Below are 70,262 nucleotides of genomic sequence, written 5' to 3'. Positions count from 1 at the left end.
TTGTAGGATATCTCACACTAAATGTGCCCACTAATTAAACCTTATATGAATCTTGATATATGTACATTGCACCACCACTTGAAACTGAAACTGGAAATTAAAAATTTAAACTTCAAATAATCTCATTATCTAAGTTGCCTAATGTATACAGGTCTTCTCAATCATCCTCAAGCAGCACTTTAGAACGCGTATCACATTACCCTCTACTTGCAAGTGTCTAGTGTAGGGTGCAAAATGTCTATCAAACAGCCCACAATAATAACAACATTTGTATACACATTGCAAATCATATACTAAAACAACCAACAATCGCGGCAATAGCGGCAAGCGAGTAGACAACATTGAACTTCAATTCTAAAAGAGTACCAACAACGATTTTAAACCACTACCTTTTACCTTAAGAAAGCAGTGTGACCAATGCACACCCAAACACATTCGGCGACACGCAGTTAATGCAATTGACTTGCAGCTGAGTAGTAAAAATTGAAAGTGCACACACCGATTCGATATTCAAATAAGATTGTGAATACAAAGATTTTGTATATAAACTCGAGCAATCGTTGGAAAAATTGTCAGTCTTTAACGCAACAAACTCAAACGCAAAAATGTTCAACCTTCACAAAGTGGTAAGGATGCGGGTGTTGAAGCAGCCTTCAGTCACTTAAAGGCTATCTACTAATTATATTTTTGTCTAGCTCATCGTGTTCGCCGCCTTGGTGTGCATCGCTGCTGCCTACCCAAGCATCATAGGTCCCGGCATCGTTGGACCAGGCATCGTCCCTGGTCTTGGCGCAGGTCTTGTAGTGGGAGCAGTCGGGCCAGTCGGCCCAATTGTAGGTGTAGGTCATGGTGGCGTTCATGGTCATTTACTTGGTTAATTAACTACTTGTAAACTATACTAATTGGACTGCCAACATTCCCCATTGGACAACTGCCTTTGCAAACTTACTACTCATCGTTATTTTTTCACACTCCACATCACTTATGGAACCACGAATGTTTGGAATTTCGCAACTTTAGTATAACTTAGTGTTTCGTTCGTTGCATTGTTGTGTACTCCTTTATTAACTATCTATGATTTTTTTGTAAATATATATTTTTTGTATCTTAATTTGATTTGAATAAATATACGAGAAACCGATAAGAAATGTTAAATGTTTTATGCGAAACCAACCAATAAGTCCGAAATGAGTCCGACATTGCCGTTTTACTAATGTCTATTTTACTGTTGGTATTTGGTAGAAGCCGTTTTTAAATCTACATATTTCTGAAAACACGTTGTTCCACCAAAAATGTTACAGCAAAAATCATTATTGTTATTGGTCTGGTAGAGACGTTCGCCCAGGTATCAATAAAAGAAATTGGTGTATCCTCTATGCGTAAGCGATAATTCGAAAAGCTGGGGACCGAGCGGGCCAATAGAGCTTTCTTCGATGATTCAAAATTACAGGACATTAAATTGCGTGCGCGCAGAATTGATTAGAATACCCTCAAAACTCTTGTCCTCGGCCATTTGTTATAGATTAATGTTCTTAATTAACCTGACGAGTCAGCAGTGTGTACTGCATAATGCGTTCTCTTTGCCATCTAATAACAGAAAAGATTTATTTATAAATAAAGTGCATGCTTTAAAAAAAGAACGCTCAATTTTTGAAGAAAACAATTTTTTGTTCGAGCTACACACGATCTCCGAGGGCGTTAGAAAATAAGATCTTTTTGTCTTAAAATCTGAAGGCTCGAGATAGATATAGGATTATATATATAAATGAACAGGATAAAGAGCCGAGATGAAATCCAAGTGACCGTCTGTTTGTCCGTCCATTCGTCCGTGGCAGCTGTAACTTGTGCAAAAATTTAAATATCTTGATGAAACTCGGTATACATGTTTCTTGGCAAACAATTAAAGCGGAGTTTGTAGATGGGCGTAATCGGACCACTGCGACGCCCACAAAACGCTATTGATCTAAGCACTAAATGTTGAAATAGATTGCAGTAGCAATGATCACCTGTGGGCTACAAATTGCGAAAAAGTGGGAAAGTGGGCTTGGCCCCGTCCGCTATTTGGTTTAAAGGGTTAGGAGTAGTCAGAGGCATTAAAAAATTAGAATTTTCAGTATTTTTTTTGCTCTTAAATCGTGTTATTTTACAAAAGTAGTAATATGGCATTATTATAGAATGTGTTGACTTGAAGAGACGAAAATTTCAAAAAAAAAATTTAATTTCCAAAAATATAGTTGTTTGTGTTGGTCCTTGGAGATTCATCTAAAATCAATCGGACAAAAAAATTAGTATTATAAATAGATAAACTCAGGCCTGATCGATTTTTTTATAAACAAAAAGGCGGCCTCAGGAAATTTTTGTCTAAATTTTTTGGAAAAAATCTACAGTTAATTGGTATTAAAAAATCGAAATTTTTGAAAAAAAAAGTTCTTCGATCAGGCCCGAGTTTATTATGTATTCTTAAAGCTGTATAAATTTCATTAAAATCTACTGAGCGGTTTTCAAGTTACAGTTGTCACCAGTTCAAAAAACATAGTTTTGAGAAAAACGCGTTTAAAGTTTAGCACGAGCGCTTGTGTTTGTGTTTTAAGTGTTTGTTATTTGTCGAATAACTCAGAAACTAATTATCGGACACTGGAAAATGGTTGAAAATGGAAACCAACTCCGTGCACTCTCCATATAACGGTACTGTTAAACTAAACACGCCAGAGATTTAAAATTTTACGCCCAAGATTTTATGAGATGGCTTTATGGCAGCAAGTGTGAAAATTGGACGTTGGGCCTGGCACTGCCCACTTTGTGAAGCCACATATCTCGGGGCCAGACCGACCGATTTCGACTAAATTTAGTGCCTGATATTCCGCTCATATTCCTATAACACAGTATAAAAAATAACGAAATCAGTCTGCAACCACGCCTACTTCCCGTATAACACAATTTTAAATTCCATTTCATTATTTCACTTTCCAGTACACAAACCAGGAAGTAATTAATATAACGGAATAAAATCAATCACCAATAATTCTTTAAAAGTATGCCACCTTGACCAAAAATTGTCCAAATTAAAAAAAAATCCTCCGAAAATGTGGACCCAGATTCTATAGCTGATATTGGACTGAAAATATCAGTCAATTTATGGGATATATAATTGAAATTCAGAGAGAATCGATTTGGTTATCCACCTGCTTATTTAAAAGGCTCTCTTGCTTTCGCAGAGGGACTCTTATGTGGTCATTCTGTTCGATTTCATCTGTTTTGATGTCTGACACACTTCATTGTGTGGGTTGTGCTGCAAGAATTCTAAGGTGCCACTAATTCCACTTACGCGCACCTCCATTGCCAGTAGTTAACAAACCTGTTCCTTAAAAAGTGATAAAGTACAATGACCGGAAGGAATTTTAAATAATTAACAAACAAGTGATTGAACTATAATTTTAAAATGTATCCACAAATTAAATGCAGAAGTTTTCGGGTTAAAAGTTTTCATTTTCACGATAACGAAAATTTTCATTTGCGCCACAACATACAAAGTAACCCTGCAGGTCGTTTCAATTATCCCCCACCAGCACTCCAAAATGGGTATCACATTACCCCCGCTCCGCTCTACTTGAAAGTGTCTACTACCCTGTGCAAAATATTGCTGAAACAGCCAACAACAAAAACAACATTTGTAGACCCATGCCAATGTTTGCAAATAATATACCAACAACAGGCGGCAACCGCGACAGGCGAGTTGAAACATTGAACTTGAATTGTAAAAGAATACGAACAACAACTTTAGACTACTACCTTTTACCTTAAGAAAGCGGTGTGGCCAATACACATTCACACACACATAAGTTGCATAATGCAGTTGACTTGCAGCTGAGAGGTAAAAATTGAAAGTGGACACACCGATTCAATATTCAAATAAGATTGTGGCTTTGCATTTAGGTGAAACAGATTTTGTATAAAAGCTCGAGCGCACTTTGGAAAAAGCATCAAACAGTTTTTACTTTTGTGCAACAAACTCAACCGCAAAAATGTTCAACCTTTTCAAAGTGGTAAGGATGCGAGCCTTGCAAGCAACGCGCTTTGACTTAAAGGATATCAACTAATTATATTTTTCTGCAGCTCGTCGTGATCGCCGCCTTGGTGTGCTTCGCTGCTGCCAACCCAAGCATCGTCGGACCCGGCCTCGTGCACGGTCTTGGAGCTGTAGCTGTGGGACCAATCGGACCAGTCGGCCCAATTGTAGGTGTAGGTCTGGGTCATGGTGGCGTTCATGGTCATTTACATGGTTAAATAACTACTTCTAAACTACACTAATTGGACTGCCAACATTCCCCACTGGACAACTCCCTTTGCAGACTTACTCATTATTATTTTTTCACACCCCACATCTCTTATGGAACCACGATTGTTAGGAATTTCGTAACTTTAGTATATCTTTGTGTCTCGTTCGTTGCATTGTTGCGTTCTCCTTACCAACTATCAATAGTTTTTTGAAATATATATTTTTTGTATCTTAATTTGATTTGAATAAATATCCGATAAACCAATAAACAATGTTCAGTTTTCATACGAATTCGACCAATAACAGCGGAAAAGTTTGGCAGGATTCTATGTAGTGTCTACTTTATAAGACTGTTTCCTTCTAAAATTTTTAGCATCTCCCAATACACGATCATTAGAGCTGCAGTAATAAGAAAGGAAAGTTAATTCGGCACTGAATACTTTGGAAAAGTTTCTTTCATTCATATACTCTTGCAACTTGTTGGACACAGCTAAAAATAATTAAGGTAGATTAAATGTATCTATACCAAAACGGTCAGAATGACGAGACGAGTTAGCCTTCCATTCACCATCTTGTCTTATTCCTTGATGCATGGTACCAAAAACACAGGTTTCAAACGATCAACTGAAGCTTTCATAGCGCTGTTGTTCACTGCCACTGAAAGTTATTTAGAAAATCGTTGAATATGGAATGGAGGCATTAACGATGGTCGCATTACATCGCCCATATTAAAAACTAGTTCACCGTTTTTTAACCCGAAGTGAACAAATATTTTCTGTATACCATGACAACAAGTCGCTGGCCCTTCATACATGAACGTAGTTGTTTAACCGTATCCGCAGCACTGTTTGTCTGTTTGCAATCTAGAAAATATTCTTAATATAGTCGCAGAGTCTCGCGAAAAATTAGATCGGCTACAGCTGCCCTCTGTTATCAATAGTGTGGTCCCTTTACTACCAAAGAAATTGTGAGTTAGCCGCAATGATGTATCCCTGGACACTGACTCTTTTTTATTTTCTTCTAAGCTTAGAGTTCGAATCTCGAAGTAGTACGGATGATCGCCTCTCCATCAGATAATGTTTGATCCTTCTGATCTTCCCCAGCAGGGTAGTTTTTGATTTATTCCTCCAGAGACTATTGTCGCACTTGTGCGGTTGACAGCAAGGGTCTATATAATATGTGGTTCACTTTTTAATTGCCTCAAGCCACGAGCCGGTCAATTCATTGCATTACACCTAACACATGTGGAGTTAGAATGGATACTTTTGGCATAGACGCAGTAGAAAAACTCTTACGTGCAAAATGACTACGGGTACCGACGATGAACAATTACTGCATTTAGTGCTCGATAATCTCCGCATGGCCTTCATGTACTACAATTAGATTTACACACCATGTCTAAGGCACTCACTAAGTTACTACTTCAGGGGCTACAAATGCCCACTTTCAGCAGCGAGTCAGACTCAGTTTATGTAGCGACTAACTTTTCGGATCTTTTCTGGTGATATTACTCTACTCTTCGAAAATAATTGAAAGGTAGTATTCGCGTTCAAAGGTATTTTCGTAAATATTCGCATTTTGTTCAAATAAATCAATCATTAAAAATTTAAAACATTAATTTCAAATATAGTGTAAATGAAATTAATTTAAATAATAAAAAAATATAATTTTTTCATCGCAAGTCAGTCTCTTACATTTCGCGCTCATTTTGTAAAGCTCACTAACTTTCAATTGATTTTGTTTATAGCTGAATGTGCTTTGTTTTTAATTTTTAATATTTTTGATAAATAACATGTCATTAACTTATTTCTAAATAAAAAAATTCTATACCGCAAAAAGTACCGTTATAAAGTGTAGTCAAATATGCAAAACATTTGAAAAATTTTAGTGGTGAGGTTTACGTGGTCACGAGTGTAAATAAATGATCAGGATGACGAGAAGAGTTGAAATATGGCTGACTGTCCGTTATAACTTGAGTAAAAATGAAGATATCTTCATGAAACTTGGTACACATGTTCCTTGGCAGAAACTAAGGAGGAGTTCGTAGATGGAACTACTACCACGCCCACAAAACGTCACTAATCGTGTGCTTAAATAGATAAAATTGGGCAAAAACTTAAGCTAGTTCCTATAACGGATTTTTCAAAATAGGGACGCTACAAAAGTAGTCCGACCAGCAACCGACGCCACATTATTTGCCGCTTTTTTGACATTTCTCTTCAGTAAGGATTCATCATGGAAAGAGATACGATCCAACAACGAGTCGAAATTATTAAAATTTACTACCGAAACTCAGAGTCAGTAGCCTCAACTTTAAGAGTGGGTTTTTCAATAGGCTGCTACAAAAGTTTTTTTAACTAAAAGGAAAACGGTTTGGAATATAAAATTCGTTATTCCTGTGAAAGTACATTCGTACGTACCCCGAAAAAATTACGTTTTGGTGCGGTTTACGGGCCGGTGACGTCATTGGGCCGTACTTCTACCGTGATGATCAAGACCGACGCATTACTGTGAATGGGAATCGCTATCCCTCAATGATAAACGAATATTTTTGTGCCGGAGGTGATGAAATGGCCATACAGCAAATGTAACAGTCGATTTATTGAAAACCAAGTTTGGTGAACGTGTGGGTCTCAAGAAAGGCCCAGTGCGTTAGCCGCCTCGGTTGTGCAATTTGACGTCGTTAGAATATTTCCTGTAGCGCTAATTTAAGTCTATGATTTATGCCAACAAGCCAGCGACGATTAATAAACTGAATGATCCTTGAAAACCGTCGAAAATTGGGTTCAGCGTATGGACTTCTGCAAGCGTCCCCGTGGTGACTACGCAAGAGAAATCGAGTTGCATACATAATGGCATCGAATGTGCATTCACAGGAATAAATAACCGTTTTTGTTCTTTTTTGAAAATCCCGTGATAACTGATATAAGAATTTTCGAATATCTGGCTTCATTTCCTCCATATGATTGGAGATTGTATGTCAGGTGCCTTAACAAAACCCTGGTAATACTCTTTTAGTATGTGGCATATTAACAATATTTTCAATATTACTGTCAAAAATAGATCGTGTCAATAATAACCCAAAATCCCATATTTTACTGAAGGAATTTCTCGGGCTTAGATTCTTGCAAGTCGCAATTTTGTTAAATTATGAAACTGGCTTTAGCTTTTCATTGATTTCAGACAACAACTTTAAAGAACTTTTATGATAACCAATTTGGTTATCCACCTGCTTATTTAAAAGGCTCTCTTGCTTTCGCGGAAGGACTCTTCTGTTGGACATTCTTCCGCCGGTGTTAGTCGTTGGTCATTCTGTCCGATTTCATCGGCTTAGCCGAATTCATTTTCCATTCTTATTACCACGGCTCTAATGTATGTACATATATTGGAGAAACCTAAGGTTGAAAGAAAGAGTCTTAGCCATGCTCCTTCTAAACTGGTCCCTATTGTTGGCAGATTTCGCATGAAAATTTAAAATTATCTATTAGTTTTTTGCATATTTATTCAAATCAAATTAAAATAAAAAATACATATTTACAACAAAATATTGATGAAGGAGTACGCAACAAGGCAACGAACGAGACACAAAGATATACTAAAGTTGCGAAATTCCTAACATTCGTGGTTCCATAAATGATGTGGGGTGCGAAAAAATAATAATGAGTAAGTCTGCAAAGGGAGTTGTCCAGTGGGGAATGTTGGCAGTACAATTAGTGTAGTTTAGAAGTAGTTATTTAACCATGTAAATGACCATGAACGCCACCATGACCCAGACCTACACCTACAATGGGGCCGACTGGTCCTACAGCTACAGCTCCAAGACCATGGACGAGGCCGGGTCCCACGATGCTTGGATTGGCAGCAGCGATGCACACCAAGGCGGCGATCACGACGAGCTGCAGAAAAATATAATTAGTAAATACTCTTTAAGTCAAAACGGGCTGCTTGCAAGGCTCGCATCCTTACCACTTTGAAAAGGTTGAACATTTTTGCGGTTGAGTTTGTTGCACAAAAGTAAAGACTGTTTGATGCTTGTTCCAAAGGGCGCTCGAGCTTTTATACAAAATCTTTATCATCCAAGCCACAATCTGATTTGAATATTAAATCGGTGTGTGTACTTTCAATTGTTACCTCCCAGCTGCAAGTCAACTGCATTATGCAACTTGGCTTCGCCGAAAGCCAATTGCACATGGTGTGTGTGTGTGTGAATGTGTATTGGTCACACCGCTTTCTTAAGGTAAAAGGTCTGAATTTGTTGTTGGTATTCTTTCAGAATTGAAGTTCAATGTTGTCAACTCGCCTGCCGCGGCTGCCGCTTGTTGTTGGTGTATTATTTGCAAACATTTGCATATGTTTACAAATGCTGTTGGTGTTGTGAGCTGTTTGATATACATAGCCAAATGCAAGAAGAGTGGACAGAGAATAATGTGGTACGCATTTTGGTGTGCTGGCGGGAGATCATTGAATAGACCTGGCGGGTTACTCTGTAAGTCGTTGAGCAAATGAAAATATTCGTTATCGCGAAAATACAAATCTGTTTGGTGATAAGCGCAACTTTCCAAAGGACATCTAAAAAATGTTGACCCGAAAAACACTGAATAAAATTTGTGGATAAATTTTTAAATTAAATTTCAATCACTTGTTTGTTAATTATTTAAAAGTCCTTCCAGTCATTGGACTTTATTACCGTTTGAGGAGCAGTAGTGAGCTTCTGGCAATGGAAGTGTCGATAAGTGGGATAAGTGGCATCTTAGAATTTGGTGCAGCATAACTAACTTCACCCAAAGTGTCAGACATCACAGCAGATGGAATCGGACAGAATGATCAAGAAGAGTGCCTTTAAAGGGGTTGTCTGAAATTAATGAAAATCTAAAGATAATTTAGAAATTTAAGATAAAATAATATAAAGTGAAGAAAAACAAGTAAGGAAGGGATAAATTTGGTTGTAATCGAACAATTTATACTCTTTTTACTTACAAGAATCAAAGTTTGAGAAATTTCTACAGGAAAATATGGGAATTGGGGGTGGTATTGACCCGATTATATCTATTTATTCCAATAGTCCAAACTATTAACATTCCACATACTAAATAATTGGGCTTCATTAAGGCACCTCACATACAATCACCAATCACATGTAGTAAATTCAGCTAAATGTTCGAAAACTCGTATATCAGCCATATAGGGGCTAGGTCAAGTTTTCAACCAATACAATGTTATGAGTAAAACACGCTCGGCCGATATACTTGTATGAGGTATAAAGTTATCCCGAAGTTGGAAAATATCGACAAGCCCGCTCGGTTGGCCAAGTTTTCACATTAAGCAACTACTCTAAAAATGCCAAAACATATCGTCTACGCAGAAAGGATACGTCAGTTCTTTTTTATCGATACCGGTGCAGACGTCTCTACATTACCAATAACAATAAAGATTTTTGCACGATTTTGCTCTAACATTCTTGCTGGAAAGTACATGTTTTCAGAAATGTATTTAAAAAGGCTTTCCACCAAATGCCAATAAGTACTAATGTCTACTAGTAAAAGTGCAATTTCGGACTCTTCGGACTCCGACGAGCTTACACATATAATCTTTAGTTAACCCATTGCAGCACTAACTTTCCAAAGTCTCATTAATGTAATTATCCTTGTCATAAAATTCGTGTTTGTTAAACTGAAGACACAAGGCTCTCTCTCGAAATGGTTCGTGGTAATAGATTTTCGGAAGCAATGATCAACTTCACGCCTGTAAGGATTAACTAGCAGTGAGAGTAATTCCCACAACAAATAGGTCTACGATACTGGAATTAACCAAGAATTTACACGCCCAAAAATCTTAATTCCTCGATCTAACGCTGCTTGGATGGATAAGTTTTAAGTTAAGTTTGTCATAATTGGAGTAACACCCCAGCAGGATTGCTCACATCCTACTGATCGGTGCTGGCATTGAGTCTTAGCCGGGCCCGAATTTTTGTGCTGCTTTTAAACTAAAAGTTTCCATTCAACCTAAAATTTTGTTAGGTGTAATGTAGTGAACTGATTCACCTTAAGATCTGCCCGGGGCTTGAGACACAGTCTCTACGGCTGTGCAAATTGTTCCTAGTCCACGCACCGTTTCGCTATTCAAATCGAGTCAACAACAAAGAACCTCTTCTGTCTCCAGGAAGGAATTAGGCAACGTCGCCTGGAAGAATAAATTTAAATGTTTCCACAAATTATATGCAGTATTTTTCGGGTCAAGGGACATCTAAACCCTTGGAGAGTTGCGCTTACTGCCTTACAGAGTTGCATTTTCGCTATAACGAAGATTAACCGCTCAGATATTTTAAAACATACCCCACCAGCACTCCAAAAGACGGTTCTCATTACCCTCTGTCGACTCTTCTTGCAACTCTCTAATGTGCAAAATATTGTATGTAAACAGTCCACAACAAAAACAACATTTGTTGACCCATGGTAACGCTTACGAATAACATGCCAACAACAAGCGGCGAACGCGGCAGGCGAGTTGACAACATTGAACTTCAATTCTAACCGAATTCCAACAATAATTCTAGACCACCACCTTTCACCTTAAAAAAACAGTGTGAACAATACACAATCACACCCACACATAAGTTGCATAATGCAGTTGGCTTGCAACTGAGAGGTAAAAATTGAAAGTGGACACACCGATTCAATATTCAAATAAGATTGTGGCTTTGCATTTAGCTGACACAGATTTTGTATAAAAGCTCGAGCGCCTTTTGGAAAAAGCATCAAACAGTCTTTACTTTTGTGCAACAAACTCAACCGCAAAAATGTTCAACCTTTTCAAAGTGGTAAGGATGCGAGCCTTGCAAGCAGCCAGTTTTGACTTAAAGGATATCTATTAATTATATTTTTCTGCAGCTCGTCGTGATCGCCGCTTTGGTGTGCATCGCTGCTGCCAATCCAAGCATCGTGGGACCCGGCCTCGTCCACGGTCTTGGAGCTGTAGCTGTGGGACCAATCGGACCAGTCGGCCCAATTGTAGGTGTAGGTCATGGTCTGGGTCATGGTGGCGTTCATGGCCACCCTTGGTAAAATTACTACTTCTAAACTACACTAATTGGACTGCCAACATTCCCCACTGGACGACTCCCATTGCAGACTTACTCATCGTTATTTTTTCTCACTCTACATCACTTATGGAACGAATGTTAGGAATTTCGCAACTTTAGTATATCTTTGTGTCTCGTTCGTTGCATTGTTGCGTACTATTTTATCAAATTTTTTGTAAAAATGTATTTTTATTTTAGTTTGGTTTGAATAAATATATAATAAACTGACAGCAAATGTTAAATGTTTCATGCGAAATCGACCAATAACAGAGGAAAAGATTGGAAGGAGTATATGTACTGTCTACTTTATAAGACTCCTTCCTTCTAACATTTTTAGCTTCCCCCAAAACACGTTCATTAGAGCCGTGGTAATAAGAAAGGAAAGTTAATTCGGCACTGGACACTTTGGAAAAGTTTCTTTCATTTTTGTTCTCTTGCAACTCGTTGGACACGACTAAAAATAATTAAGGTAGATTAAATGTATCTATACCGAAATGGTCAGAATAATGAGACGAGTTAACCGCCCATTTGCCATCTTGTCTTATTCCTTGATATATGGTGAGATGAAGACAGGTTTCAAACGATCAACTCAAACACTGGTAGCACTATTGTTCACTTCCTTTGAAAGGTATTTGGGAAAACGTTTAATATGGTAAGGAGGCGATAACGATGGTCGCATTACATCGCTTAGAATAAAAACTTATTCACTGGTTTTTAACCCATGTCAACTGTTGCAGGTCTCTTATACATGGGCGTAGTTGTTTGACCATATCCGCAGCGCAGAATCTCGCGCTAAACTAGATCAGCTAGAATTGCGGCCGAGCCGTTTGTGAATGCAGATCGTTCACCCAATAAAATGAATGGCAAATTCTTAGTCTAGCGGCTAATGTTATAACGTAGAATTACTGTTTTTAAACCGTCGATAGTTGATGCTATTGTATTTGACATACCCAACGGTTCTTCGACGAAAGTGAAGTAATAGCGATTTCTTTTAGATGGTGGTAATGATCCAACTAGGTCGATGTGAATAGTACGAGCACAACGAATTATCGTACATTTCTGATATATAATACATAACAAGCTTCGGTTGTGTTGAATAATTTTGCTCCGCTGACGGTGCAAACAGCAACAATCAAACATTTTTGGTATCTCGCTAGACAAATCCTTGTGTTACCAATCATGTGGTCGCTTTACTACCTGAGCGTGACAAATTGTGAGTTGACCGCAAAAACGTATCCCTGGGGACTACCACTTAAGGTGAGTACATATATCAGCGGCTAATGATGTGGGGTTAGGGTGCTAGGCTCTTTATGGAGAATAAGAAAAAAATCGGTGAGATAGCTCTTTACTTTGGTGCATATTCCATCAATTCTAGTCTCGAAATACTGACGTTAAACAGTGCCGTGGAGAAGACACTACTCTGCCTCTGTTCATTTTCTTCTTAGCTTAGATTTCTTGTCTCAAGCTCCGAGCAGATCTTAAGGTGTATCCGTTCATTGCATTGCATCAAACAGACGTGGAGTTTGAATGGAGACTTTTGGTAAAAACGCATCTGAAAAATTCTTACGGGTCCGGGTAAGACTCAATGCCAGCTCTGATCCGGAGGATGTGTGCAACGCTACTGGGAGGTGTCGCTCCAATAATGACAAACTTAACTTAAAACTTATTGAGTCATGCAGCGTTAGATCTCATTGCTAGTTGATACTAATAGGCGTGGACCTGTAGATTGCTTCCTCAGACCAAGGAAGCGATATAGTACCGAGAGGAGAGGTTAGTTTCTTCACTGCATATGATATGAATCGGCGATAGAAATTAAGCATCGTTAGAACATGTTTCAATGTCTTGACGATTATTGCTGTTTAAAATTATGTGTAGAGGCTTCAGAAGTGGTCCCAGATAATCAATTTTCATTAAGTCGTTGGATTATTCGCCGTACGGGGTTTTAATGATCTTCTTCTGAAATGGCAACTATGTATACATCATCGAGATAAACAAACCCGAGGTTTAAACCACTAATAACATCATTATTAAGCTTTTGGAAGGCTTATACTTCGCTCCGTACACCAAAGGTTATAAGCGTAAAATTGTAATGTTCGCAGTTTCTGTTTTACTAATGTCTTGTTCACTTATGTACATTTGGCGACAGGCCTTTTTAAATCCACGGCCTTCATGTACAATCAGATTTACACACCATGGTTAATGGGCTCATCAAGTTACTCTTTCATGAACTACAAATGCCCACTTTCAATAGCGAGTGAAACTCAGTTTCTCTAGCGACTAGCATTTCTTCCACCGGTTGTTGGTCATTCTGCCCAATTTCATAAGTTGTGATGTCTGACACCTCTGGTGGAGTTAGTCGTGCTGCACCGAACTCTAAGGTGCCACTAATTCCAATTACGCGCACCTCCATTGCCAGAAACTCACGAAGCTGCTCCTCAAACGGTGATAGAGTGCAATGAGTGCAGGGAAAACCACCAAACCTTTACATAATTAACCCATGACTGATTGAAATATCACTTTTAAATTTATCTTTTTTACCTTTTTCCAGCCGTTAACTTCGCGTGATGGAGGTCGCATACCAATTGTTTCCATAAATTATATGCAGAATTTTTCGGGTCAACCGCAATTTTGATATTATTTGGAAAGTTGCGCTTATCGCCTTACAGAGTTGCATTTTCGCGATAAGGAACATTTTATTTGCGCAACAACTTACAGACTAACCCCTCAGGTCTTTCCAATTTCTCCCCCACCAACATTCTCTCTGTCTGCTCTACTTAAAGAAGTGCAGTGTAGCATGCAAAATATTGACAGCCCACAAGATTTGTAGACACATGACAATGTTGGCAAGTCGAGTTGACAACATTGAACTTCAATTCTTGGAGAATACGAACAACTAGAGACCACAACCTTTTACCTTAAGAAAGCAGTGTGACCAATACACATTCACACACACATCATGTGCAAGTGGCTTTTGGCAACGCCCAGTTAATGCAGTTAACTTGCAGCTGAGTGATAAAAATGTAAAATGCACACACTGATTCGATATTCAAATAAGATTGTGGTGACAAAAATTTTGTATAAAAACTCGAGCGCCCTTTGGAAAAGTTATCAAACAGTCTTTACTTTCGTATTCAATTACAAGTGTTCGCTAACGCAACAAACTCAACCGCAAAAATGTTCAACCTTTTCAAAGTGGTAAGGATGCGAGCCTTGCAAGCAGCCCTTTTTTGACTTAAAGGTTATTTAATAATTATATTTTTCTGTAGCTCATTGTCATCGCCGCCTTGGTGTGCATCCCTGCTGCCAACCCCATCATCGTGGGACCAGGCCTCATCCACGGTCTTGGCTCAGCTGTAGTTGTGGGACCAGTCGGACCAGTCGGCCCAATTGTAGGTGTGGGTCATGGTCATGGTGGCGTTCATGGCCACCCTTGGTAAAATTACAACTTCTAAACTACACTAATTGGACTGCCGACATTCCCCACTGGACGACTCCCATTGCAGACTTACTCATCGTTTTTTTTCGCACCCCACATCACTTATGGAACCACGAATGTTAGGAGTTTCGCAACTTTAGTATATCTTTGTGTCTCGTTCGTTGCATTGTTGCGTACTCCTTTATCAACTATTAATAGGTTTTTGTAAATATGTAATTTTATATTAATTTGATTTTGAATAAATATGCACTAAAACAATAGAAAATGTTAAATGTTTCATGTGATATCAGGGATAAGGTTGCCATACATTCTGTTACAAAGTTTACAGTGCATACAGCGAGGACCAATTCGAAGTAATATTTCCCTAATTATTTTTTTATAATTTGTATGCAGTGTATACTCGTATAATCAGTTCAGTGCTTGCTTTCGCTAATGAGCAATGGAGTGGGGAGCTAAAGAAGGTCGTATTGCTATACATCATTGAAATCCTCAGAACACATAATAGTAATATTAATAGTAATAATATATAATAATATTACAATAGTCGGGAATATTTGTTTACCGCACTATTAGTTGTTTTCCCAAACGGCTAAAGTTAATAATAGAAAAAGACATGGTAGTCCACGCGTGGCACAAACCAATTCAGCCATAAAAACTGATTATGAACGCATTCGCAGACAATTATGTGAAAGAAAACGGATATATCGACCAATGTCAACTACTGTCGTTCTGTTGATGAAAAATGTTTTTTACGACAGCCCTAAATGCCAGAAATCATATATGAAACCTGGCCAACCACAAAATCAACGGCAAAGCCGAATATGTGTTACGCCACGAAAATGCTCTGTATATATGAAAAAGCATCAAACCATTAAGGTAAAAGCGGTATCGTCAAAAACTTATCAAATTGAACCGAACGTTTGCCGAAATTACCTGAATTTGTCACTAAACCCGAGACAATAATTTTCCACAATTTGCCAGGACTCGACCTCATTACAAAAGAACGACTAAAAACTATTTGGAAAACAACAGCTAGGGCTTTGAATAATACTACTGGTCGTGTTTTAAACAAATAAACGTTCAAAATAAAAAAAACTTTGAAATAAATTAGTTATAAACCACAGTGAATGAATATGATACAAACGTCTGATTCAAGGACACGTACTTTCAATAGCCTTTTTCGACAGATCACGCGTCTGTCATGTCAAGCTGCCATGTTATTTTTGTTCAGTATTTCATCGCGGAAAAACTTATGCTTGAACAACATTTACAAATCGTTCAAGGAATGTGTTTCGCGCGCTTCGCTCAACTTATTGTCAACATAATCAGCCTAGCTCAGTATTCGCAACGCCATCCCTCATCTTGAGACCCAGCAATCATTATTTGATAATATTCCAACGAATAGACCACGTTCAGCACACAGTGAAGAAAACATAGCTGCCGTAGCTGAGCGTGTACACCACACATTGCATCTATCAATGGATTTATTGAGAGAACACTTCGGCCACCAAGATAGTGTGATATCACACCGTTAGACTTTTTCCTGTAGGGATATGGAAAGTCTAAAGCCTATGCGGACAATCCCGCTTCGATACGGACCTTATAGCAAAATATCACGCGTGTCATTCGCCAGTTACCAGTCGAAATGCTCAAACGAGTCATCGAAAATTGAACTAAACGGATGGAACATCTGAAACGTAACCGCCGACAGAATTTAAAGAGATTATCTTCAAAAAATAAATGTCAAAGAATTTTCTTTGGAATGATAATTAATATTTTCTATTAAATTTGAAGTTTCTGTGGTTTTTCTGCAAAGAAGTAGGGAACAGAAATTAATCACCCTTTATATATGATTAGGGTCTATAATAAAAAACGTTGAATTCATATACTGTTATTAAATTGAAAGGTACATTTTTAATTTATACTTCGCGTGTTTTTCGAATCAGTAAATTTTTCCTGTAAGTTGCTAGTACTGTTAGTGGCATCTATGCTAAATTTCACGTCAAAATATTCATTACTTCTGGCAAATTTACATGACCACACCGCGTACACCGTTTTGACTCAATTGAGGATATAAAAGCTGAATCGAAGAAGGCTCTAATGGCCATCACGACGGAGGATTTTTCCAAGTGCTATGATGACTGGAAAATTCGTTGGCGTAAATGTATTGCAGCGGGAGGGAATTACTTTGAAGGTGATGAAATGGACAAAATTTACCTTTCAATTTGATCACAGAGCAGATTAGGTCTTAAAAATGTCTTCACTAGCTGAAGATATTGCCGCCCAACATTTAGTTACAAATCTCTTTAGCATCTCCAATTACAAGTAAATTTAATTAGAGATTCTTGCAAATATAGACAAAGTTCATCATTCATTCATAAATATTTAATAAAATGATAAAATCTATCAAAATTACTGCAATTAATTTATCTAGTGATGGGATTTAATCGAAGATACCATCCATATCGTTGCTTTGATCCTGTACCCTGTATCACACTTTTCCCACAGACACATTTTATTTGATTAGAAGAAGACTTACATATGTACTTATTAAGGGGTCAGTATGGTAATCTTTAAAAAAAAAAAATATTTTTTTGCATTTTTTGTTTCCTTATACCCTTAGAATTAATGTAGAAACCCACTTTACCATTGGAAGGTTACGAAAAAGGCCCAACAATAATAATACCGCTCGACGTTCGGAGCGCTCGGAGTGCACACCTCAAACTTTAAACGCTTAAACTGGCGGACATGATTCCGGTCGAACTACTAAACCGATTCGCTTAACTTTTTTTTTAAATGTTCACAAAACGCCTGGCTATCGTCCCTATACATACTTTTTATAATTTATTGACAATGTTATGACAAAATTTATGTAAAAAAACATGGGAAAAAATTAAAAAAAAAAAACGTTAATTACTTTTTTATTTATCAAAACTTTTTCCTGATTCTTGTAGGGACGATAACCATTCACGTAATTTTAAAAAATAAATTGGGTTTTTAAGTTTCAGATGATCCAAACATAAGAAATCGTGTCCGCCAGTAAAAAAATGCATCTCATTCACCTAGCCATTTCTCCGACAGATGTCATCAAAAAATTCCGAAAAAATTTGTTTATATACTTCACGATATACCTCATGATATGTGAAAAAGTTCTATTGCAGAATATAAATTTCTATAAAAAAATATGTCAAAAAAACAGGCCAGATTACCCTACTGACCCCTAAACAGCAAATATACATACGTAAGTAAAACATACATTATTGCATATTCAAAATTTATATTATATAGAAAGCTGTGAACATATAACAAGAATAACTTAATACAAACTAAACCAGTTTTAAAATGATATTATATTTAATTAAATATCAAATGGATTTATACGATTATATGGTAATGATCTTAATATGATATGTTAACATAATCAGAATGCAACGCACAGTGTTTTAAAAATAGTGAAAGTGTAGTAAATATTAAAGAGCAATAAATTGTTATAATAAATTAAACTGTTTTAATGTTGCCCGTAGATAAGACGTAGATTATTATACCATTTCCATTCAAGAAAGCGAAGAAACCTCAAGTTGCACAAGCAATGAGCTGAGTGAGAAATTCCAAAATGATTACTGCCGCGATTCTAAAACAGCTTCCTCCAACGAGTATAATAAAAAACATTATTAGCACGTTTTTTATCTTAAATACATACGTGTCAACTTATTAGAAAATTACTTCAAATGAGAACCAGGTTACATCATGTATCTTCTTACAAGCTCATACCATTTCTAACGACAATCTCGAAGCTTTTTGAGAAGAACGTCGCAATAAAATTATTGAACGAGAAACCATATTATTATATAATTATCTTTAAAAATATGTAAATGAAGTCCTAGAATGGGCAAAGAAATGGCAGATAAAACTCAATGAAGCTAAGTATGTACACATTGTTTTCACATACAACAAGATACAACACTTACCAATTTTCATAGACGGTGCACGAATATCATGCTTTGACTCCGCTAAATACATACTTAGGAATGATGCTTGACTCTAAGCTAGAGTGGAAAGTTCATGAAAAAAAAACAAACGGAAGGAGCTTGATCTGCGACTCAAAAATATTAATTTGTTAATTGGTAACAAATCAGTGGTATACATCGATAATAAACAAGTACTTCGACCGATATGGAGCTATGGTGCTCAACTCTGGGGATGTAATAACGCAACAAATAAGAAAGTCATCCGAAAATTCCTTAACAAAGTACTAAGGCTAATTGTCAAAGCACCTTGCTATTGGAGATGTCTGGTATAAAGCGTCATCTAGGCGTAAACACCTCAAGCTCAGCGATCTTTCAATTTAGCCAATATTCTCAGAGTAGTTTTGTAACTTTGTAATAGCTAAACGATTAAATCATATTCAAGTTGCTTGGTAGTCTTTCTTTCGTCTGAACTATAACTAGTTGCAATGTAATAATAACTAAAAAAAACTGCTTTAATGTGTTCCTACAAATGGAGAGTCCGAACTTTCAGCTCCCAATGAATGGCTGATAGTTTCTAATAGTAGTATTCGAACACAGCGGTGATTGCTGTTTTTACGTCATAAACACGAATTCAATACCCTTGCTGTGGCAGTGCCACAAAATATAATTCTGAAGCAGAAGGAACAAAGAATCATCATTGCATCCTATATTACTTATGTTACACAGTTATAAATTAATGAAAGGTGGCGACCTACATATACCGTAAAAAAATGCCAAATAAAGAGGATAGATATACAACATCGAGGAGAACGTTTGAGCACTATGTCAACAGTAATTTCCTTGAGAACTCATCGTACTATCAAGTGAAATTTCAAGAACAAAGATGACCCTTATCGAATTAGTCAATTCTTTCTTTCCTGAGAATAAAATCCATCAAATATGTCTGCTTCTATTTTTTTTTTTGAAAGTCGATGTAGTATGTGTCATGAGAATAGCTTAGCATCATGAGATTTTAGCTTTATGTAAGCAGATCAACCTCCAACAATGGGAGCATTTCATGCTGCTACGAATAAGACTAGCATTGCTTTTTGAAGACCTTACAAAGTAATTTTTTAATGGAAATAAGTTCAAAATTAGGTGGAACGTGATGAATATGCATACATAGATTTGAAAAAAAAAACTGGTAGTGAAATGAAACCCACCGTGCCAAACCAGCATTGAACTTCAAAATGCAATACAATATGCTCGAGTTATGCTGCTGCTGTTTGCACCTCGCGACAATATTATCTTCCGCATCGGCCGGATTTGCTATGCTCAGTCGTAGATGCAATAGCGAGCTCATCAATTGTTGTTGCTAATGATTGTTTGCGAGAGAAAAATCAACATTGTAATTCATATGATTAAAAGAGAGCGCTGAATCCGTAAGAACAACGCTTCAATTGTCGCGCTATAAAAGTGCCATCGGTTCGGAACAGTGTCATCAAAGTCTCACTTTTCGTGTTCACTGCAAGTACAACGCAACGATTTAAGCGCAAACATGTTCAACTTCTACAAATTGGTAAGGATAACAGTTATAACTAGTTAAAATAGACTTAATTAAATATATTCATCTTATACTTTTCACAGTTTGTGGTATTCGCTGCGCTGCTGAGCCTCACTGCCGCAAGGCCAAGCATTTTGGGGCCCATCCTGGTCTCGCCATCCTCCATCTCGCATCAGAGTGTCACTCAGGTGCATGCCACTCACCCGGTACTCGTCGCTACACCAATCGTCACCGCGGTGCATCCAATTGTAACTCCCATCCTCCATCATCCTGAGCATATTGTTATTGGTTAAAATGTTGTTGTAGTGACACAACAGTTAACATTGACCGCCATTTTGCGACTGCGTATGGACTATTCTACAAAGTGAATACTCAGCACCACAATGCCACACGTGATCAGCACCTATTTTCACACACAGCCACAGTAGCACTTTCTTAGCCACACATAAGTACAGTCATATTCATAGAACTAAGTACACATACATATTTATGTGTGTTTGTTGTTTGAAACGCGCCGATTTGCTTTCTTTGGATCTTGCGCTCGTTGCGTTGCAGTGCATTTCTTTGTGAACATTTTTTATTTTCTTAGTTTTTTTGAGTTCTATTGTAATCAACAGACACTTAGTTACAAAAAAGAGCATATACCCTTTCAATAAAACCCAAAGCAATTAAAAATATTAAAAGTTTGTTTATTTTGTTCGTTTGGTTTGGCTTTTTTCGAATTTCTTTCAGCTGAGTTTAGAAGAGTCATCATCCTTTACTTGTTCCCAAGTCTGTATGGATAGACTATTAAAATGTTGTGACTTCATAGATAGACAGGATATTAACTGTTCTTAAACCTCTTTATACATTGCTAAATCGTTCTTCATATTTTTATCGTCAATTTATTAAAGCTCGATCGTATGATTTATGATCAGAGCCGTAAGTCAGCTATACTTAATACCAATCATAATAATGATAGTCAAATAATTAATGATCATAAACTCAACAACTTGTAGTGATCAGTTGTAGTTTCTGCTTAACATACTTTCAGCAATATTATTATAGCGATCTCGATTCCTAAAGCCTAAAAGTATGCACACCGATCTACCGATCATGTGAATTAATGGATCAGATTTTATAACACAAACGTATCTGAAGGAAAAATAAAACCGTCTGTGTTTGGATTGTCAACGCTGGCAGTGATTACTGTGCGTAATTAATAAAAGGGTAGCAAACTGATTTTACAATATATTACCGTTAACAAACAATGACGGTTTGATAAGTAAAGGGTCTATTTCAAGGTCTCCTACTTATTTTAAGAAAATACAGAAACTTCAAATTTAATTTGGAATGTTCATTATCATTTAAAAGACCTATATTTCAAAGAGTCGTTCGAACATTTCGACTGGTAACTGGCGAATGACACTTGCTAATATTTTGCTGCAATGTCTGAATTTAAATGGAATTGTTCACATAGACTTTGGACTTCATATATCCCCACAGAAGGAACACACGGTGTGATATCACACTATTGACTCTTCACGGTCATCCTGTGCGCTCTCAGCTATGGCTACTATATTTTCTTCAATACGTGCTAGACGTGGTCTATTCGGTCGATATTATCCAATAATGAAGGCTGGGTCCACAGATGGGTAATGGTGAAGCAAATAACACGCTCAGTAGGCCGATTAGGTTGACCATTAGTTGAGCGAAGCGCTCGAAACACATTCTTTGCGGAATGTGAACTATCGTTATTAAGTTGAACGATTTGTAAACGTTGTTTAGAAGTAAGTCTTTCTATAAAGAAAAGCGAAACCATAGTGAACAAAGATAACATGACAGCTTGACACGACTCACGCGTGATCTGTCAGACTATTGAAAGAATACCTCTCCTTGGATCAATCACAAAATAAAATAGAATTTTTTAAAAAATTGCGAATTATTTCTCAACATTCTTTTATTATTATTGCCAAAATTCCCATCCGTCTAGATACCGACAAGCTGAGGAAATATGGAAGTCACTGAAAATGATAAGCAAAACAATTTCCGAAAGAGCTGATAGGTTAGAACATAAGTAACGTCGGCATAAGTAACGACGGCACAGATAGAAAGTGCAGAGAAGTAAAAATGAGAGAGACGCTGGAACACGGCCAATGCCTCTGTCAAGCACTAGACGATATGTATATCAATTTTCTAAACTTCGCTAAAAGCGTTGACATCGTACATGACGAATACCACATAACCTCCATCTGGCCTTACTAAGGACCAGTAGGTCTCCTCCTCGATAATGGCTAAACCGTAAGCCGGTGCAGAGTCATAAATAAAAAAAAAAACAATTTTCAGCTAATTTTCTCATGGCCAACATTTCAAGCAAAATATTACTCACGTTCCACGTAAGCCAACTTTTCATCGTCGCCAACCGAGAAGCTGTATCACTGTATATGGTATCTAAACACTATTTAAGCAGAAATCGGATCACAGGCAATATTGCTCTATTTTTCCATTTTTACTCAAATTCGCGGACACGCACGTCTTTACGCGGTCAAAACAAAGTTATGAGTCTGATTATGACAGCACGCAGTGAAGAAAATAAAGCAGCCGTAACTGAGAGAGTGCACGAAGACCGTGGTGAGCTGACGTATGGAGGGACTTGGCGCGTTTTACGTCGAGATCTTAAATTGAAAGCGTACAAAATACAGCTTGGTCAAGAACTGCAGTCGCTCGACCTTCTTAAGCGACATCGTTTCCCCCTATGGGTTCTTCAAAAGTTCCAAAGATATCCAAAGCTCTCAAGCCAAATTTTGCTCAGCGATGCAGATCATTTCTGGCTCAATGGGTACGTAAGCAAGCAAAATTTACGAAGAAAATCAACTGTTTTGTGTGGTTTGTGGGTCAGTGCAATCATCGGTCCATATTCCTTTAAGAATAGAGAACACTTCGGTGAGTAGATAATTTCCCCGGTTTGAACCGGTCGATTGGCAAACCAAGATCGTGTGATATCACACCGTTAAACTTTTCCCTGTAGGGATATGTGAAGTCTAAAGTCTATGCGGACAACCCGGCTTCGATTCAGACCTTGGAGCAAAACATCACGCGTGTCATTCGCCAGTTACCAGTCGGAATGCTCGAACGAGTCATAGAAAAATTAGGCTTAACGGATAGCGGATGGAAACGTAGCCGCGGGCCAACATTTGAAAAAAGAGAATCTTCAAAAAATAAACATTCTCCATTAAGTTTGAAGTTTCTGTGTTTTTCTTTTAAAATAGTAGGGCAGAAATTGAAATGAATGAAAACTATAAAACAATCTAGAATTGAAAGACATAATCGAATTGTATGAATAAAGCTACTGTAGATTTAGCTCTTTTGACGGGCTTGGTCCTATAATGAGCCTTATATATTCGAATAAAAGAGAATATTACCAAAAAATATCTGGTTATTATAACAAAATTATACAAAAGTCGCCTTAAAAACCCCTTAACTTACGTATTTATTTTTTTTTCATTCAAGGATTTTGAATAACAAGAGCCACCAGGCTTTAGTAGCCAATTTCATGAACCAGCCGTTTGGGTCTGTCTACTTATATCTATTATTGCTGTAATGCGCCCTTAAATGACCTTATATAATATTATAGCCTAACACACATTCTTGTTCCAATCACCTTCTAATGCAAAGTGGTCAAGGCTTTCTCTTATATGTAAATCATAAATATACCACTTTAATATACAGCTTCCATGTTATTACCAACCAGAAAACGCAACATTGTACTGAATCGACCGCACCCTTTTTCTTACATCATATTTCTAACAAGTGATAGCAGCAACCATTTAACAGTTTGATTTATGCTGGGGCAAAGATATTTAAAGTCAAAAACCAGTTACGATGTTATGTTAGGTTAGGTTAAATGGCTGAACCCTCAGCGTGGCGGAGGAATCACACTTAGACTGTTAATTCAGACCTTTGTGAAGCCAAATGAAAAAACTCTCGTGGCTAGATATTCGATATCGGCAAAGCGCCCTGAACCTATTACTGCTCTACTTAGAGAATAGTAACTGAGCCTAAAATTTTATGAAAACTGTTTTAGTTTATATCACAATTTATTTTTATTTTCATTTTAGTAAAATATTCGACAATTAGTGTGCCAGTCCGAAATGTTCTAATGATGGAGAGTGTAAGCAAGTGGAGCCGAAACAATGCTCTTGACGACAGGAGCAGAATGAACCACAGGCACGGAGTGGACCAATGGAACGCTGTGTACAACAGGAGCGGCGTGAACTACGGGAGCAGCATGGACTACGGGAGCGGCATGAACTACGGGTGCGGCATGTACAACTGGAACGACGGGTGCGGAGTGTACGGTTGTCTTGACAGCGTGGGCAAGTACTGGACTCACGACAGCTTTGCTATGGACCTGGGTGATGCTCTGGTGCGAAACGGCTGAAGGAGCACTGTGGACCACTGAGCCTACCTTAGCCAACACGGGCTCATGAACTACATGGTGGGTCTCGATGAGTCCAGCGCTGACGGTGGCCACAGCAAATACGCAAACGAGGGCGAACTATAGAAGGGTTTAAGAAGTTTTTTAAAAATATTTTAATTTTTCGTATTTATTATTCTGCTTACGTATTTGAACATTTTGGAGTTTTTGAGATTGGCTGATTAGTTGAGCTCGGAAATAGTGGTGTGTGACTGATGTTGGATGCCGTTTTGGTGTTAACTTTTATACCAAAAAGTTAGGAAATGGGCAGAAAGAAGAACAAGTAAATGGAGTAATGAGAAAACATCATTATAACTGCTTCGGTTGGGTCAGTGTGCGTGTGTGTGTGTATCTGTTCTCAACACAATGACGCGGCGCAACAGCTGATACTGAGTTCAAAAACTCATTCATCAAAGGCGTTAACCCATTTAAGCATTGAAAACATTACTGCCGCTAAGCGTAAGCTACCAGCCGAATGTATTTCTGTTGCTGCCGCTTGTATTGATGATTTCTATGCGCGTGTGTGTGTGTGTTGAAAATATTTTGTTTTGCATTAACCAACTTCTAGTTGACGCGTAAATTCCTCCAACCAAAGAAGTACGAAAAACATAATGAAGTAATGGACTTTAGTTGACTGAGCCTCCCTTGGCTATAAGCGATCATCAGTGAAATACTTCAACTACTTTGCTTATTGCCGTAACACGCATCGTATAAAAGCAGGGCAGTGATGCACAATCAGCATCAGAAGTATTTCGGACACTTACAAACAAACAACTCCCAAAACTCAACAAAAATGTTCAAGCTCGTAAGTTAATATACTTCTTTATACTTTTTTATTAAATTTTATTAATTTATAACACTTTCCTGCACAGAACGCCATTCTCGCTGCTGTCTGCCTTTTCGCCGTTGCTACATCCGTTAGCGCTGGACTGCTCGAGACCCACCATGTAGTACATGAGCCAGTCTTGGCTAAGGTCGGCTCGGTTGTCCACAGTGCTCCTTCGGCTGTTTCGCACCAGAGCATCACTCAGGTCCATAGCAAAGCTGTCGTGAGTCCAGTACTTGCCCACGCTGTCAAGACAACCGTACACTCCGCACCCGTCGTTCCAGTTGTACATGCCGCACCCGTAGTTCATGCCGCTCCCGTAGTCCATGCTGCTCCCGCAGTTCATGCCGCTCCTGTTGTACACAGCGTACACAGCGTTCCAGTCGTCCACTCCCTGCCTGTGGTTCATTCTGCTCCTGTCGTCAAGAGCATTGTTTCGGCTCCACTTGCTTACACTCTCCATCATTAGAATATTTCGGACTGGTACACTAATTGTCGAATATTTTGCGAAAACGAAAATAAAATAAAATTGTGATATAAATTTAAATTTGCTTATTTATTTTGAAACTTAAAATTACTACTACATTTTGAAACTAACTCTTGGAGACGATGATGTCAATAACATTTGGGCTCACAAATTTTAAAAGCTAATCTTACAGATTCATCATTTTTCCAATTACTTCAAAAAAACATCTGGTTTTATGTGGATATAAAAATAATACTGAAGTTCTCTGTGCGATCGGTAAATTTAAGTCCGAAGTTTCAAATGGTATCAATTGCTTACTCAACCGCACATTCTCCTCCAATAACAAAGGATCGGGTTTACCCAGAAAACCAAAAAAATGTTATGCAGTAGAACTTCCTTATATTGAACACCTCCTTGTAATGAATTAATTTCGAAACCTCTACTTTTTCAATCTACTTTCGATGTATTTTTCTATATAATGAAGTTTTAATCTCCGTATAGTGAATTTTTTGAAATATGTTTTTTGTTAAATTTAGTTATATGTAACTGCGTGTTCCCAGAAAAATATAAAAAAAAAAATTATCCCAATATTCCCAAAATTAAATTTGAGACTTCAGCTCTTGGGTATGAGTTCAGTGATTGAAGTTAAATTAACACACCAAAACAGCATTTCACTTGAAAAAAGTTATTGTGGATTATTAAAAAGTTAAAGAAAGCAAGACAAAATAAGAGTTCATGTTGGAATTCTTCCCTCCACTTAACAAAAAAGTTTAATAAGTTATTTAAAACAAAGCAGTACACTGGTTCAAATGGATGGAAAAAATCTGTTATGGTCATAGCAGTCAATGTTGAAAATGGTGTGAAGTCCTGAGACAGCCCGTCCGTTAAAGATATCCTCAGCGACTTTCTAGAAAGTAAATTATTCGAAGGAATATTCCTCTTATGAAGGATGCCTTATATGTTATCTTTTATTGTACTCTCGCAACATGTTGCAACAAAAAATATAATAGTTTTGTTCAGCTAACGATTGTTTGTATGACATAAAACTAATCGTGATAGTATATCAACAAATGAGAACCCTAAGGACTTGTGCGCTGGGTTTGGGATCCGCCAGATAGAAACCACTTCCAATGAAAAAGCAACAACAGCCTTGGATGAAAGTCACCGCTTTTAATGATGACCACAGCTCCATACATACAGTATATCTAATATAAATTTTTTCGAACTTCTGGTTGACTTTCATTTAAGAAATTTAAGGGGTTATATTTCTTATAACAGTCAATCCTCTTACCTAAACTGCATGAAGTCAGGGCAATACTTCCGCTTATATCTATTATTCGAAATTTCAAATATCTGTTTGACTTTAACCTTATACGTAGGTTGCTATATATATTTCTGGCCTAATAATGTAAATAGGCATATTTATCAACGAAAATGTTTTTTTTTTTTTCGATTCCTGTTTTGTTTCGGGCTCATACGCATAGGTCCATGATTCGTGTGACGATCTTATAAACGTCTTTTAAAGCACCGCGATCGTATTTTCAGCATTTCTTTACACCAATCCACACGAGCCTTTTTTTGAGCGATTGTCAAATTGTGCGGGACCCAACGAGAACAAACCTTTTTTACGGCCAGGTGTTCAGGCAATATCGAATGTATGCTGGTGGGAGAAATGCATAGGCATGCCTCTATCTGAAGGTATGTTACATGACGGTCTTGCATTATCAGTTCACGTACGGCATCGATGTTTTCTGGCACAACGGCTGTTTTTGGACGACCTTCACGGAATTCGTCTTTGAGCGAGCGTCGGCCACGATTGAATTCGTTGTACCAGTTTTTCACAGTGCTATAGGATGGTGCTTCATAGCCATACAAAGATTTTAGTTCATCGATGCACTCTTGTCGTGATAATCCGCGTCGAAAGTTGTGAAAAATGATCGCACGAAAATGTTCACGAGTTAATTCCATTTTTTGGCCGAGATGAATTTTTTAATTATCTGTAAATAAAACAATTCACGATTAAATGACAAAACGTTCTGAGTGATGTTATGCTAAAAAATGTCAAACTTTCCAATGGAAATGTCAGATTGCACCTGGCAACACTTAGTGCTGCCCTAGGCCAGAATATATATAGCAGCCCTCGTACATAGGTCAACCTGCGATGTTTCTTAATTTGCGTATTATGAGAGTATAAAATGTTCGGTTACATCCGAATTCTGCCCTTCTTTCCTATTCCTTCCACAGACTTTATGATAACTTTCTTTCTACGGTTATGAACTTAATAAACTGAACAGGGTATATCAAGTTTGTCAAGAAATCTGACTTGTCCAGAAAGAAACTTCGGAGACCCTACAGTATAAATATATATGTACAGGGCTCTCCAATAAGAGTGATATGAGTGATTTCTTAAAAAACAAAATACATTCGTTGTTAAGGAAATTCAAATCTTCTTTATTGAAAGTGTAGTACAATCGATACAATTAAGTTCTGAATATAACATTATACAAGTAGCCGCCACGACTTCCTTTGCAGGAACAAATCCGATGAACCGAGTATTCAAGTATTTTTTCCAATAAATCAAGTCATATGTCATGAATAGCACGTTCAATATTTGCTTTTAAAGATTGAAGAGAGTCTGGTTTATTGCTAAAGACTAATACTTCAAATAACACCACAATAAGTAGGTAGTCTAATAGCATTGACAGACGGCAGCGTTAAACCAGATTAATTGCATTTTTCGGGATTAATTCAGGAGTTACCGCAGCTAACTCCGTTGCTGAATCCAAAAATAACTCTCAAAATTTTAGGGAGTTTGAGAGATTTTCGTTGGCAACATTGTTAAAAATGGCCAATTTTCATCTTGAAGGGAGTCTGTTTTATTGTTAAAGACTAATAATCAAAAATGGTTTGGTAAAAATTGGTCGGCTAACAACCGTAATGCTTTATCTTCTATCAATTTTCATTGAAAATATTATAAAAAGGACAATGAGCTGTTTATGAGAGTTTCAAACTCGCATAGCTGCCGTCTGTCACCTACAAATTTGGATCTGATTAAGTGCGCAGTTAATCCGGATTAACTCTGCCGCCTGTCAAGGCTATAATGGTGTTTAATCACAATTTCTTGAAATAATCGAATCACCAAACTTTTCTCGCAATAATTCAGTTGTTGGACGTGTTGTGTGGTACGAAGCCCCGTTTTGTTGGTACCAGGTGCTGTCAAGATCAACTTCTCCCAATTACGCCTATAAAAAGTTGGTTATTATTGATCTATACCGGTCTCCACTAACAGTAACGCTGTTAAGAGCTTCATTTCGAAAGAAGTACAGACCGTTGATTCTACCAGACCAAAAACCACAACAAACTGGCAATTGAGGTAAAAAAAAATTACAGGTCTTCCGATATTAAAAGTGGCCAAAACGACGCTTAGAAATCATATGATCCCGGAAGACCCGGTATAATTAAAGAGCTCGAAAAGGTGAGTTGATTTTGCCATGTACGTATATAAGTACGCGAGCTAGTCCCTCAGTTTTTGAGATATCGCTCTTTTCTTGTTTAGAAACTTTTTTATTTGTGTATGGTATTATAGCTTTGGTGCACCGAATTTAATATTATTTCTTGGTTTAGATAATTTTTCTAATACCGTTACATTTATTATACGAATTTTGAAAAAATATATTTTATTTGAAAATTTGCCCAGTATCAGGGGTTTTGTCTCCAAACTTTTTTCTGTCCAACACTCTTTTGAACATTTGCAATCTAGCGCGGATTGTCTAACAATTGCATAGTTTATAAACCATTTTTAAAGGACTGTTGTAATTACAAAACAAATAAATTCACATGTAGCACTATCTCAAAGAAATTATACAAATTTTACAGCCTACGTATACTCCAGTACCAAAATAGGGGATTTATATGGTAGACATACATCGATTTCCAGTTTACCTTGCTAAACATAATGCGTTAGGGTTCAATTATGAACAGTCAATTAAATGAACGTTTTAAGCGCACAAGCATAGACAATGGTCGAAACGAATCAGGCGGAAGTAAATAAACGGAAATCAAAATGAAATTATTTTATTGAAGTAATCAATTTTATATTTTTCCAACAAATGACAATATGAATCTAACGAGCAAGAGAATAAACGGCTAAAGCACTCAAAAACGCCAACTAATGCTAACAAGTTTTACTGGCGTCTAACACCGCTTAGACCTTGGGCGACTAATGCTCAGCGCAATTGAAGAACAACGAGCTAGTTGGACAAAATCGAAAACTTTTTAACAATTTACTTGGTACATGGTATTGTACTTTACTTGAATACACACACAGATATATTTGTGGGTGTAGATTTACCTACACGTGTAGGTATGTTTGTTGGTAACACCCTAATATGAGCCAGCAATTTTTCATGCTCCATCAAGTAATCACACGGCTGTTATTGTAATCGTATTACCTTTGTGTAAGCCCTAAGTGGTTAGCCCTTCAATACAACCATACACAAAATATAAACAAAAAAAGTTTGAATTATTGCAATTTGTAGGCGAATTAATTCTGTGAGATTAAAACAAATTATCAATATGAAGAAACTTACGCATTTCAACATAAATGTAATGCGTAATTCGCCTACCAGTTTGTACATATGTAATATGTATGTATATATCTGTGCATGTATATATATATACCCCGAGTAATTATTTCCCAACTAGTCCTCAGAAAAACTTAAAAGCAAATGAACAAACGTTTTTTCTTCAGGGAAGTGAACTCAATAAAGCAAATTAGCCTTGTAGCAATTGGCTCTGCAATATAACTTTTTGCTTAATCAAAGAATGCTACTGGTTAAAGGATCACTATATGTATACAAATAACGGGTGATCCAAGTAGAAGTACTTTTTTCAACAGTCTTTTTTGACAGATCACGCGTGCGTTGTGTCAAGCTGTCATGTTTTTTTTGTTCAGTATTGTTTGGGATTTCACCATGGAAAGACTTTGGCTTGAACAACGTTTACAACCCGTTCAACTTTTTTACGAAACTTCATGTTCGGTAAAGAAAGTGTTTCGCGTGCTTTTTTCAACTTATGGGTAACATAAACCATCACCAACCATCTTGAGACCCAGCATTCTTTATGGGATAATATTCGACCGAATAGACCATGTCCAACACGCAGTGAAGAATTTCATTAAAAATAATGCCGGTGACAACGTAACCGTCAACGACAACCGTTATTGAGCCATAATAACCGACTATTTGATTTCTGAAATTGAGGCTCGTGATCTCGGCGATATTTGGTTTCAACAAGACGGCGCCACGTCCCACATATCACACCAATCAATGAATTTATTGAGAGAACACTTCGGTGAGCAGTTATTTTCACGTTTTGGACCAGTCGATTGTGTGATATCACACCGTTTGACTATTTCCTGTGGAAATATGTAAAGTCTGCAGTCTATGTGAGCAATCCGGCTTGGATTCAGCCTTGGAGCAAACCATCACGCATGTCATTCGCCCGTTAACAGACGAAATGGTTCAGCGACTTATCGAAAAATGGTATCTATGGAAAATATGGATGGACTATCAGAGACCTAGCCGCGGCCAATATTTGAAATATGTAGATGATCTTCAAAAAAAAAGAAGCGAAATAATGTTCTTTCGATTGACAATCCTTATTAAATTTGTTTTATTTTTTTTTAAGTAGGGAACCTCGAAACGGAAGACCCTTTATAATATACACTGCAGGTTTACACTTTTTCTTAAAATAGAAGTCCATATCCTGAAGTATGTATTCTCTAACTTGCCGCATTTTGACGCTTACTCTATTGCACCGTCGAGAGTAATTATAGGGTTATTTAAATTCCAACCCATTTATGATTCTAATCTGATGTGAATCGTGTTCCAAAGAGGCCATTCTGCATCGACTGGAAACATAAGTAATCAGTAAATCAAAGGTCTGAGATATAAGGCGCGCGGGGAACACTCCCCAGCCGCTGTTTTCCAGATAGTTTTCAAACGGTCTTGCAACAATAGTTCTTGATATAGTTTCACACTTTTTCAGAAGATCTTAATACAGCACGCCATGTCATGGACATTCGGGTTTGCCGGGAATTTGGTTAGTTGACCAGGTTTCATATATGATTTTTCGCATTTAGAGTTGTCGTAATGAATCCTTTTTTTTAACTCCAGTCACAATTCGATACAAAACCGTTTTCGTTTGGCCGGTAGGATAGATACATAGAATTACAGAGGGAAGCGAGACGCACATGCAGACAACATAAGAGAGAGACCAAAATGCGTGATTAGGAAGAGCTTGAGAAGGGTTAAAGCTCGAAAATTCTACGAAAAGATGCGGCGACCAACAGAAGGTTTCAAGACCGGAACATGCTCTTGTGGAACCCTCAGAGGTGATCTAGTGACTTACGCCCAGAGCAGCGAAAAAATAATACCTGAGATGGTGAATCCGATTCCCGAATTAATCACGATGGAATAGATGTACCATTGCCCGATGATGATGAGGATGAAGAAAGAAAAAATAAAAAAGCTTAATGCTTTAGGTGGTAGCATCCACTTATAAACACCCGCTGGGTTCATCGTCTACCTCGCTTACAGTGTACAGAATCTAGCTCGACTTACGAAGATCTGCTGAACTTGGTGCGGTCCACATACCCAGGTCTGAATAACTATATACTTTGGTACAGTAACTGCATTGCTTGGGTAGGTTTCACTTAGCTCTTTTACGACATACCTGTAGACCTCCCAGAGGAAAGTGAAATACAAAAAGTATCCGTTCTGCATCGAAGTAACTTTCTACTGGGTTTATTTATAACTCATATTACATGCATAAGCATATTTTATCAGTTTTAAGCTGCATTTTGGTAAACTGCTTAAGTTCCATGCCCTTCAGTCACGATCTGACTGCACTTAAGTGCGTGTAGAAGCAAAAAAACAAGCAGAAAAGAAAGAAAAAAGATCATAATAAACAATTAAATGTTGCACCGCAAAACTTGCAGCCAAATCCAATTGAATGATTCACGGTCAACATTTAAAGTACAAATGAAAAATACATTCAAATAAAAGCAAGAAAATTGAGCTCACTTCAAACTGAAGTATGTAGAACCGGCCCACCAACTAACCGCATCCAAGACAAATACCCAGACATGTTTACACAACTCACAGACTGGAGACGTTTTTGACGGCTTAGTGTTAAAAGTATATGTATATGTATGTCCCTATGTCAAGGTTGCCCTAAAGCACTTAACCTATAATTTTGACAACTGCAACCGACGCCAGCATCACCTCAGCAGCATGCAACATCAAACGGTAACAAAAGCGATATTAATCTCTCTTTAGTGCTGCTGTTCTCTGTTTATTTTACTGTTTCTTTTATTGCATTAATTTTATTGCATTAATTTCGCATTTAAAGGAGTTTTATTTTCTTTACTTTTGGCCTTTTGTTGTTGCTGGCATTAAGTTAATTCCGATGACCTGATTATGTAAGCAATTAACTTTGTTTGCCAAAACGTTCATGCGTATATACTCGTACATCTTTAAACTGTATGATATATGGATATTTGTATATGCGAATGTGTCTTACTCTTCCTCCACCGCCCAAGACCATGGTAGTTGTGTTTGCAAAAACAGCCCAATTTGTCGGAGCAACAATAATTGTAAGTTTAGAGCAGATACTTATAAAGAGTGATCCATTTCGAGGTTCCTTACTTTTTTAAAGAAAAAACACAGAAACTACAAATTTAATAGGGTATGTTTATTAACATTCGAAAGAACATTCTTTGGCATTTATTTTTTGAATATTATCTCATTCAAATGTTGGGTGTGGAGCTATTCCTCGGATGGTCCATCCGCTGAGTCCAATTTTCGATGACTCGTTCGAGCATTTCGACTGGTAACTAGCGAATGACATACATGACGTTTTGCTCCAAGGCTTAAATTGAAGCAAGATTGTCCGCATAGACTTTAGACTCTACATATACCCACAGGGAAAATTTTAATTGTGTGATATCACACGATCTTGGTAGCCAATCGACCCGCACAGAACGTGAAATTATCTGGTCACCGAAGTGGTCTCTCAATAAATTCATCAATTGGTGCGATGTTTGGGAGGAGGCGCCGAATTATTGAAGTCAAATGTCGCCGAGATTTCGAGCTTCAATTCGTTGCATCAAATAGTCGGTTATCGTGGCGCGATAACGTTCGCGATTGACGGTTACATTCTCACCGTCATCATTTTGAAGAAGTATGGACCGATCATGTTTTTTATGGATGAAATGACAGGTCTTGAATCTTTTCAGGTTGACCTTCGTCCCAAATGCGTAAATTTTGCCTGTTTGAATAGTCATTGAACCAGAAATGGTCCTCATCGCTAAACAAAATTTGGCTCGAAAACCTTGGATGTTCTTGGAACTTTTCAAGAGCCTATAGAGCGAAGCGATGTCGCTTGGGAAAGTCGAGCCGCTTGCTTTTAATTTAAGATCACACAAAACACTATTAACTGAAAGGCCGACCCGTTCTAACTTGGAGAAGGAATTTTGATATCGAAATACCTACAGTCAAAAATAATTGGAATCAAATTAAGAAGCTCGCACCAAGCCGAAATAAATGACCGAGTCTTATTGTGGAGCCATAGTACACAGTATATTTAAATAATATGAAATTAACTTCATGTTTAAAAAAAAAAAAGTGATTTTCTCAATGATGTCCCATAATTAAATGATTAAATAATTCGAATAGGTATTTTTAATCAATATTTGTTTGTTATGCCGCCAGTTCCAGTTATAGCAAAAGATTACTGCGCCAGCAGAGTTGCAATATGTAATTGCTTTTAGCTCACTAACTGTGCGCTCAAACTTAGTCAAGAAAAGTCTGCTCACAATAGCAATACCATCAAGCAACTTCATTATCATAATCGTTTGAGTGCCTCGTCACAGTGACATCGCTTGAAACTGTAAAATCGATCAACAAGAAAGAAGACCTTACCCAGTTAACCGCTCAAATCAAAGTGGGAACAAGTTGTATCTCCGATGTCATCTTGCGTTCTAGCACTGGACCTGTAAGAGTTCGTTGATCGCACGACCTGCTTCGGTGGGACTGCGAATTCCTTCCGCCCGCAATCGTAGTAATTATTACTGGACATTGCCCAATAGGCATTCATGTCGTAAGGATAAAAGACTTGACTGCCACAAATTGTCAGAAAGTGAGTAGGAAACACCCAGGAATTTTCATCTCCATTGTCCAGCATTTACAAGACTGAAGTTGAAATATCCCTGTAACCATGCCCTGGTCGCAACGAAACTGTTTTTACCCGCGTTTAATAACTTTGTGATAGACTCAAAGTAATTATTTGAGTTCTAGAAGTTTTAGATACAACAGACCGGCACCAAAAAATAATTTCCTATTCTAATTTGTAAAAGCTCCATGAAAATGTACAAAGTTTGTCCGGAAAGTAATAGGACTGTTTTTTTTCCGCCGCGACAGTACTTTGGATCGTGCACGCACCGACTGGATTCGGTAGACGGCGTTCCTAGCTAACGAACTAGCGGCTGGTCAATTGTCTTCGAGCCCCTAAAGTGTCAGGACAAATATTTTCGCGCGACGTGTTTCTGTGACGTTTGATATGATCAAGCAGGTTTACCCAGATGCTGCATTAGCAAGAAGTGGTGTGTTTCGGTGGCGCCAAGTCTTTTTAGAGGGCCGGGTAGATGTCGTTGATGAAGACAGCGACAATGTGACTCGTGTGCACATCAAAGGCATTGTCCACCATAAATTTGTTCCTCCTGGACAAACCGTCAACGCCAAGTTTTACGAGGAAGTCCTCAAGAAACTCAAACGAAGAGTAAATCGAGTCTGACAAGATATCGCAGCCGATAGGAAGTTGCATCACGACAACAGTTATCTAACCAAGGCCGGCATCCCAACGCTTCCACAGCCGCCCTATAGCCCGGATGAGCTTGATTTGTAACTATTTAGTTTTATTTGCACACTAAGAATATAAATGGGTATAGGTAAGTAGGTAAAAATAAAAAATTTAAACTTTATACGAATAAGAGTTATTTATTTTATTTTTATTTATTTAGTTACTTAAGTGTATGAACATTAATTCTTACTTGACTACTTGAAAATTATGATTAAAATTAGATTAATATAAAAAAAATTACAATTAAACAAATAGGTAACTTAGCTAAAAAACCGAATTAAGGGTGGTAATGAAGTTAGCCCTAGAGTTAGAAAAATCAAGTAGAACATTCTGGGAAATCGAGTTAAACTCACGCACAGTACGCTTGAGAGGGGCATAATTTACAAATTTAGTTTTCTAAATTTTACAATAAAATGGGGAAATAGATCTGAGGCAACGCTGAGGAATATTGAAATAAATTTTCCCTATCAAATAAGGACAATCAATACTTCCCTTTAGTGCATTGAAAACAAATGAAAGGCAGAGAATTGACCGTCAATTTTCAAGTCATTTAAGTTGTAATAGCAATGAACGAGATACAAAGTGCTCTCCAAAGTAAACTTTTTGAATCTAGCTCCTGGTGGCGCCATCTATATGTGCGTTAGAATCTGCTATCTTTACCTCTTTCAGTGAGAGTTTCATGACATTTCATTTATTGGAAGTGAAATTATTGCGCTTTAAGTGTCAGTATGTTTGTGTTATCGGTGCGAAAATGAGCTTCGAACAAAGAGCCAACGTTAAATTTTGTTTTAAAATTTGGTAAAGCTTTTACGAAAACGTTTCAATTGAAGAAACAAGTTTATGGTGGCCCGTAGCAGAATGCACGAGTGGTTCCAACGTTTTCAAGGTGGTCGTAAATGTGGACAAATGGATAGTAATGACGATCAACATGTGGACCAATCAAAATCCGTGATCACCGGAAATTCCATCGAAATCATCAAAAATCAGCCGAAATCATCATTGAAATTCATGAAAATGGAATTGAACATCTCCAAAACATCGACATTTTGACCGAATATTTGGGCTTACGTAAGGTGTGTGCACGGTTTGTTCCACACAATTGATTGACGACCAAAAATTGCTTCCATCGATCGACGCTTGTGACCGATTATTTTACCAAAAATCACATTTTAACCATTAACCAATCCCCGTACTCACCTGATATGGCTCCATGGGACTTCTTCCTTTTGAAAAAAATGCATTTGCCCATGAAAGGAAAGCGTTATGCAGACGTAGAGGCCATTCAAAAGGCTTGCACCAACATACTGGCGGCCATACCGGCCAACAAACTAAAACATTCGTTCGACATGCTTTTGGACCATGCAAAAAGCTGTGTTGAAGCAGAAGGAGACTATTTTGAATAAAATAAATTTTGCCCAAAAAACCAATTGTTCTATTTTTTTAAGTCTTGTTTACTTTGGAACGCACCTTGTACATACGATGGTATGGGGTCAACAAGTTTTAATGAGCGGAGGGCAAATTTAAAGAAATCTTTTGAAAGCGTTCAATTCAATTCAATTATTTATTGAGGATAGGCAATATGGTCTCCAGATAAACACAGCATACTCTAAGATAGAAGGAACAAAAGATGTATACAATAATTGTAACGTATAGGGGCATACGAGCTTTGACAACATTTATCTAAATTCAGAAAAAGCTGCGATTTTAGACATCAATCATAAAAACTATCTACATATATCACATTGAAGTTTTATTACATCTTCGAACTTTTGATTATTAACCCGATACAGTTTCCATTTCCACCGCACAACGATGGTTTCAACGTTTTGTTCTGATGTAGAGGTGGTCGAAGATGCGTCACGCTCCGGAAGGCCTGTCGTCGTAAATTGCGATAAAATCGCTGAATTGGTCGAAAGATTCAAATTCATTTCAATTTCAATAAAAAAAAGACTTTTTTGACAACCCATTATGAATTTTAATTTAGTTTAACTCATAAGCGAATTTTTATTATCCATATAACAAAGTTAGATTGCCAATAAACAAATATGTAATTGAAAAAAAAAAGTCAAAACATTAAAATGTTTACTTCCCTTAAATGCATTCAATTAATCAAGCACCTTCTTGAATCATATTTACCATCGCATTGATAACTGTGAGAGCAAATGATCTAATGCCCCCAACACACATAGACCTAGGTCAATTTGCATCAGTACGCATAAAGTGTAAAGTACGGAAACCGGTTAATTTTTAACCCACCTGTACTTTACCAACCGACAAAACACATAGCTGAGTGATAAGCATAGATTTAACGTTTCTACTCCATCGTATTCATTAGTTTTCTTATGGACGCAGTTTTTGTCGCTCATTACCCACAAAAAACGAGCTGTGATAACCAATTTGATTGATGTTAGGCTTGGTTTGTATAAAAAGGCTGAGCAGAACGGACAAAATCATCAGTTCCCATTTAACTGTCAACCAAGCAACCAATCAAAACTCAAAATGTTCAAATACGTAAGTTGATTGTACCTCACCTATTTCATGTTATCAAAATCTATTGAGTATCATAATCTCTATAAAAATGTAGATCGCATTCTTCGCCCTCCTCGCTGTTGCTGCTGCCAAGCCCGGTCTGCTCGCTGAGACACACACCATCGTCCAACCAGCTGTAGTTGCTAAAACTGCCTATGTCGATACTAGCGCATCCTCGGCCATAACTCACCAGAGCCATGTGAACCTCGTCCGGAAGGTACCAGTTGTACCAGTCGTCCACGCCGCACCAGTCGTACATGCAGCCCCCGTCTTGAAGACCATCTCCGCTCCAGTGGTGCATGCTGCGCCCGTAGTTCACTCAGCTCCAGTTGTGCATGCCGCCCCCGTAGTTCATTCAGCTCCAGTCGTCCATGCTGCTCCTGTTGTTCACGCCGCTCCAATAGTACATGCTGCCCCAGTTGTACACTCCGTCGTCCACACAGCCCCTCTTGTCAAAACTGTAGTCTCATCTCCTTTGACCTACAGCATCCACCATTAATAAAATAACCTGAATGTGATTTAAAAAATCGAACGGTTTGGAATTGTTAAAAAGTTGTTAAAATAATTTAAATATGAATTTAGAAATATAGCAATGATATTTGTCTAAAAATGTGGATTTCCATAAGACTTATTGCCTTCAATCGTAAAAAATCAAGATAATTCAACAAAATATGTACTTTAGTTACTTACATTACGCATTACAGAGTCATGTTTCAGGCTGTTGAATTTATCATATTTGGGATATACAGATGTAATCTTGTAATTATCATATACCTTCTGATCAAATTTGACTCGGATCTTTCCTTTTACGCTCCAGCCGCTTATTATTTTTTCCAAGATTTTTTTTTCCAATAGAATCGTCCACCTTATCACAAATACAAGTATTTGAGTGGCACAAAGGGTTAATGCGAGTAGTCCATGTACTTCTCTTAATTACGATAACATCGAAAAAGTCAAAGAAACAGTACTTGGAAATCGAGGTATTAGTATCAGAAAGATAGTAGAGAATCTCAACATATCTTATGGATTGACTCAACAGATTTTTGGTTACTTCTTAGGGTATGAATCATGTCAATGCTAAACCCGTACCAGAAGACCTAAAAAAAGAGATGCTTGACAACGTAACTGAGAGCCTTACATTCATCATACATCATTGCTCATGACAAGGCGTAGGTCTTAAATATGACGTCAACGACACCGAACAAAACACGTCAAGGGCTGTCAAAAATCAGGGTGATGCCTATACTTTTTTTGAATTCCGTGGAATGATTTACTGTGAATTCATTCCAGAAGGTCAAACGGTGGATAAGCAATACTACTTGACCGATTTGAGCTATCTACTCGGTCAATTCGCCGACTACATTAGTGAGCAGAAAATACTTGAATTTTTTAGCATGATAAAGCTGCGTCACATTCTACAATGACTGTGACTGATTTTATGAGCGCCATCGTTCAGTCACCGTATTTGTCAGACTTGGCTTTCTCTGACATTTTTCTGTTTTCGAAACTGAAAGATCCGCTTCAGGGAACGGGCCATGAGTACATTTAAGCCATTTGCTGAAGGCTTTGACCCTGCCGAGGTTTATAACAACTGTATGGAAAATTGAATTCAGAGTTAGCAAGCTTGCACTGGCTCAAGGGAAGCCTGTTTTGAGGACGATGCCAAAGGTTTGTATTCAAATAGTATACTACATTTCCAAAGAAAACATGTTAAAAAATTTTAAAATTTATCGCTTCTTAAAATGAGAGTTTTCGAAGCTTCAAAAATAAAATTGGTTATATTTTCGTTGGGAAACGAAATTACTCTTCAACAGTATTTTTGTGCCAGCGGTTTTAAAATCGTCTGAATCCGCCTCGCAGCCTGCCCGAAAGCATTTGTAGAATTAATACGAAGAATTCGTCTAAAGTTAAATTTACTTAACGCACAACACAATTACGAGAAGAATATTGTAAAACACATTGATATGGGCAAAAATATACATTCCGTTTTGGTAGAAAATGTGGAATTTTATGAAATTGAGAAACGGACTTTGTTAGTAAGTGTTCTTTCCGATCTCAAAGTTTCAAAATGCAGTTTTTTAGCCGCGGTTACCACATACAAAATTTATTATTATTATCGCCAATTTAAAAATAATCAACAATCTTGAGGCATAAGGCAAGGTTTCTGTTTCTTTTTCAAAATTTCACTAAAAAACTTTACATTAAACTTATGCTGTTATCGAAAGAGAAGCTGAAGAAAAAAATTAATAGATCAGTTTTCTGAAAAAAAGAGTATAAGAACCTAAAAGTTACAATTCTAGCTTCGGCATCAAATCTCGTTTTTTATTTGTCATCAGACATACATATGTATGTGTCATTAGACCATCAATCTTAAGGAACTAGAATGCAGAGCAGACACAAACACCATGGATATAAAATTTAATATTCGGTTTTATATTTATTTTAACAATCACAAGGTTTACCGCAATAAAAAGCAATTAATAAATTTAGTGGTGAACAACGTGGGCAACAGGAACAACGTGGGCAACGGGAGCAGCATGAACCACAGGCGCCAAGGGGGCAACAACTGACTTCACAATGGGAACATGATGAACCAACGGCGCGGAGTAGGTCTTCACTACTGGAACTACGGATGCAGCATGAACCACGGGGACGACTGGAGCAACAGTCTTGACTACTGGAACCACAGGAGCGGTGTAGGTCTTCACAACTGGAGCAACATGAACCACTGGAGCCACAGCTTTCACAACAGGTGTAACGATGTGGGCGTTATTGTGCACTTGGGTGATGCTCTGGTGGGAGGTGGCAGGTGGAACGGTGTGAACTACGGCACCGACTTTGGCCACAACAGGCTGAGCGATGAAACCAGGAGCAGCGGTGGCGATGGCGAAGAGAGCGGCGAAGGTAATCTGGAATGATTTTGAACATAATTTTATATTTTATCCTAACTTAATCACTTCGTGGCCTTACGTATTTGAACATGTTGCTGCTGTTGTATAGTTTGAGATATGGAATCAAACTGATAATTTACCATTGAATTCGTGCGAAATTTATAGTGTGCAAATCAGTATGAAATCCAAGAGAATAATAATTGGCAATACGACATTGATTTGACAGTACAATAATTCGGCAACCTGTTTTGGTCACTAACATTTCTATTGTGACTAAGGGGCACTCATGCTAAAAATGCTTGGTCAGTGCATACAAATATAAACACTTCATTAGTAATTTTTACACTTTCATATACCACATAATTAAAAGTAATAATTTGCACAGAAACTGTTGTCAGAAAATGTATTTGAATAGCTTCTTTCTAATGTTAGTTACACTGCGCTGCCAAGGGAGCTTAAAGTTCCATAGCTCAACCTCCTAATCGCTGAGCATCTTCATAAATAATTTTCCCGTTCTAGAGCCACATTTGGACAGTTACCTAACAACCAAACTGGAAACAGTAGCTGTTTGCGAATTGCCAAACTTTAGAGAGCAGAGAATCGAACAAGTCAGTTCTCCAAACAAACAAATTTAATTGACCTCTTGATTTGTATTAAACTTGATGCTTTATTACAATTCACAAATGAATGAAATAAAGTGGCCAAAGACCCGAAACATGTTTTTGGAACTAAGTGTAATCGCAATGAACTTTATTGATTTTCCTCAACTGATATATTGATGCTATTTTTATAAACCGAATACTATTTTTATTTCGATAACAACGAACTTTTTTTTAACACACAAATAACCTTGTATTTCTCAAAAAGTTTGGCATAAAAATTTCTCGAAACTGTGGGCGTCTAAGGTTCGTCTAGAGCATGTTCTGCTTGATAATCCATCACTGTCAATAAGTGTTTTCTTATTCTATGCTCCGATAGTCACTTCTCTTGTTTGTTTACTCTTTTTACATATGGGCACAGCTGAGGCCACGAATTGTTGCTAATAGGCTTTGAAAAGGGTGTAGCGTCTGACGCGCATGCGCTGCCAATCACGTTGGATTATTGCTCAGAATAATGTTGCACAAAACAGCACAACGCAAAAACTGGTTGTTTGTGGTTGCCTAATGTTTTTCTAGTAAAAATTTTCAAGTTCAATGCCGGCCATGCAAGCATTGATATTTGCAACAAACTTAAGCAAATATACCGTTGAAAATAATCAAAAAAGAAATGAATATAATATTTAGTAAGCTGCTTACTAAATTTTTCATATTTTGTAGATGCGAAAAGTTTCTTATAAATATGCTGCGAGAAACATTGAAAGATATCAGTTTCCGCAGAGTTGTCTTGCTGTAAACAGTCACAAACACCAAACGAGCAAAATGTTCAAATATGTAAGTTATAATTATTTGTGGACTAAGAAATGTGATTATAATCAATCTTTCAAACATAGATTACCTTCGCCGCTCTCTTCGCATTCGCCACCGCTGCTCCCGGTTTCATCGCTCAACCCGTTGTAGCCAAAGTAGGTGCCGTTGTACACACCGTTCCATCTGCCACCTCCCACCAGAGCATCACCCAAGTGCACAATAATGCGCATATTGTTACACCTGTTGTGAAAGCTGTAGCTCCAGTGGTTCATGTTGCTCCGGTTGTGAAGACCTACTCCGCTCCTGTGGTTCCAATAGTCAAAACTGTTGCTCCAGTCGTCCCTGTGGTTCATGCTGCTCCCGTAGTTCCAGTAGTGAAGACTTACTCTGCCCCGGTAGTTCATCATGTTCCGGTTGTGAAGTCAGTTGTTGCCCCCGTGGTGCCAGTAGTTCATGCCGCTCCAGTTGTGAAGACAGTTCTTGCAGCCCCTGTCGCTCACTTTGTTCATCACTAATTATACTGTGATCTTAAAGTTGTTGAATAAATATTTAAGAGTTTAATCCATAAAACCACTTCGAATTTTATAATTTTCTAGAAATGTTAAATACTTACATAACTGGGAGTAATATAAGGAAAGCCACAGCGAATGGTAGGCACGCAGGGACTTAGGTCGTAAGACATACTTGGCAGCCCCCAACCGGTGTGAGCGGTGTTGCTTTGCACTGCTCAGGCATGTTGTCGGATGCCGCATGCTTGCGACAACCAAGAGCGACCACCTTCTAATCCAGAGTGTTATGCGACTCCTGCGCCCATTGGATGATTCACACCCAGGAGTTAAATTCGGCTATATTCCAGCAAAGCCTTCCCAGCGCCATGCCGAATTGGGAAGTAACGGTGGCCTTACCGCGTCATGGGATCTGGCGTGGCGGACCTTTCAGTTCCCTATATTTGCGTAGACCCGGCCGCTCACTTCGTTGAGCCGAAGGTCGTAAGAACAAGATGAACAATGACAAAACGTAAACCAAACCAACAACTATGACCAGGCAAAGACCAACTCAAGTGACAAAGGACAACGGCAATAGCAACAACAGCAGTACCGATTCAGAACTGAGGGGAGTCGAAACGGACTTGCGCCGCATGGAGGGCCAAGCAAACGGAAGACGAGACGCAGGATAAGACTGCCTCCTCTACCACGAATATGTCGTCCGGGTGGTCTTGATGACCCTGGTAGAAGGGGAATGAGTGGTGCTAGTTGAAAATGGTTTTTAAGGCACCTCCAGGAGAAGGAACTCTTGAGGAAGCCAAAATAAGATCGAGGAACAGGCTTAGAAGCAACAGTGCTTCCCCTGCCTCGAAGGTGCGTAGGGGCGGAAATATCCAATCCGATAATAAACGGAGTGCGGAGCAATTCCAACCGGTAGGACTGAAAGCGTGAAGACGACGCCTCAGACGATACAGACTACCTAACATCACCTACTAAAAAAAATAATCAATAAAAATAAAAATTACGTATACACTGAGCTCTAGTCTTATAAACTGAATTCTAAGCCTCTCTAGATTTTCAGACATTCTTTTAATCCCTCAAATTGCAATATATACAATGTTGTGTACAGAAAACATACAGAAAGAGACAGTATTGCTAATGCTTCCCAAACGCCAATTTGAAAGGAACCGCACGCCGACCAAAACATAGATCGGTTTTTTCGCAATATATATTTCTTTTTTTTTTATCCAAAACACAATAAATTTTAGAATTTTGTTTTAAAACATTGAGGAAATTATCGTTTTCAGAAAGTGATCTATACTCATTTATGATCACATCACATACAGAGTTTGTCCGGAAAGTAATAGGAATGAGTCGATTTAAAAATATTTATTAAACCAATCGTTCCAATAGTACTTTAAAAACTTTCAAAGTAGTATCCTTCTGCGTCAATGCAGTGATGCCAGCGCAATTCCCAAGGATTGAAAGCATCACGGAAGACAACTTCCGGAATAGCCTTGAGACCCGAGGTGTATGCTGCTTGGATCCTTTTTAATCGGCCTTTTCAGGCAAAGAAACAATAAAAAATCTGCTGCTGCGGAAGCCTTAGGATGCGGGCCTTTGTTAAAGAGCTGTTCACCAGAAAGGCGGGGTAAGAGTCGGGGCGCTGTCGTGGTGCAACTCCCAATCGACTGTGATGTCTTGTCGGACCCGATTGACCCTTTGTTTGAGTCTCTTGAGGACTTCCACGTAAAACTTTTACACAGAATTTAATCATGTACCTCTGTTCCAACGAACGCTGAATTATCGGCTTGCTCCACTCACACGTCACGCGAAAACGTTTATCCTGACTCTCCAGGTGCTTGGAAAGAACTGACCAGCCGGTCGTTCGTTAGCTATGAATGCCTTCTACAGAATACAGTCGGTGTGCGTATATTTCGAAGTACAATCCTATTACTTTCCGGACAAATCCTGTATTATTATGATCGCATAATCAGCACACATACGACATGGAATTAGAGTATTATTTTTTATAGATTCGTCAATATAAAACAAGCCTTCTGAAGGAGTGGATTACCAAAGGTAAGAGGTTTATAACAATACATTGTATATGTATATTCGGAATATGGAAATTTCATAAATATCTTTATAAAAGCGTCTTTTTATTATATTAATATTTTGTTAACAATTTTGTGCCATTTTATTTCTCATACCATCCTTAATTTACATATTTTTCTAATGGTGGATGCTGTAGGCCAATGGAGATGAGACAATAGTTTTGACTAGAGGAGCTGAGTGGACCACGGAGTGGACGACTGGAGCAGCATGAACAACGGGAGCGGAGTGAACAACGGGAGCAGCATGGACGACTGGAGCTGAATGAACTACGGGGGCGGCATGCACAACTGGAGCGGAGTGAACCACAGGGGCTGCATGCACGACTGGAGCGGAGTGAACCACAGGGGCTGCATGCACAACTGGAGCGGAGATGGTCTTCAAGAGGGGGGCTGCATGTACGACGGGTGCGGCGTGGACGACTGGTACAACTGGCACCTTCCTGACGAGGTTCACATGGCTCTGGTGAGTTATGGCCGAGGATGCGCTTGTATCGACATAGGCAGTTTTAGCAACAACAGCTGGTTGGACGATTGTGTGTGTCTCAGCGAGCAGACCGGGCTTGGCGGCAGCAACAGCGAGGAGGGCAAAGAATGCGACCTTAATTTTTAGAGAGATTATGATAGTCAACAGATTTTGATTATATGAATTAGATGAGCTGCAGTCAACTTACGTATTTGAACATTTTGAGTTTTTATTGGTGCTTGGTTGACAGTTAAATGGGAACTGATGATTTTGTTGGATTCGCTTAGCCTTTTTATACAAAAGCATTTGGCGCTTAGCACCAAGCCCAACATCAATCAAATTGATTATCATAGCTTTTTTGTTGTTGGTAATGACAGAAGAAAAGTGCACGATTAAAAGCAAATTCAATTGTGTGGAGTTATTGTGAATTAAAGAGCAACCGGTTTCTACATTTCGGACTTTATTTTTATACGCACACTTTGAATGAATGGACAGCGGATGGAAATCTAACTGACCTACGTCTATACATGTTGGCTTTGGATCTTTCGTTATTATAAGTTCATGTCATATATGTGTTGTGTCTTACTGCTCTCAACCGATTCAGAAGCAACACAATTTTCATTATCTCAAATAACCTATGTGAGGGTATGGCTATTTCACATCCAATTCCTACATGCACAGCGGTATTCCTGAGGGCTGCTTAATAAGCGCAAAGTCTTTGAGGGTTTTGGGGGGAATGATTTTATGAGTATACAAGAAGTTTGAAGTTAAATCACCTTATTATTATCCCCAGAGTATTTGTAGTAATTTTCCCGCTTAGATAGTCAACAATACACCATCGACTCATATTTGGTCTGAATTTTTAATTTTTTTATACTCGTAAGATAAAAAAGTGGTTTCTAAATGAATGAAATTGTCCCCCCGCTCTCTCAGACCGCGAGTGATCCTTGACCAGAAGAAGAAGGTCATCGCATATGCTCAATACTTACAGAATGGCTTGAGCTGCCCAAGCAGAGAGTCCATCAAGAGACAACAGCCCTAGCTCTTTTTCACTCGCGTGGAAAGTATTCCTCCCAGAGACACTTATTATAAATGGCCTCCAGGTATTCCAGAATAAACTCTCCGCTCAAGCCATCAATACCTGGGGACTACTCAGACATAACCAGGCCAAAGGCGTACTCGAACTTCTATCACCTAATGCTTGAGAGGTCTGTACTTCCGACCTGGGAAAGAACACCCGCTAGTGGGGATAACAGGGTGTCACCGACGCGTAGAGAGGTGATATTATCTCTCTTACGACCTTAGTACAGAGCAAGATGGACAAGGACCCGGATGAATCCAAACCACATAATCGAGTCATATTCCTGGATATACAGACACTTAAGATTCAAAAGGAATGACATAAGAACTCAAGTCATGAAAAGAGAGGGCTGTATAAACTGACGTTGAGTAATAGCAAAACCTGCGTCAGGATCAAGAAGGACCTTTCCGAGCTGTTCAATACCAAACGAGGTTTCAAACCAGGCAACTCCCTATCATGCGGCTACTTCAGTCTAATCCTGGAAAAATAACATTTTTTACATACAAGAGTGGTCAGCTACTGGCTTACGTATATATTAGCCATAACAACCGTGCAGCTAGAAGAATGATGGTTTCCACGTCACTGCTAAGAGTCATAACTTCGAAGTCGTAGATAATTTCGTCTATCTTGAAACCAGCAACAATAATGCCAGCCTCGAAATTCAAAGCGGAATAACTCTTGCTTACAGGTGCTACAATTGAGAAGTAAAGTTCTCTCTCGACGAACATAGACCAAACTCTACAAGTCACTCATTATTCACGTGCTGCTATATGGTTCAGAGGTATGGACGCTGACAACATCTGATGAGTCGACGCCACGAGTTTTCTAGAGAAAAGTTCTGCAGAAGATTTATGATCCTTTACGCATTGACAGCGGCGAATACCGCAGCCGATGGAAGGATGAGCTATACGTTATTTACGAGGACTTTGATATACTAGTAAGCGAATTAAGAGACAGCAGCTGCGCTGGCTGGGACATTTTATCCGGATAGAAAGGAACACTTCACCTTTGAAGGTTTTGATTCAGTACCCGGCAGTGGAAGCAGAGGAAGACTTCCATTGAGGACAAACTACGCCAATAAAAAAGAAGATGAAATTTGATCTTTGATTATATATAAATTAAGTTGTGATTTTTTTATATTGAGCCAATGGACCCATGGCGTGTTTCTCAAAGAGGATTTGTCAGTTTCGCAAACAGAAAAACGTTACAGGAAGCTAAATCTGACTGTTCGATGGCCCTCTTTTCGTAATCAGTCAAAATCATGCTAAATGGTGACGACGCATTCAGGACATATGAGGCGAGTCTTAACACTGACACGGTATTTTAGATATGAATATTGACCAAAATGTGCTGAGTAGCTCCATAAGATATGCTGAGATTCTTTGCAACCTCTTTGATGCTAGCACAATGATTTTCAAGCACTGTTTTTTTAGCATTTTCGATGTTATCGTCATTAACAGAGATGGATAGACAACTGAGATGAGTTTTTAAGGGTTTAGAAATCGAGGAAAACATATTTATCGATTCACTTTGCTCGTGCAACTTAAATGGACCAGTACGATTCATATTTGGTCTTGAGTTAATGCTTGAATAACCAGGATTCACTAGCCATCTAATAAATTCTAAATTTGAAAATCAACAATATGCAATTACTTAAATGTCCGCAAATGCAGACTAATGAAAACACCAGCGTTAAATACAAAACTGGTTCACTTCTTCTAAGTTTTATGTTTGAATTGAATTGATTGAATACGAGTATATTGAATTTTCATTCAATAATTAACAAAGCTGTACTCGGATAAATTGAAACTTCTGGTTAATGATTTTTAATATAATCACAGTGCAGAAAGCCTTTTGAAATAATGACTTGACCAAATTTTAAATCTCTAACGTCATTTGAATACTGAGCATAATTACTCTCTTATAGTATAGCAGCACCAGTTTGATAGATCCTATTCATTATTTTACGTTAACAATTTACTGCAGTCCAAATAAATTTTTCTAACATTGAGTTGTATTACTTCAATATTTAGTGATATACCCTACATAGGATTGTGCGCTGTTTGGGACTCGCCACCTAAAAATCGCACCCAATGAAAAAGAACAACAAGCCTCGGATGAGAGACCTCCCTTTTCATGACGACTATGGCAAACGAATTAAGGACTACATTTTGACGGCATGCACCTGAAATATCCGGTCCCTTAATTGGGAAGTTGCTGCTGCCCAGCTGGTCGATGTCCTCGTGAAAGTTCCCCAAATGATAACGATGGAGCAGACGTTGCATTGCCCGACCATGAAGAAGTTCGAATAGCAATCAGCCATCTTAAGAACAACAAAGCGGCAGGGCCGATAGATTGCCGGTCGAGCTAATCAAACACGGCGGCGAAGAACTGATAAGGAGCATGCATCAGCTTCTTTGTAAAATATGGTCGGAAGAAAGTAAGCCCAACGATTGAAATTTAAGTGTGTTCTGCCCAATCCACAAGAAGGGAACCAACGCAAACTACAGTGGATAAACCCCCTCAATATCGCGTATAAGGTCCTATCGAACGTATTGTGTGAAAGATTAAAGCCCACCGTCAACAAACTGATTGGACCTTATCAGTGTGTCTTTAGACCTGGCAAATCAACCAGATATTCACAATGCGCAAAATTTTGGAAAAAACCCGTGAAAAGAGAATCGACAAACACCATCTCTTCGTCGATTTCAAAGCTGCCTTTGACAGCACGAAAAGGTGCTGCCTTTATGCCGCGATGTCTGAATTTTGTATCCCCGCAAAGCTAATACGGCTGTGTAAGCTGACGTTGAGCAATACCAAAAGTTCCGTTAGGATCGGGAAGGACCGCTCCGAGCCGTTCGATACCAAACAAGGTTTCTGACAAGGCGACTCTCTTTCGTGTGACTTCTTCAACCTTCTTCTGGAAGACAAAATATCTCCTGTCATCAAACAAGCAGTCGTCGCACTCGCGACTAGGCACCCACGTCACTGTTGACAGTCACAACTTCGAAGTCGTAGATAATTTCGTCTATATTGAAACCAGCATCAACACCAACAACAACGTCAGCCTCGAAATCCAACCCAGTATAACTCTTACCAACAGGAGCTACTTCGGACTAAGTTGGCAATTGAGAAGTAAAGTCCTCTCTCGACGAAGAAAACCAAAAGTCACTCATTATTCCCGTCCTGCTATATGGTGCAGAGGCATGGACAATGACAACAACTGATGAGTCGTCTTTGCAAGTTTTCGAGAGAAAAGTTCTACGAAAGATTATGGCCCTTTGCGCGTTGGCCACGGCAAATATCGCATTCGATGGAACGATGGAGCTCTATGAGATATGCGACGACATTGACATTGTATTGACAGCGGCTACGCTGGTTAGGTCATGTCGTCCGAGTAGACGAAAACACTCCAGCTCTGAAAGTATTCGACGCAGTACCCGCCGGGGGAAGCAGAAGAAGAATAAGACCTCCACTGCGTTGTAAGGACCAGGTGGAGAAGGACCTGGATTTGGTTCGAATCTCCAATTGGCGCCACCTTGCGAAAATCTGTTGTTAACTCGGCTATAAGCGCGTAAGCGGTTTCTACGATAGTAAAGAAGAAGGATATAACAAAAGAATAATAATTCAGATATGCTATAGTAACTAAATTTGGAGCTTGTACCCTGGCAAGTTGATTGCCGATCTTCTCCGCTCTTGATATTATTCGATAAATGGCGGGTTCCAACAATTATAATATTAGTTGTTTTCATATCAGAAATATGCTTGGGGTTATGACAGTATGTTGAGGCATAAGTCTCCGATATACATTGTAATAAAAAAGTAGCCGGGAAATGTAAATAGAAAGCAAGATATTTAAATATTCATAAATATTTATTACATCGCCTTCAAAATAATCCTCACCAGATCTAATACACTTACGCCAACGACTTTTCTAATCCTCGAAACACTTTTCATAAGCATTTTTTGCTATGGCCTTCAGCTCCTTCAGCGAATTTTGTTTTATCTCTTCGATTGACTGAAAACGGATTCCGCGGAGCAACACTTTCAGTTTGGGAAACAAGAAAAAATCACATGGCTCCAAATCTTGTGAATACGGTGGTTGATCGATGGTATTCACTGCGTTTTCGGTTTTAAATTCGGTCGCAATCGTGGCTCGATACGATGGTCCATTATCATCGTGTAAAATCCATGAATAGTTCTTCAACAATTCCAGCCGTTTTCGACGGATGTTCTCACGCAAACGCCTCAATATGATTGTAGACTTGTTTGCATGTCAAACTCGTAAATCCATGCTCTCCATAAATGTGGGATCGGAATTCGCACGACCAAGCATGTCCAAAGAGACCTCTTTACGGCTTTTCTTTGAAAAAAAATCAGCCTTATCGGGACTAGTCGAGCAAGAACGCTTTTCATACCTAAAATATCCACCAAAATCATTCCAATGGACTCGCGAGAGATGTCGAGCTCTCTTGCCATTTCTCTAACACTTGCCTGACGGTTTTAAGCACCATATCCTTCACTTATGTAATAATGTATTTTCATCAGTTGAAGATGTCCAAAGTTGTCCAAAACAAGGCATGTCATCCACAACATCTCGACCATTTTTAAAGATTTTGTACCACTCGTAGGTGTTTTTGATAAAGCTGGCTTATCATAAGCCTTTTCCAAAATTCGCAACTTTTTCGGACTCAAAAATTGATTAGAAATATAAAATTTGAGACAAATTTTTGGTTCGATATTTTTGTCTCTTGTAAAAATCGCAACGCACTTCTGAGGTGGAGGGACTTAAGCAGCTGCTGTAAACAAACTGGTTGACAGATCACACTCATATTTGGCGTAGAATTGAGGACAATCCTACCAACTTAGCAAGATACAGTTTATTGAAATACAATTTACCGGGAAATTTAATTACATTATTGGCGGCCTTTTTGTCCAATGTTTGATGCAAGAGGGCAAGAATTATATTGATATGAAAACAACCAAATGGATTTTAATAATACCAACCATTAGTTCGGTGAAGCCAAGGCGTTTGAACAAAAGTCTTTTTATTTTTACTATTCCATCGGCGCTTCTTATTATGTACCTCTACAACACTTAAGAAATTGTCTAAGTTCGTTCCTTGTTTGCAACACTCAGGATGATAACCTGCAGGATTCCATTTGTTTAATTAAGTACTTATACTCGTAGTTTTCAAACAGTATTTAGGCGAGTGAAGGTTTTTTAATTTCCTTTAAACTCAGGATATCTAATAATATATGTATTACTCCAAGTTAAGTCAATATTTTATAATTCTGAATAAATTATAAAAGACGAAGGGATTTCATAGATTAGAATCTTATATATTTATTCAACAACTTTAAGATCACAGTATAATTAGTGGTGAACAAGGTGAGCGACAGGGGCTGCAAGAACTGTCTTCACAACTGGAGCCGCATGAACCACTGGTACGACGGGGGCAACAACTGACTTCACAACCGGAACATGATGAACTACCGGGGCAGAGTAAGTCTTCACTACTGGAACTACGGGTGCAGCATGAACCACGGGGACGACTGGATCAACAGTTTTGACTACTGGAATCACAGGAGCGGAGTAGGTCTTTACAACCGGAGCAACATGAACCACTGGAGCTACAGCTTTCACAACAGGTGTAACAATATGCGCATTATTGTGCACTTGAGTGATGCTCTGGTGGGAGGTGGCAGATGGAACGGTGTGTACAACGGCACCTACTTTGGCTACAACGGGTTGAGCGATGAAACCTGGAGCAGCGGTGGCGAATGCGAAGAGAGCGGCGAAGGTAATCTGTGTTGGAAAGACTGATAATTATCACATTTCGTAGTCTACAAAATAATATAACTTACATATTTGAACATTTTGCTCGTTTGGTGTTTGTAACTGTTTACAGCAAGGCAACTCTGCGGAAACTGATATCTTTCAATGTTTCTCGCAGCATATTTATAAGAAACTTTTCGCATCTACAAAATATGAAAAATTTAGTAAGCAGCTTACTAAATATTATATTCATTTCTTTTTTGATTATTTTCAACGGTATATTTGCTTAAGTTTGTTGCAAATATCAATGCTTGCATGGCCGGCATTGAACTTGAAAATTTTTACTAGACAAACATTAAGCAACCACAAACAACCAGTTTTTGCGTTGTGCTGTTTTGTGCAACATTATTCTGAGCAATAATCCAACGTGATTGGCAGCGCATGCGCGTCAGACGCTACACCCTTTTCAAAGCCTATTAGCAACAAGTCGCGGCCTCAGCAGTGCCCATATGTAAAAAGAGTAAACAAACAAGAGATGTGAATATCGGAGCATAGAATAAGAAAACACTTATTGACAGTGATGGATTATCAAGCAGAACATGCTCTAGACGAACCTTAGGCGATCACAATTCGAGATATTTTTATGCCAAACTTTTTGAGAAATACAAGGTTAATTGTGTGTTAAAAACAAGTTCGATGTTATCGAAATAAAAATAGTATTCGGTTTATAAAAATAGCATCAATATATCAGTTGAGGAAAATCAATAAAGTTCATTGCAATTACAGGCAGTTCCAAAAATAAATTCTCGGGTCTTTGGTCACTTCATTTCATTCGTTTATGGATTGTATTAAAGCATCAAGTTTAATACAAATCAAGAGGTCAATTAAATTTGTTTGTTTAAAGAACTGATTTGTTGGATTCACTGCTCTCTAAAGCTTGACAATTCATAAACAGCTACTGTTTCCAGTTTGGTTGTTAGGTAACTGTCGAAATGTGGCTCTAGAAAGGGAAAATTATTTATGAAGATACTCAGCGTTTCGGGGTTGAGCTATGGAACTTTAAGCTCCCTTGGCAGCGCAGTGTAACTAACATTAGAGAGAAGCTATTCAAATACATTTTCTTACAACATTTTCAGTGCACATTATTACTTTTAATTATATGGTATATGAAAGTGTAAAAATTACTAATGAAGTGTTTATATTTGTATGCACTGACCAAGCATTTTTAGCATGAGTGCCCCTTAGTCGCAATAGAAATGTTAGTGACCTAAACAGGTTGGTGAATTATTGTAGTGTCAAATCAATGTCACATTGCCAATTATTATTCTCTTGGATTTCATACTGATTTGCACACTATAAATTTCGCACGAATTCAGTGGTAAATTATCAGTTAGATTCCATATCTCAAACTAAACAACATCAGCAACATGTTCAAATACGTAAGGCCACGAAGTGATTAAGTTAGGATAAAATATAAAATTATATTCAAAATCATTCCAGATTACTTTCGCCGCCCTCTTCGCCATCGCCATCGCCACCGCTGCTCCTGGTTTCATCGCTCAGCCTGTTGTGGCCAAAGTTGGTGCCGTAGTTCACACCGTTCCATCTGCCACTTCACACCAAAGCATCACCCAAGTGCACAATAATGCGCATATTGTTACGCCTATCGTGAAAGCCGTGGCTCCTGTGGTTCATGTTGCTCCGGTTGTGAAGACCTACTCCGCTCCTGTCGTTCCAGTAGTGAAGACCTACTCCGCCCCAGTGGTTCATCATGTTCCAGTTGTGAAGTCTGTTGTTGCGCCCATCGTACCAGTGGTACATACTGTTCCAGTCGCCCCCATTGTTCACCATTAATACAACTGCATATCCGATAAAAATGTCTGAATAAATGTTATTGTAATTTTAGAAATCCATAACAAAACTTATTTCTTATCTATAACATGGTAAAAATTCATATCTGCCTGATCTTTTAACAGAGAAGAATGAGTAGTTCCTGAGGGTGTCATTCAATTCCAATTAGAAATTAAACTGTCAAATATAACAAATAGGAATTGATATATTAGAAAAATATATCGGAAATAATTTGAGCAAATAACTCAGTTACGCTTGGTAAATTTAATACCAGCGTTTCCTCGGTCTTAGCACACCACAGCAAGATCCTCACCCAAATCTTTGAAATTGGCAATCACGATCCAGGTATTAAATAACTAACATCTTGACCGAGCAGTTTGAACGAGGCAATCCAATAAATTTTCAAATGTCAAAAAACTTACCAAACCTTAATGTAAATATCTACTACTTTGTTTTTTTATAAATACCATGAACTTTTTGAAATGTCTCGATCTTTGTAAACGAGTCTTTGGCTCTGAGAAGACTGGAGGAATGTGCGAAATCGAACTATTGACATGCTCACTAAAAACGGTCCAAAAATTAGGCTGAAATTAGATATAACGGATCATAATAGGAAGGTAATATATTAGAAAAAAAGTAGGCGTAGGTTAAGTTCAATGAACATATCTCACAAACCCATAAAGCCATATACACCAAACTTAGTCGAAAAACGTCACTTCAAAATTGTCTTTCAAATACATTTCACAGTAAGGATGGTACGGCAGATTTGCATGTGTGTTGGTGTAAAAATTACATTTTATATTTTTACATAAAATATCTATGCAGCTACTTCATCTAATTCAACAAAATGAGCAAAACCGGAAAATGTTGAAAATTTGGTCAGGAACCACTGCCATCATACTGACTAGTCTCGGGTGACTTTGGTTTGTTAGGTGCTTGTATCGCACTTCAACGTGATTTCCATCGTATATATCGGTCATATAGATATCGTACGATATTAAGAAAACAAATTATATTGGGCGTGCTGTAGGTTTGACCCGAAAATGATTACATTTCCCATAAGTATATGTTGAATTCAAATAGTTCCTCCCGTTTAGTATATTCTATTCTAAATTGCAAGATTATAAAAAAGACATGCTTCGGTCTGGACGACCTTCGACCTCTTCAACTGACTAAAATATTAAAAAAGTGAAGAATATGGTGCTTAAAAATAGGCAGGCAAATGACATCGCTCGCGAGTCCGTTCTTGTTCCAACGCCTCGATAAAGCTGATTTTTTTTTTTCAAAAAGAGTTCCGTAAACAGGTCTCTTTGGACACCCTTAATCGTGCGAATACCAATTCCAAATTCATAGGAAACATGCCAATGAGGAATGAGTTTATGAGTTTGATATGCCGCTCAAAAATCAAGATGATGCCATTGTTTTTTTCGATATTCGTGGTTTGGTATATCATGAACTTGTTCCGGAGAGACAGACGGTCAATAAAGACTTCTATTTGGACGTATTGAGAACATCCGTCGAAAAGGGACGAAAATGTGGAAAAACAATTCATGGATTTTACACGATCATAATACACCCTCGCTTCGAGCCACGATTGTGACCGAATCTAAAGCCAAAAGGGCAACGAACACTAGCTATCAACCTCCATATTCACAAGATTTGGCTCCGTGTGTTTTGAGGACTGGAAAAATCGTTGGCATAAGTGTATTTCATCTGGTGGGGATTACTTTGAAAGCGACAAAAAAAAAATATTGATGAATATACAGGATAGTAGTTAGTAGGGTCTGCTATAAAAAATGAGCTCCGTAGCTTCATCGACGGCGGAATTGTAGTATTTCATTATTTTTGAACAATGCCATAATGAGGGCACTTATAGCAATAAATATTTAACCATTTGCTAACCTCACAGTGTCTATGCGTTTTTACCTAAGTTCAATACGATACATAAATTCTTAATCAAGATATTGCCTAGAGTCGTCATATTTATTATTATAGTATAACAAGCTTATATCTAACCCCAAAGGTTTGAGACAACTGATTTTACAACTGGAGCAGCATGAACCACTGGCACCACGGGAGCAACTACAGACTTCACAACTGGAACATGATGAACCACCGGGGCGGAGTAGGTCTTCACAACTGGGACGACTGGAGCAACAGTCTTGACTACTGGAACAACAGGAGCAGCATGAACCACAGGTACAATTGGAGCCACAGTCTTGATTATTGGAACGACAGGAGCGGAATGGGTCTTCACAACCGGAGCAACATGAACCACTGGAGCTACAGCTTTCACAACAGGTGTAACAATGTGCGCATTATTGTGCACTTGGGTGATGCTCTGGTGGGAAGTGGCAGATGGAACGGTGTGTACAACGGCACCTACTTTGGCCACAACGGGTTGAGCGATGAAACCGGGAGCAGCGGTGGCGATGGCGAAGAGAGCGGCGAATGTAATCTGAAATGGAGTTGTAACATTACTTTACAACTTTTTTTAGCAGACCAGTTATTGGGCTTACGTATTTGAACATGATGCTGCTGTTTTTGGTAGTGCTTGTGGTGCTTTACTGTTTGAAATGTGGAAGCTAACTGATAAGTTTCTAATGAATTTGTGCGAAATTTATATTACGAGACAATTAGGATCAATCACAGTTAAGTTATAGATTCGCAATGAACTTGAACTTAGATTTTGCACAAGAGACCCGAACAGCATGAAAAGAAAATCATCACCGCCGAAATAACAAATAAATATAAAGATCAATTTAATTTTATATTGAATTATCTTTTCAGGAGTTATAAGTACGCATTTGCATTGAATATAAATGATTTTTATTTGCCTAAAAGGCAACAGGTTATTTAATTAGCGCCACCAAATATCCATTCAACAGCCTGACATCAAGCACTACTCCACGATGGCTTAATGCAATAACACCGTTAATTAAGTACGCATAGTCGGTTTGAAATTCGGCATCGCTAATGACATGGCAAGTTTTCTTGACTTCCAATTGAATTTACTGACAAGGACACAATATTGCTGTTGGTATGTTAGTAGCAAACAAGTTTCCTAAATTATTTATTTCATGCAAGTACTTGCAATAAGAATTACAACAATACTTGGGTTACTTCTAATTGTTGATACCTCTAATAAGAAAATCGCACCACTTTTTCTATGGTCGAAATACACTCATAATTATTTGCACTTCGCAAATGTTACTCCTGGCAAATCGTGCATTAAACTATAAATTTTGCTCAAACTGTTAAATTAGCATCAATCAGACTTTAGAGTTCACAACAGCATCAACAGATCTGCAAACCTAGCAACATGTTCAAATACGTAAGTTTATTACATTGTAGCTACACCATGCTCAATAAATGTACATTCAAACTGAAATTATACTCTTTAAAATAGATCACTTTTGTCGCACTCTTCGCCATCGCCACCGCCGCTCCAGGTTTCATCGCTCAACCCGTTGTGGCCAAAGTAGGTGCCGTTCTACACACCGTTCCATCTGCCACCTCACACCAGAGCATCACCCAAGTGCACAATAATGCGCATATTGTTACACCTGTTGTGAAAGCCGTGGCGCCTGTGGTTCATGTTGCTCCAGTTGTGAAGACCTACTCAGCTCCTGTGGTTCCAGTTGTGAAGGCTGTGGCTCCAGTTGTAGTAGTGAAGACCTACTCGGCTCCTGTGGTGCCAGTTATCAAGACATACTCCGCTCCTCTGGTACATCACGTTCCAGTTGTTAAATCAGTTTTAGCTGCTCCAGTTGCACACATAAGTTCATCATTAAAAAATTTTATTGACAATTTAAATAAAAAAGTCTGAATCGAAAAAATATTATTTTTTGAATTTCCGTGTCTTTGGCGTCACAAATGGGCGTTTTATTTCTAAGTTTCTGGTAACTTGCTGAAAATACTTTTTTAAGTAAATAATTGGAAAATATTTAAGGATATTTGCGAAATTGTACACTTGTTTAATGTAACCCGACTAGTCTTATCGCTTCCTTGGACCAGTCAGCCCCTTCAAGATTGCTGAAACAAGGGATGTTAAAATATCACTCAGGATACTACAAAGTAACTTTGAGTCAGTAGTTTCAGTATAATTTATTTAAAAGATTACTTCATGCATGAAACAAAAACGCATTGTTATCGCTATTATAAGCAACAACGTAAGCGTTATTTAGATCATGACATTAGTTAATCGCCTATTTTTAACAGTAGCGAGGTCTAATGTGGCAGCCATAGAAATGATTCAGGTATTTCCTAAACTGTTGCGAAAGAATTCTGAATTCATTGTTCGACGAAATTGCGAATGGATTACAATCAAAATTATATTTTATTAACTTATGTATAGTATGAGTCTTATGGTATAGTAGTATACTGTGTCTGCCAGAATAGCAAAATGAGACTCCTGACTAACAGAGTCACTAAATTACGATTGTGACAATTAGAGACATGAGACAATCGTGACAAGCAGAATACCGGCATTAGCTTTATTTAATATCATTACTAAATCATGCTTGACCGAAATATAATATTAATATTATGATCAAAGATATCTCACAATTTTACATATTGAAAGATATATTGGTATAAAGCCAACCGGATGTTTGCAACTCTTATCTAATTCATATCAACGACTTTATATAAAATATAAGAGATCTAAGGATATTTCAACCCGATTCCATTGTTGGTATTACGACATGTCATTAGTAGTAATAAAGGCTCCCTTAATTTTATCAAGAAGACTCACAGATTGACCCATCTATGTGGTATAAAGTCAAGCGGATGTTGAAAAATCCGTTTAATAAGTAAATATGGACTAGGGGATTTTATCTTTTTAACACTTGATTACACACTGTTATTCGAAAGCGATTACTAATGAATTGCGTTAAGATTCTTATAAAGTCAACTAAAAGTTCGAAAATATTTACATACATATAGTATATTAAGTATGTAACAGGTGGCGCAAAAATTACTTTCCGATGTTTTTTGGAAAATGAAAAACTTTTTTAAAAAATGAAAAACTTTGATTCTGCTTGTGGATTATTTTTATTTGGTATTTTAAATATTTTTACATCAAGTCGTGAATATGATATCATGTAAATGGTTGATTGTCATTTGAGCTCTTTTTGTGGCATTTTCCATCACTTTGGCCAAAACTTCCGGCGATAGGTAATCACATTCTTGACGGATATTGTCTCTAAGAGCTGCAAGAGTCTGAGGCATAAACCCGCGACTTCAAAAAGCCCCACAAAAAGAAGTCTGGAGTGGTCAACTCAGGTGATCTTGCTGGCCAGCGCAAATCGCCATACGGCGATTGTTGTGGCACTCAGTGTAGCGTACCACTGTTTATTTACGTGTATTTCGCATGTGTTTACTACACAATGTCAAAACAGAACTGACATTAGAGGTCAGTTGCAAAGTTTATAGTATCTTCTGATCATCTTCTGACTTTTGCGCAAAGGGGATAGTAGGAGTATATACTGCATATAAGGGGACTAAGGGTAGCACCCACACTATTTTGCAAGTTTTTGACACAAGGGCATGCTCACAACACTAAAACATTCTCCCCGAATTTCAGTACCAGGCCGACAAATTAACTGATATGTTCGGTAGCAACTTAAGCCTGGGTCAAAAATTTGGTATCTGGGTCCAAGTCTTAGCGAGATAGATATAGGGTTATACACATATAAATAATCTGTATGACGAGAAAAGTTGAAATCAGGGTCACTGTCTGTCTGTTCGTCCGTGCAAACTGTAACTTAAGTAGAAATTGAGATATCTTAATAAAACTTTATATGCGCGTTTCTTAGCAAAAAAGTAAGGACGAAGATGGGCATAATCGGACTACTGCCAGGTATGGGAAGGCATTAAAGGAGCTGGAGTCATAATTAAGTGAAATCGCATATTTCGTGACCCGCGCGACCGAGTTCACCCAAACTTGGTTCGTAACATTCCCCTGACATTTTTATGTTACAGTGAGAACATGTCTTACCTACTTCTCATATTACACACTTTTAAATTCCATTTGAAACTTTTCTCTTTCCAGTATACAAATGAAGAAACAATTAACATATCAGTATGTCCCGCTACTGAGATTCCTTGCTTCAAATAACAGACGGACAACTAGTCACGTGGAATTCAACTCGCCTCTTCTGATCAGTTGTATATGTATATATATGCATATAATAGCTATCATAATATCTATCATATAATATCTGTCAATTCATCACTTCACCTACTTCAAGCGGTCCAGTTGTTCGCGGTAGATGGTAGAGTTAAGCGTCTGGCCATGTGGGAGCGGCTCATAGTACATGATTCCCTGCCAATCCCACTAAACACACAGCAAAACCTTCTTGGCCGCCAATTCCGGCTTGGCCACTGTTTGGGACGTTTCACCGGCCTTCGACCACGACGGTTTTCGCTTGATATTGTCGTATGTGAAACATTTTTTGTCGCCAGTCACCATCCGCTTCAAAAATGGGTCGAGTTTGTTCCGATTCAGCAACATATCGCAGGCGGTGATTCGTCCAGAAGATTGATTTGCGTCATATTATATGGCACCCAAACATCAAGCTTTTTTATGTATCCAGCCTTCTGCAGATAGTTTAAAATGGTTTGATGACTAACTCCCATCTTTTGGGCGATGTCACAAGATGCCACGAGCCGGTCTAACTCGATGTTTTCCGTGATTGGATCGGCATTCGTCGTCACAGGTCTTACGCCGGCCGGCTTATCCATGGTGTCGTTTTCATCCGCTCTGAATCGTCAAAACCATTCCTCCGCAGTTCGAAGTGATAGAGTATCATCCCCCAAAATACCATTAATCTCACGGAACGCTTCTCTAGCGGATTTGCCTTTAACGAAGGAAAACTTTAAAATAGCGAGAATTTCGAGAATTATCCAAACTAATCATGCAACGTGTCGTTTTGTAGGTGAAGTCAAGACCTTTCAAATACGAGCTCTGTACCGCTTTATACATAGCCGCGAAATTCAAAAGACAAAAAGACCGAAGGGAAATATTTGACAACCTAATATACTATACATGCAGGGTGTATGTGCATACTCGTAAGTAAGCTGTGCTTTTTCGAGATCCACAACACCAAAAAAGCGAAGCGAACTCAGTACTCAGACATGAAATATTTTGTCTACATGAATGTGAGTGAGCTAAGTACATTTACTACTTGAATTCCCCAACCGCTCACAAGCCAATTTCGTTACGTTTATTTTGGTGTTTCGTTAAATTTGGGAAACTTGAAGCTAACCAAAACACATTGCGGTTTTTGTATGCACAACCGAAGTAGTAAAGCAACAGCAACAATGTTGCTGGACAACACGCAACATTTGATATTCAAGTTCAATGCGAACATGTCTCATGCGATCATTTATGTATATTACATATGCCCACAGCGGTCGACGTGCAAGTGTACCATACAGTACTCTCCGCGTAATTGAATTATGAAATGAAATATTTCTCACGGATTAATTTAATTTGGTTTCATTTTAGTTTTGGTGTGGATAAAGCCATGCTTTTATAAAACTCTAGCATTTACAGAAATTCATCAGTTTTTCAAGTTTGTAAATAAAGCGTTTTACAACTGGAAGTTAGTGCTAAAGAATTTTAGTACATTTTACCTTCGTTTTTTTTCAAAAATTGCTCCCCAGATTACGCTCTGACGCAAACCTGTGTTTCATAACCCAAAATAAAAATTTGTTAAACCATATTTGAGGATACAAAACATAACAAAATCCAATTGAAGTGAACATGATAGGCGTGATTAGATGGCTGATCCCTCAGCATGGTGATGTTAGATAGAGTTCTTGAATTCCGATTGGACAGTGCCCAGTTAGAACTCCTATAATCTTATAATGCTGCCTTGCTGGGGACGAATTGTTTTTTAGACCTCCCACGATTTAACCTGGGCCAGAAAGACCTTGAACTGCACACCTGGTTGTAGTTGACCTACGCTTGTTAAGCTAGTGTCAGGCCCAACAATCCAGTTGTGATCCACAAACAGCAAACGGAGATCTTACCCCTTCCAATACCACAGTTATTGTGACTGAAGTTCATGTTCGAGCAAGGTCATCAGCCTTACAATTCCCTGTAAATTTAATAACTCGACAAACTTGTTGAAAAATGTGGCAATGACAAAGCCTTTACGAACTTTAAATATTATCACTTATTTCTTAAATAAAAACAAATTTGATCTGGTAACTTAATAAAGCGTTGATGTACAGCTTTATTAAGTTAGGTAGAGGTCTATAATCTAGTATGAAGCTATGTGTAGACGTTCACGCAAGTGAGGAAAGTTATCCGAGCACCATTTAATTGGGAGTGGCCAGAAGCAACTCTTTTACATATGGCTCAAGCAGCTCACGACTTCCGGTCTTAGACCAAGTATACTCTGGGTAGCCAAAGAACATCCATTTGAAGGCGAGATAAAGTGAGAGGGCGACCATCCCTCCTAAGCGTTGTGCGCTGTGTTTGGGACCCGCCACATAAAAAATGTACCCAATGAAAAGAACAAAACAGCTTCGGATGAGAGACCCCTTTGATAACGACCACTTCAAACGTACAAATTATTACGATTTAAGGGTATGCACGTGGAATATCAGGTCTCCTAATTGAAAAGGTGTCGCTGACCAGCTGTTTAATGTCCTCGTTAGAGTAACCCTGACATCACCGCCGCCCAAGAAGTGCGATGGACGAGACAAGGACTGAGACGAGTAGGTCCTTGTGGCATTTACTATAATGGCCATATAAAAAGCGAAAATTCGTTATGGGATTCGTGATAGGAGATAGACTCCGTCGCCGAGTACTAGTACTCTCTCCGGTGGATGAACGTCTAGCCACAAAATCAAAGCGACATCTTCAACATGTCGCTGATTTGCGCACACACCCCGACGGAAGAAAAGGACGATGTGACCAAAGCTGTCTTTTATGAGCGCTTGGAGCGCGCCTATGAGAGCTATTTCCGCCACGATGTCAAAATCGTGCTTGGTGACTTTAACGCCAAGGTAGGCAAGGAAGTTATATTTGGCACAACGGTCGATAAATTCAGGCTCCACAAGTAAACATCCCCAAATTGGTTGAGGCTGATCGACTTCGCCGGAGCCCGAAATATGGTTACCTGTAGTACCGGTTTCCAGCATAGGTTTCTACGCCAATAAAGAAGAAGAAGAAGAACTGATTTGGCACAGGAAGAAAGTACTGATGTTCCGTTGTGAAAATAGATAATAACGTTGTCCAAAAATATATCATTGATGGTTTCAACATAGCCAAAACCTTACTTCTTTATCCTACCAATGAAATTGGAATTGACAAGTCTGTTGCTTTATCTTTTTTTTCTTTAATAAGACTCATCAATACTAAAGGTCTTGTCCTGACGTAATAATGGCCTTCAGGTGCCTTTGAAAGGGACGGACACTAAGTTTTGTCATTGCTTCTTTTACTTGGTTACTCCAGCAGAGACACGGTCTACATATCTCTACGTCTTTTACCATCGATACTCGTTTCGAAAATATTTTTCGCTAGAACGTCACCAGCGCAGGCGCTGCTAGTTAGTCCCACAAAATCGGCCCTGCTGTATATGCCAATATTACATTTAAAAAGAAAATTTTAAGATGGTGACAGCTATCAAACTGGCTTCACCTTAGTCAACTTTTGTCATACCCATTAGTTCCTAAAGCTCACTTCTACTATTAGTCAAGTAAGACGTGTTCAATCTTCTAACTTTTACCTACATCACTTATAATAAAATAAGATGAAATTAATATTTCCGTATGCACTTTGATTGCCTACTACTTTTACTATTTTCGTTTCTCTCGAAATAAAACTTGTTTGGGCATAAATAATCTTTATTCCAGGTATTCACACATTTTTATCGCTTAAATAATTCAATAATATTCGTTTCGTAAACTTCCTTCTACTAACTACTAAAGCAAACCACATTCACTAATACTCAGTACACTTAGTTAATAATATCAACAATACAATTCATATATATATATTTACAACTAACTACCAAGAATAGGAAATACAACAAGCTATTGTTAAACGCCGAATTCTCGCGAACAACTCAGCTCATGCATATTGCACAAGCGCACACTTAAATACGTTTAAATATAGATAGTTCATATACACCAGTTCGCATTAGTCATATATTCCAACCCACATACAGCGCATGCGCCCTTCACTCAGGCACATAGACGGGACTAATATCCAGCACCTCGTGCCGCTCGTCCAAACGTTCGTTTCGCGCCAACGTGCGATTCACATCCAACGGTTCCACATAGCCCAACGAACGGCCCATGGGCGCCAATACGAGATGCGCATGCGTTTGCGATGAACCCTGATAGGAGACCACCGAAGGCGCCGCGTCGATCACAATACCCGCCGCCGCAACACGCTCCACCGGCTGAGCCAGGCAATGGTAATGGAAAACCACGCAGCTGAGGAAAAGCGCGACAAATGTGGAAAACTGCAAGAAAAATGTTCGCGTGCGTGTGTGAAAATGTGAATGGCAATTGCAACAGCAAAACAGATTGGCTAAACCCCGTTTACAGTTATACAGTTGTACTTACGTGCTTCATGTTTACGTGCTCGAACAATTCCAATTCTTCAAAACGCTCGATGCTTAGCGCGCACTGCTGAAATGACGGTTGACTAGGAAAGCGCAATGCCGCGGACAGACTGACTGGCTGACTGATCGCTGGGTTGATGGTTCGCCAGCCGCTTGGCTCACAGACTGACTAACTTGGCTGAGCGCATGAGCGCGGTGAGTGGGTACTTAGCGAGCCGGGCGACGCTGCCATAAAGCATTTGTACGCTCCAGTACTCGAGTGAATGCGCTGAGCAAAGTATCGCTGCGGTTGCAGTAAAAACTTGATTTCATATGCCGACAAATATATGTACGTTAGTAAATACAAAAATAACATAGTAAATATATGGGTATATGTGACTAGATAAGTAGTGCTCTAGGGTATTTGTGTTTACCTTTGCCTTTTATTGGAATAGTCAATAACAAAAGTACAAAAAATAGCATTAACAATGCAATGGAAGCGTGTAAAATGAGGCAAGAAATAAGAAACGTCAATGGCGCGCACACTATGCGTAATTTTCGCGCCATTAGAGGAGTGGCAGACATTGTCATACCCTTCACCCACTCTTTCAGTACACAGTGCATGCTGCAGTAAACATTTTACATAAGCAGTTTAGTTCAGCTGGCAATCAAATGACTACATCTCCATCGAGTTTAAAAATGGGAAGACATTTTTCTCACCGAGTCATATAAGCTATAAGCAGACGTGACGGCTCTGGTGCGACCGAGAACGTAGACCCCAAAACTACTCAATACCATTGAGGCCATACGTAGGTTGCTAGCAGTGGTAGATGCCAGAGAAACTCCTTCGATCTTGGAACACCATCAAAAAGGTAATTCTGAGTTGATAATGATGAATAGCGCCTTACTAGTTGGCGGAATACAGTGAGCAGCCTGTGCAGGGATTACCTGGGATAGTAAGTGATGTCCGACTGAAGTGTTCAATATAATCCTGCATCATCTGCTCGTAGACGTCTTTATTTGGAAAGTAGCAACAAGTTCTAGTGTAAGAATAAAGGAATTAGTAGGTTGGAACAGGAAAAATAATTTCTATCTATACCGACAGATCCAAAATGGGCTGTGAAGTATGCTCAGGTGTATACTCGAATGATGTCAAAATCTCGCTCCCCCTATCTGATTACGAAACTCAGATCCTATTTTCCTAGCGGTAGTACTAGGTAAAGAAGGCATCTGCTGATCTTTGAATAACTATATACTCGGATTGCCAGATAACATTACTGATCTTCTCGACTCCACTTATTAATTCCAACAATCGCAGAAAGGCTTTAAGCTCAGATCAACTCTACTTGCCCATAGTTTGAGTTCGCGACCACATGAACATTTTCGGCAACGAAAAAACAGAGGAGTTAGATCGGCTAGCAGCGTATTTACATGATTCCGAGGCGGGGCTAATAGCCCCTTCATTACTTCGAAGTCGTAGAAAATTTCAACTCTCTTGGAAACAGCATTAAAACTAACCACTACGTCAGTCTCGAAATCCAATGCAGAATAGCTCTGGCCAACAGCTTCTTCTGCTTTTTTGGACAGAGTAGGTATTAAGACGTAAAGTCCTCTCTCGAAAAACAAAGACTAAGCTCTACAAGTCACTCATCATCCCGTTCTGCTATATTGCGCAGAAGCATCAACGATGACAACATCCGATAAGTCGGCATTACGAGTTTTCGAGAGAAAGGTTCTGCGGAAGATTTTGGCCCTTTGGGTATTGGTAACGGCGAATATCGCAGTCGATGAAACGATCAGCTGTACGAAATATACGATGACATTGACATAGTTCAGAGAATTAAGAGACAGCGACTTCGCTGGTTAGGTCATATCGTCCGAATGAATGAAAACACTCCAGCTCTTAGAGTATTCGACGCAGTACCCGCCGGAGGAAGCAGATAAATTCTACCATTCCGTTAGAAAGACCTGGTGGAGAAGAACCTGGATACACTTGAAATCTCCAATTGGCGCCAAACATCGAAAAGCAAGCACTCAGCTGTAACCATAATATAAAATAAAGAAGAAAAAATGTAGCACTGACCTATTGTAGAACCTGCGGGTCTTCCCAATAACAATATTTGCCGCAGCTGCAAGCTCTTTTTCCTCTTTTTCTGTGATGTAATGTTTTAAAATGGCACACCCAGCGCTAATTGAGCCCAAAGTGGCAGCACCCGTACTTACCTCTGCGAATGCCTAGCTTTCAGCCGATTGAGACGGATTCAATTTAAGAGGAATTGCATGGCAAGGACGAAAAAGTTTCATAGTTTATTTATGAATGTTGTGTAATTGGCACTCAGTTCAGAAGACAATAGCCTCCAACAGTCACCTAAGTGCGACCGCTTATGGTCAGATGTTCTTTCGAACTCCTCTCTGGACTAACTTAACAAGTGAAATCTTTTAATTTAAAAAACATATTCGATAGTCACTTCAGCGATCTCCGTAATTTTACATTGTCATTTAGAATACGTATATATAGATATATTTAATTCAGAAATAGAATTTCAGTAGTTTTTGATTTCAATAGTTTCAAAATCTATTGACACCTAGCCGATCTTAGGCCAAATCTCAACAAAAGTAATTTTCTTCATCTTAATACTTCTTTGAGTATGCATACTTTGACCACACACTGTTTTCAACACGACCTTATTTCCATTTCAAATTATGATTATAGGGTATAGAAAAATTGTAGGAGAACCCCGACAAATACCAACTGCAAGTGTAAACTACAAAATAGCGATCAAAAGGCAATAAATAAAAAAAATTAACAAGCAAAGTTATTCAAATAGTTGGCGTTGTGGGTGCCAGCAAAGCGCTTGTAGTGTTGACTTTTTCTCTAGCTCAGGCGCTTAGGTTGCGTAAGAGGCTTTCGTGAAAGAAGTAAACGAAATAAAATAAGCTGTCTAATTTGATGATAAAAAACATAAGAAATTGAAAACAACAACCAATAAGCTATTGAAGGTTGATTGAACACGGTATTTGTTGTGCGCATGAGCAGCAGCGCCCTAATACAAACATACAAAAGTATTAAGTTCGAAAAATATTAAATAACTACATTAAATGCTTAAATGGCCTGCAGCAAAAGAGCAAAGCATCTTGTTAAGATATAACATAAGCGCGCACAGATGAATATATAACTACAATACATATTTTATATGTTATGTGTACAATATATACATATATATATGTACGCATATGTGTAAAAGCATTCAAAACCGCCAAAAAGCAATTGCGTTCAAATTAGCTCAGTTAAAGTGTTGGCAATTGTAACCGCAGAGCAATGCAAGAAACACACTCCTTAATGTGCCCTGCAGGAAAAGCTGACGACACAGGATAGTGAGGCGCATGGAAAAACAAGAAGTACTATATATTAGAAGAAGTTTACTCCGATAGTTCAGTTTGTGTGGCAGCTATATGCTATAGTGATTCGATCTGAAAAATTGCTTCCAAAATTGCGTTTTTACCTTAGATAATAATCCATTCCAAATTTCGTGTATCCCGCAAATCCTTCTGGGTGCTAAAGCTTCGTAGAAGAGTTAATATACCCTGTTCAGTGTACAATGATTTCGAGAAAGTCAAGGCCTGACTCTTGTGAATACTATCTGAGAGTTTCAATTTTGGACCACTTTTGGAAGCAATTGGGCCGTACGTCAGCGCCGAATACTATCTTCCAAGGCGTCAATTGTTTGGGGCTTAACTGCGTTCACAAGCATTAAAACAAAAAAATAGTCAATCTTGAAAGTCGCACTAAAGGTCAACAACGCGAGATGATGCCCTCACCAAACAGTTTCCTTCAATAAATTGATTATTTCGTTGGTTGTAAGGCTAATAGCGCCAAGCAAAGGTCATCAACATTCTTCAATTCAGGCAATGTCATAAGTCATGGCTGTAGAGTGTTCGCCAACGTCTGTGAAGATGAGCAGGTAACTATACAGAAAGCCAAAACAATGGAAAAGTCGTGTATGCGGAAAGTGTTCTAGTGATCATTCTGAACAACTTTGTCTCGGAGAATGAGGCTCTTAAACTGGTTTTGAGCTGGCGATTGTTTAGGTCAAGTTAAATTTTTGGGGATTATAAAAATTCCTTCGTAAGTTTTTGACGATCGAATGAAATTTAAAAATATGGTGCCTCCATTTTTTGTTTAATTCTATTGATCATTTGTCGGAATCGGCCAGATCAGACACCATCCTATTAAACCGTGTTACCGGAGTAAGTCTATTCGCTATGAAATGCCAAACCAAACTGGGTATAAATCAAGAAAAGAAAGCCGAAGATAAAATCATTCACGAATTCACGCTCAAGCAACTTGTGATAGTACCAATAAAAATAAAGAAATACGCTTTGAACTAGTTCCCACACCGTTTTCGTTAAATTTGAGCCTCACAAATGATTTCTTCGTTTCCAAGATCAAAAAGTGACTCGCTGGAAATACATAGTTTTACTCAAGTGGCCAACTACAAAAAAATTCATCGTTCTAAATGGAGATCATATTGAAAAATAAAGCCATAATTTCTTGCAAAAAACATTATTTCATTGTTAGGCCAAAGGCCTTTGTGCACATTTAGTATGAAGGCAAGCTTCTTTATTGGCGAAGACACCGCATACGAGGTTATAGCCGAGTTTACAACAGCGCGTCAGTCGTTCTTTCTAGGCACAGTTCGGCGCCAATTGTTGATTCCAAGTGTTGCCAAGTCCTTCTCCATCTGGTTCTTCCAACGAAGTGGAGGACTTCCTCTGCTTCACCCGGTAGGTACTGCGTCGAATACTTTCAGAGCTGGAGTGTTTTCATCCATTCGAATAACATGACCTAGCCAGCGAAGCCGCTGCCTCTTAATTCGCTGAACTATGTCAATGTCGTTGTATAGCTTGTACAGCTAATCGTTCCACAAAAGACCATATACCTTCCACAGAACCTTTCTCTCGAAAACTCATAACGTCGATTCTTCAGATGTTGTCGTCGTCCATGTCTCTGCACCATATAGCAGGACGGGAATAATGAGTAAGTGCGGTTTCATTTGGTTTTTGTTCGTCGAGAGAGGACTTTTCTTCTCAATTGCATACTCAGCCAGAAGTAGCACCTGTTG

The 70,262-nt window shown here is 38.4% G+C and overlaps 11 protein-coding genes across 11 annotated transcripts; 5 read left to right on the top strand and 6 right to left on the bottom strand.

The window, feature by feature from the left end:
* Positions 1-24,436: 24,436 nt before the first annotated feature.
* Positions 24,437-24,915, bottom strand: LOC120778038 (A-kinase anchor protein 14-like). Its single transcript, XM_040109712.1, has 2 exons — positions 24,904-24,915; positions 24,437-24,838 (listed from the first exon to the last, which is right to left on the bottom strand). Exons 1-2 carry the CDS (start codon positions 24,913-24,915, stop codon positions 24,437-24,439), a joined length of 414 nt encoding a protein of 137 aa, XP_039965646.1.
* A 635-nt stretch (positions 24,916-25,550) lies between these two features.
* On the top strand, positions 25,551-26,052 carry LOC120778037 (A-kinase anchor protein 14-like). The gene is made up of 2 exons (XM_040109711.1): positions 25,551-25,562; positions 25,630-26,052. The coding sequence occupies exons 1-2, from the start codon at positions 25,551-25,553 to the stop codon at positions 26,050-26,052; spliced, it is 435 nt and encodes a 144-aa protein (XP_039965645.1).
* Positions 26,053-38,469: 12,417 nt separating this feature from the next.
* LOC120778033 (A-kinase anchor protein 14) lies at positions 38,470-38,998 on the top strand. Its single transcript, XM_040109707.1, has 2 exons — positions 38,470-38,481; positions 38,555-38,998. Exons 1-2 carry the CDS (start codon positions 38,470-38,472, stop codon positions 38,996-38,998), a joined length of 456 nt encoding a protein of 151 aa, XP_039965641.1.
* A 1,987-nt stretch (positions 38,999-40,985) lies between these two features.
* LOC120778034 (A-kinase anchor protein 14-like) lies at positions 40,986-41,499 on the bottom strand. Its single transcript, XM_040109708.1, has 2 exons — positions 41,470-41,499; positions 40,986-41,408 (listed from the first exon to the last, which is right to left on the bottom strand). The coding sequence occupies exons 1-2, from the start codon at positions 41,479-41,481 to the stop codon at positions 40,986-40,988; spliced, it is 435 nt and encodes a 144-aa protein (XP_039965642.1). The 5' UTR covers positions 41,482-41,499.
* Positions 41,500-42,808: 1,309 nt separating this feature from the next.
* Positions 42,809-43,311, top strand: LOC120778035 (A-kinase anchor protein 14-like). The gene is made up of 2 exons (XM_040109709.1): positions 42,809-42,820; positions 42,880-43,311. Exons 1-2 carry the CDS (start codon positions 42,809-42,811, stop codon positions 43,309-43,311), a joined length of 444 nt encoding a protein of 147 aa, XP_039965643.1.
* Positions 43,312-45,516: 2,205 nt separating this feature from the next.
* LOC120778032 (A-kinase anchor protein 14-like) lies at positions 45,517-46,081 on the bottom strand. Its single transcript, XM_040109705.1, has 2 exons — positions 46,070-46,081; positions 45,517-45,996 (listed from the first exon to the last, which is right to left on the bottom strand). The coding sequence occupies exons 1-2, from the start codon at positions 46,079-46,081 to the stop codon at positions 45,517-45,519; spliced, it is 492 nt and encodes a 163-aa protein (XP_039965639.1).
* Positions 46,082-52,318: 6,237 nt separating this feature from the next.
* Positions 52,319-52,821, bottom strand: LOC120778036 (A-kinase anchor protein 14-like). Its single transcript, XM_040109710.1, has 2 exons — positions 52,810-52,821; positions 52,319-52,750 (listed from the first exon to the last, which is right to left on the bottom strand). The coding sequence occupies exons 1-2, from the start codon at positions 52,819-52,821 to the stop codon at positions 52,319-52,321; spliced, it is 444 nt and encodes a 147-aa protein (XP_039965644.1).
* A 1,320-nt stretch (positions 52,822-54,141) lies between these two features.
* LOC120778039 lies at positions 54,142-54,574 on the top strand. Its single transcript, XM_040109714.1, has 2 exons — positions 54,142-54,159; positions 54,221-54,574. The coding sequence occupies exons 1-2, from the start codon at positions 54,148-54,150 to the stop codon at positions 54,572-54,574; spliced, it is 366 nt and encodes a 121-aa protein (XP_039965648.1). The 5' UTR covers positions 54,142-54,147.
* Positions 54,575-56,582: 2,008 nt separating this feature from the next.
* LOC120777178 (protein app1-like) lies at positions 56,583-57,190 on the bottom strand. Its single transcript, XM_040108337.1, has 2 exons — positions 57,091-57,190; positions 56,583-57,029 (listed from the first exon to the last, which is right to left on the bottom strand). Exons 1-2 carry the CDS (start codon positions 57,100-57,102, stop codon positions 56,583-56,585), a joined length of 459 nt encoding a protein of 152 aa, XP_039964271.1. The 5' UTR covers positions 57,103-57,190.
* Positions 57,191-57,893: 703 nt separating this feature from the next.
* Positions 57,894-60,181, top strand: LOC120777177 (retinin-like). The gene is made up of 3 exons (XM_040108336.1): positions 57,894-57,905; positions 57,981-58,353; positions 60,159-60,181. Exons 1-3 carry the CDS (start codon positions 57,894-57,896, stop codon positions 60,179-60,181), a joined length of 408 nt encoding a protein of 135 aa, XP_039964270.1.
* Positions 60,182-64,417: 4,236 nt separating this feature from the next.
* On the bottom strand, positions 64,418-65,361 carry LOC120777874. The gene is made up of 2 exons (XM_040109432.1): positions 65,162-65,361; positions 64,418-65,058 (listed from the first exon to the last, which is right to left on the bottom strand). The coding sequence occupies exons 1-2, from the start codon at positions 65,168-65,170 to the stop codon at positions 64,771-64,773; spliced, it is 297 nt and encodes a 98-aa protein (XP_039965366.1). The 5' UTR covers positions 65,171-65,361; the 3' UTR covers positions 64,418-64,770.
* Positions 65,362-70,262: the final 4,901 nt, after the last annotated feature.

This window comes from Bactrocera tryoni, chromosome 5, assembly GCF_016617805.1.
Source record: "Bactrocera tryoni isolate S06 chromosome 5, CSIRO_BtryS06_freeze2, whole genome shotgun sequence".
NCBI lineage: Eukaryota > Metazoa > Arthropoda > Insecta > Diptera > Tephritidae > Bactrocera > Bactrocera tryoni.
Note: the sequence above shows the minus strand (reverse complement) of the source record. Positions and strands in the feature narration are given on the sequence as shown.

Bases quoted from the DNA above. Each gene is read 5' to 3' on its own strand.
- LOC120777177 (XM_040108336.1), top strand. The intron at 58,354-60,158 runs GTTCATCATTAA...CCCGAATTTCAG, and splicing joins TGCTCCAGTTGCACACATAA to TACCAGGCCGACAAATTAAC.